Source organism: Coffea eugenioides, chromosome 2 (genome assembly GCF_003713205.1).
Source record: "Coffea eugenioides isolate CCC68of chromosome 2, Ceug_1.0, whole genome shotgun sequence".
NCBI classification, from domain to species: Eukaryota; Viridiplantae; Streptophyta; class Magnoliopsida; order Gentianales; family Rubiaceae; genus Coffea; species Coffea eugenioides.
The window spans coordinates 34,598,636-34,670,724 of record NC_040036.1 but is presented as its reverse complement, the minus strand read 5'-3'; the positions used below and the strand labels follow the sequence as shown (position 1 = coordinate 34,670,724).

Sequence of the window (72,089 nt, the reverse complement as noted above, 5' to 3'; positions counted from 1 at the left end):
AGAGAGATTTAAAGAAAGTGGTGAGAAAAACCTTGTATGTCATCTCAAGAAGAAATTGTATGGGTTGAAACAGTCACCGAAATAATGATACAAGAAGTTTGACTCCTTTATAACCGACCACGAGTACCACAGGACTACATCTGATTACTGTGTTTATGCGAAAAATTTTTCAGCTGGTGATTTTATTATTCTCTTGCTATATGTTGATGACATGTTGATTGCTAGTCGTTATATTATAAAAATTGATAGGTTGAAAAAAGAGCTAAACAAATCTTTTGCAATGAAGGATTTGGATCCAACTAAACAGATATTGAGGATGAAAATCTCACGAGACAGACAAAATGGGAAGCTTTGGTTGTTTCATGAAAAGTATATTGAGAAGGTGTTTGACAGATTTAACATGAGCAAAGTTAACGAAGTCTCTACTCCATTTGTAGGTTATTTCAAGTTAAACGTTAAGCAATGTCCTACAAGCGAGAAAGATAAAGAAGACATGAGAAAGGCTCGTTATGCGTCGGTTGTTGGTAGTTTTATGTATGTTCAAGTAGTTAGGGTAGTCAGTCGGTATCTTTCCAATCCTGATAAAGAGTATTGGAATGCTATTAAATAGATTCTCAGGTATCTCAAGGGAACTTCCAAATTGTGTTTGTGCTTCGACAATAGTAAAACTATACTAGATAGGTACATTGATACAGATATGGCAGGTGATCTTGATAATAGAAAATTCACATCTGGGTACTTGATGATTTTTGCAGAGGAAAACAGTGTCATGGCAAAGTAAATTGTAGAAATGTATCGCTCTTTCAAGTATAGAGGTAGAGCATATCATAGCCACTGAAACATGCAAGGAGACTCTTTGGTTATAGAAATTGTTTCAGGAGTTGGATATAAAGCAAGAGAAGTATAGTTTTTACTGTGACAGTCAGAGTGCCATTCATTTATGTAAAAATTCTATATTTCACTCTCGGTCCAAACACATTGATGTGAAGTATCATTGGATTCGAGAAGTACTGGATTCCAAATTATTGATACTTGAGAAAGTTCACACTAATAATAATGGTGTTGACATGCTAACTAAGGCGTTGCCGAATGAGAAACTCTTGTAGAAAGCAGGTTTGACTATACCTCAAAATGAGTTAGAGGGGGAAATTGTTGGATTTGTGGGCCAAACCACAAAACAAAGTCATAGGTTTTCATTCTTGAGAAGAAGAAAAAAGAGGTCAGCCGTCACTTTTGCTGGTTGGGAGAAAAACGAAGAGAGAAAAAGAGTAAAGAAGCTAGAGAGAGAGAGAAATTTCAAGATCTTGATTGGAGGATGATTTGAAACCCGATTGAGATGAAATTTTACACACACGATTCTCTCATCAACTTCTACTCATCTATTAGTTCAGATTTTGGATTTTCTCTTAACATCTTTCCAAATCCACTTCTTTGACAGTTATAGTTTTTGGGGGTGATTTTGTAGCAATTTTGCTTGATTGATATTAGTGATATTATTGTCATCCAAATATTTCGGATAGACTTGTGTATTTTCATTATTGTGATAGTGGAGATTTTTTACTGGACTGATCCCATGATTTTTTCCAATTTGAATTTTTTACATAAAAAATCTTGGTGTCTCGTGCCATTTATTTTTCGTATATTTTATTATCACTGCTGGTATTGTGATTTGGTAATTTGGTTTGTTTTTATTTTAATTAGTATTTGAAGAAAGAGTAATTTATCCTGAACTAATTATGATATTGTGTGTCTGCACCAGTACTCTTTTCCCAACAATAATTTAGATTTAGATCATGACTGAATTGTTTGATAGAGGCTACGTAATCTAATGTCATATGGTGCGTCGGTTCATTTGGTCATATTCTTGCCCTGGATGGTACACCTCAGTATTTGGACATCTGTTCCTTGTCGCTTTCCCTGTTGGAACTTGCCTTGAGTTTGCATTTCATTTTTTCTTCATGCATTTAAAATTGATTTTGACCATGAGAGTTTGTCAAATAATATCATAAGTGTGTTGACTTACATCTTTTGCTAAACTTTTGTTGTCTTTGTTTTTTTGGTAAAGAAACTAGACACGTTGATTTTAGCTTTATTTCTCTAAAGCATATTTATGTAACCTGTAATGTAATCATTATTTGAATGTTTTGCTTCAGGTGATTAAAGTGTGACTTTCAGTCAAGTTGTGCTCGAAGTGATGCGGCATTTGGAAGAAGCTTATGCTCTTATATGCAAAAGTCGACATTATCCAAATGCTTGTAAACGTGGTAGTCCATTGCTTCTTGGTGTAAGAGTAAGTATATATATATTGGATTTTGACAAGTAAATTTTGATCCAGCACTGTGTGCTTAGTGAACACTTTGTTGATAAATCTTTGTTCTGTTAATATCGTCTTAGAGTTCACAATTTTAGGCAACCAAGACTTATGTATACAACTTTTAGTACAATGAATATTAGTTACCTGATATGATGTTATTAATTTATTTGAAATGTATTGCTTTATATCTCTAGAGATGAAGTTATCCTATTAATCTTTTCTTACTGTCATCAAGCACCAAAGTAGTATCATTATTTTCTTTTTCTTCCTCTTTCTTTCCGATGTCTTGGACACAAATGAAAAGGAACTCGTCAAATAACTTCAATGGACTGCTAGTTTTGGGTCATCATTTGAATTGCCATATTAGATTGGAAGTTCAAGTAATCATTACGTGTTAGACAGCGAATAATATGTCAATAGTTATAGGAAAACACATATTGCCTATTTTTCTAGAAAAGATGATGTAAGAGAATTGGAAACACTTTAGAGTTCATTTTTATGTTGGTGATAAAAGATGAAAAATTGTTATTGATTACAGTGCTGTGTTATATTTCTCCTTGATTTTCCTTGGCCCCCAATATACAGTCCCTGTCTATTCCTTAACCATTTACTGCTCATTGAACTCTTGCTTTATTAATCTTCATTTTCTTCTCTAGCAAATAACAAGGTTATGATAAGCTCATATTATGCTTTTTACTCCTAAATTTTCAGTCTTTAAATTCCTTGGCCTCTTAATATTTCTTTCCCAAATTTGTCTGATTGTTCCAACCAATATAATAGCACTAGAGGACTTACACTAGAGATAATTATTATTGTTTTTCCTTCTATTCTTTTTTCTTTTGGTTTTACTATTATGTGACTTGTTATGTTGTTGCCTTGATCAACAGGCATACACCAGTCAAATTGTAGTTATGGCAATGTTGGCTCTTGCTGTTGGAGGAGTTATGATTTCAAATGAAGCAAGGAGAGATGCAACAATAGATGGTCTATTAGACTTGCCGAGTATGCGTCTTGCTTGTTTCTTGCATTGCAGCTACAGCATTCTTTAGTTTTTCTGGTTACAAATGTGTGCTTTCTAGTATTTATTTTTTGAGGTATCTAATTCTATTAAATTATGCTTTTGAAAACGGTAGGCAAAGTGCAAGAGGTTCTCAAGCTGGATGAGGAAATGTAAGATCTTGTTGAACTGATCATTAATGAAAAATCACTTCTGGTATTTGGAAGAGGAAATAATTATGCAACAGCTCTAGAAGGTGCCTTGAAGGTAAAGAAGGTTGCTCTTATGCATAGTGAGGGAATTCTTGCAGGTGAAATGAAACACAGACCTTTAGCTTTAGTGGATCACAACCTTCCAATTGTTGTGATTGCTACTCGTGATGCTTGTTTCAGGGTAATTGAATGTTTGATAAACTAGTGGTTTCGTGTTTATTATATCTCTTTTGCTGTAGAAAACAACAATCAGTCATTCAACAGCTTCATCTAGGAATGGTCGACTAATAGTTATGTGCACGAAAGGAGATTCTGCTTCTGTATCAGTTGGTGGATCTTGTCGAGTAATTGAAGTTCCCTATGTTGAGGACTGACTCCAGCCTGTACTTAATGTAATTCCATTGCAGGTAAACTGCCCACTATTGTTGGGGACCTTTTCTTGTGTTAACTATTCATCGAGTTGGATGAAGGATGATTTTGGCAATATGGATCTTCTTTACTCTGGGAACCTAAATGCTGCTATTTTTAGGAACTTTTAGGTACCAAATTGTTAAACTACTTAATAATGATTTCAACTCTCAGAGCAGCTTGAATATTAAGCCCTAGGGAAAAAATTATCAAATTCCAACTATGAAAAGTTTGCAAATTCTGCAAGTCTTTGATTTTTATTTGTCTAGGTAAAGTAGACCATATGATCAAAAGGAACTATGTTAATTTTATCCGTGCCCTAAGGTGTTGATGTAGCGTGTCCCACATCGGTAAGGGAATTTTCTCCCTTATCCCATATCGGAAGAAGCCAACGGAAAGCCTTCCCTTTGATAGTTATAAATAAAGGGGGCTTGTGTTGAAATTAGATGCACTACTCAAGAGAGTATTATATGGGCTATTAGTTTCTTGGGTCATCTAACTCATTTATAGTCAAATATTTTAGGCTCTCTTGTTTTGAATTTAGAAATATTTCCTAAACCTTTTATAAGTGCCTTATTGGCCTAGGAACTACTTTACTACGGCTTTTGTATTATCTTTTTCATAGTAAAATATTACTCCTTCGCCGCCTATAGACGTATGTCAATTTGACCGAATCACGTAAATTTTGGTATCTTTTATTTTACTTTGTTATTTGTCTTTATTGGATTGCTGCAACCCTTTTATATGGTCGATTTTACCGCCTAAATATTATATGGCTGGTGTCTACCATCTAAACATTATATGGTTGGTTATACTGCCTATTTTGTTCTAACTTTAGTTTGTTTATTCTTGGACCAGTTCTAACAAACTGGTATCAGAGTTGGTTGATATATTTTGTAAGAAAGGTTCATCTCGTGTGGCCCATTCACCCTGTTGGGGCCCGCTCAGCCTGTGGGGTCCGTTTATCCGTGGGGCCCGCTCACCTTGTGGGACTCGCTTATCCCGTGGGGTCCGCTCATCCTGTGGGGCCCGTTCACATGACTTATATTTGTTTGACCAGTTTTTTGAGACAAACTTCAGGTTACAGATTTTATGGCAACAATAACGATAACACAGACGGTTGTCGAAAAATTCGACAGGAATGTCAACTTTGGGATGTGGCAGTTCAAGATGGAGACCATTCTTATTCAAGACGGAATTGATTTAGCAATACAGGGAATAGAGAAAAAGCTAGAAAATGTAAAGGATGCGGATTTTGCCGATATGAATAAGAAGGCTAGATCTAGCATAATTTTGAATCTCTCTGATGAAGTTTTATGGGAGGTAGCAACGGAGATTTCGGTCAAGGTTATGTGGAATAAATTGAAAGTCTTGTATATGAAAAAGGCAGTTGAGAATCGGCTATATCTGAAGTAGAATTTGTGTATGTTTCGGATGTCTGAAGGTACATCTATACTCTCCCATCTTGATAAATTTGATTCCATTATTATGGATTTGGAAAATATAGATTCGAAAATTGATGATGAAGATTAGGCCTTATTACTTTTGTGTTCCCTTCTCCAGTCCTTTAAACATTTTCGTGATACTATGATTTATGGAAAGCAAACAATTTCGTATCGAAAAATTAAATTTTCATTAAAATCTAAAGAGCGGATAGATATGGATATTACTGGAAAAACTAGTGGGAGTCAAGCCGATGGCTTATTTGTTCGGGATAGATCTGAAAAGAGAAATACAAAAAGCAGAAGTAAATCCAAACCCAGACATAAAAATGTGGTGTACAACTATTGTAAAAAGAAGGGTCATGTTGTCTCTAATTGTTTTAAATTGAAAAATAAAGAAAAGTAAAAGGAGAAAAAGAGTGAGACCACCGAGGCTAGTATTGCAGTTGATGAGAATGATGGAACCATTTTCTGTGCAACGAAAAATAATTTTATGTCTAACACTGAGTGGATTATAGATTCGAGTTGTTCATATCATATGTGTCCCAAAAGAGACTGGTTTTCAACATATGAATCAACTGAACGTGGAGTTGTCTTAATGGGTAACAACGCCGTTTGTAAAGTTGCTGGCAAAGGCACAATCCAGATTAAAATGTGCGATGGTATTGTGAGGACACTCACAAATATTAGACATATTTCAGGTTTGAAGAAAAATCTCATCTCTTTGGGCACTCTTGAGTCTATTATGTGCAGGTATTCAGGTGGAGGTGGAGTTCTTAAAATCACTCGAGGTGCTCTTGTTGTTATGAAGGCACACAGATCTAGTACTTTGTATATTTTGCAGGGATTTACCGTTACAGGTGCTGCTGCTATTTCAACATCAACTTTGTCCGATTCTGATTTCACCAAATTATGGCACATGAGATTGGGGCACATGAGCGAGAAAGGTTTATCTATTTTATGCAAACGAGTTCTTCTTGATAGTCAAAGTATTGAAAAGATGGGATTCTATGAACATTGCATTTTTGGAAAGTAGAAGAGAGTTAGCTTCCAGTTGCCAGCAATTCACAGGACAAAAGGAACTTTGGACTACATTCATTCAGACCTCTGGGAGCCTTCTCATGCTCCTTCTAAAAGAGGTGTCAGGTACATGTTGACTTTCATTAATGATTATTCAAGGAAAGTTTGGGTATATTTTCTTAAGTTTAAAAATGATGTTTTCCTAACTTTCAAGCAATGGAAAGTTTTGATTGAGAAACAAACAGGAAAACATATTAGGCGGTTGAGAGCAGATAATGGCATGGAATTTTGTGAAGGTGAATTTGATAGATTCTGCAAAAATGAAGGAATTGTTCGACATCGCACTGTCAGAATGACGTCTCAACAAATTGGTGTGGCCGAACGTACGAATAAAACGCTTTTGAAGAGAGCGAGATGTATGATCCCCAATGCAGGGTTGACAAATGACTTTTGGGTTGAGGCGATCAATATGGCCTGTTATATTGTTAACTGTTCTCCTTCTGTATCTCTTAATTTTAAAACTCCTAAGAAAGTTTGGTCAGGTACTCCTACTAATTATTTCAATTTAAAAATTTTTGGGCGTCCAGCGTACATGCATGTGAATGACGAAAAATTGAAATCTAGGGTTAAAAAGTGTATTTTTTTGGGTATGCTTTTGGGGTAAAAGGATATAGATTATAGTGTTCCGATCCCAAATCTCCAAAATTTGTGATCAGTAGAGATGTTATTTTTGATAAATTGTCTATGTTATCTTCCAAGAAGGGGTCTTTTAGTCCTTGTACTACTGATAGTACACAGAAGCAGGTGGAGCTTGATATTGGCAGTTCTGATTTTTCTCAGACCAAATCTTCTATTCAACAAGTGCCAGTAGATGCACCTGAATCTACTGTTGAAAATAGTTCAGAAGAAGAGGAGTATTCCATAGCTAGAGATAGACCAAGGAGAGACATTCGACCACCATAAAAATATGTAAATTTAATTGTATATGTTTTGTCTGTTACAGAAGAAATTGATGCAGTTGGTGAGTCTTCCACCTATTCAGAAGCAGTTTCTTGTGATGATTCTGTAAAGTGATTGATTGCGATGAATGAAGAAATTGAATCTCTTCATCAGAATGAAACTTGGGTTCTTGTAAAGCCGCCGTCAGATAAGAAAATAGTTGGTTGCAAGTGGGTCTTCAAGAAGAAAGAAGGTATCCCAGAGGTTGAAAATGTAAGGTATAAAGCACGATTGATTGCAAAAGGTTATAGTCAAGTACAAGGTGTTGATTTTAATTATATATTTTCACCTGTTGTTAAACATAACTCTATTCGTGTTTTGTTTGTTTTAGTTGCCATGTATAATTTGGAGTTAGAACAACTCGACGTTAAGATAGCTTTCTTACATGGCGAACTTGAAAAACAAATTTATATGAAACAACTCGAGGGCTTTGAGATTGAAGGTAAGGAAGACCATGCATGTTTGTTGAAGAAATCATTATATGGATTGAAACAATTTCCAAGACAATGGTATAAAAGGTTTGATTCTTTTATATTGGGTCATGGTTATTCAAGGAATATGTATAATAGTTGTGTTTACTTTCAAAAGTTAAATGGTGGTTCTTTCATTTACTTATTGTTATATGTTGATGAGATACTCATTGCTGCCAAGAATTTGTCAGAAATTCACATTTTGAAACTACAGTTAATTAGTGAATTTGAAATGAAAGATTTGGAAGCAATTAAGAAAATTCTTGATATGGATATCAAACGAGATCGAGGAGTGGGGAAGTTATTCTTGATTGAGAAAAATTACCTTGAGAAAGTTTTGGAGCGTTTTGACATGAAAGATGCTAAACCAGTATCAACTCCTCTTGCCAACCATTTTCGACTATCTACTACTCAGTCACCACAGTCAGATGAAGAGAAAGAATATATGGCACGAATTCCTTACTCCAGTGCAGTCGACAGTATTATGTATGTAATCATTTGTAATATTCCGGATATTTTACAAGGAGTCAGTGTTGTTATAGATATATGTCTTGTCCAGGTAAAAAATATTAGCAGGCTGTGAAGTGGATTTTCAGATACTTGCAAGGGACTTCAAACGCTTGTTTGGAATTTGGAAGAAATAAAACCACTCTGGTTGATTTTGTAGATTCAGATTACGTCGGGGATCTTGATAGAAGAAGATCATTTTCAGGTTATGTATTTTGCATTGGGGGGTTGTGCAGTCAGTTGAAAAGCTACTTTACAACCCATTGTGACTCTATCTACTACGGAGACAAAATACATGGCAATGACCGAGACAATCAAAGAAGTCTTATGGTTGAAGGGATTATTTGGCGAATTTAATCTACATCAGGGTGTTACGGATATTCACCGTGATAGTCAAAGTGCTATACACTTGACTAAAGACCAGATGTATCGTAAGAGAACCAAACATATTGATATAAAATATCACTTTATCCGGGATATCATTGTTGAAGGGAAAGTCCTTGTTCGAAAGATCAATACCAAAGAAAATTTTGCTGATATGTTTACAAAGTCTCTTCCAGTTTACAAGTTCAAGCAGTGTTTGGATTTGGTTGGTATTCATTGTTGGTGATTTAGGCCCATTGAAATTTATGTGGAGAAGGTGAAACAGTTTTGTTATTGTCGATGTTGGGGACACGTCAACGTAGAGATTTGTTGATGTGGCGTGTCCCACATCAGTAAGGGAGTTTTCTCCCTTATCCCACATAGGAAGAAGTCAACAGAAAGCCTTCCCTTTGATAGTTATAAATAAAGGGGGCTTGTGTTGAAATTAGGTGCACCACTCAAGAGAACATTATATGGGCTATTAATTTCTTGGGTCATTTGGCCCATTTATAATCAAATATTTTAGACTTTCTTGTTTTGAGTTTAGGAATATTTCCTAAATCTTTTGTAAGTGCCTTATTGGCCTAAGAACCACTTTCCTACGGCTTTTGTATTATCTTTTTATAGTAAAATATTGCTCCTCTTTCGCCCGTGGACATAGGTCAATTTGACCGAACTACGTAAATTTTGGTGTCTTTTATTTTGCTTTGTTATTTGTCTTTATTGAGTTGTCGCAACCCTTTTATATGGTCGGTTTTACCGCCTAAATATTATATGGCTGGTGTCTACCGTCTAAGCATTATATGGTCGGTTATACCGTTTATTTTGTTCTAATTTTAGTTTGTTTATTCCTGAACCAATCCTAACATAAGGTAACTGTTTTACGAAGGGAATTCAATCTCAAATATCCTAAGGGAGTGAATAGTTGCATTCTTCTATATTTTACTGCAAAACTTTAGGTTGAGTATTGTTTTTGATTGAGCGAGTGTATATACAATTGGTTATGTTGTGCAGTTGAACCTTTGATTTCCTCTTTTTTTTTGTCATCTTTGGAAAGAGCTATGATACATCTTGATAACTATTTGGCTTATGGTACAGGCTGTAAAATTTCTTTTATTTTGTTGGTAGACCTTCTAAAGAATTGTGTTTTTGTTTTTCATTGCAATGAAAGCTGATACTTCCGCCGATAATAATCTTTCCCTGCAGTTGTTGGCCTACCATCTAACTGTTCTACGAGATCATAATGTTGACCAGCCCCAAAATCTTGCAAAGAGTGTGACAACCCAATAGGAAAGCAGCTTAGGAAATTCCACAGGCATCTGAATTCTTCAGCTTCATGATCAGACTGACTGATCCAGACTTTATTCTCATCTTGGCTGACCCCGTCTCTTGCATATATCTTTTTTCCTTTCTTTATTGCTGGACAGTGTAGTCTATGGCGTCTCATTTCTTTTGCACAGATGATTTATCTTGCTGTTAGGAAAGCCCCATTTACCCTCCTTGTTTGAGGCAGCAAAGATAGTTTGTCTGCTAGAAGTTCCTTTTCCATTCCCTTGATCCCAAGGAAGAAGAGCTTTAATTTAACTTCTTTTGGAGTCCTTGGTTTTAGTTTGTGTGGATGGTAGGTGCAAACCGGGTTGTAAAATCTCAACTTTCTATGTAAAATATCTTGAGAAGCTTAGCAAGTTTTACATGTTTTTTGATCATTCGTGAAAGACTCGATGATCAAGGTGGAGATAATGCTCGTGTGATTGTATAGTTTCAAGTCCACAAGTAACGATGCTTGTTCGTTACCTATCTGTGCTACTATCATCTTTGAAGGGTCCTCCTGTGCAGCTTATTACTTTGCCTCTTTCGCTGTGCACTAAAGATGGAGGCGTTTACTGGTGGCATCTGCGTGTGGTTTGAATGCTACATGAAAACAACTTTTCCTTTCAGGTCATCTAAAAGTAGTGTTCACCTACAATAGCACGAGCCACTGTGTGATGTAGTCTCTCTTCCTTTTTTCAGGATGGTGTGGAGTGGAACTTTATACTTACTATGATTTTTAGATGCTTGGCTATTTACTACTTGGTTAGAAACTCTTAAAGAGTTTAGAATTTTGAGTCCACTCAGGATTGGTCTTTACCTAAGTAATTATTTAACAAAAAAAAAAAACTTTAGCCCACAATTTTTTTGATCCCGATCATATTGGTTGACTTATTTAGAGAAGATAAATTTACAACAAAATTTCTAAAACTCGTTAGCAATATTAGCACAATAAAAAATGATTTATCAGGCCAGACATTTACATTACATGGGATTCATAAAGGTTAACACATATACAAGGACACATCGAAATAACTTGCCAAATATATTTTTCAATTATCTTTTTACTTTATATATATCAAATCGCTAGTAAATTTTTTTACAAAAACTCCAGAAAATTACAATCTAAGCACAAGTTATTTCAATATCCCTTAAGCTGGTTTTCTAAAAGTGTAGTAAAAACAGCAATGATATGAACTCAATGGAAAGGACAACTCTAATTTTTTTTTGTCCTATGTATTTTTTATGTTAATAAAACCAGCAAATACATCACAACCATATAATTTTCGTCTTGACAGTTGTTGCATTCATGTATAGATGTCCTACCAGTTATTGTTAAGCACTATCGGGAAACTATTAATGAATAGTTTTCAAAACATTCACATGTTGTAGCCTTCTAGAAATTATTGGAGGCAAGCATCATGAATAGTGTCTCAGTCAGTAAATACATTTTCTTGTAACCAAATATCTCCTATCAATAAACCACCACTGCTTCAATAGTTTCACCCTTTATCAATTTTGGTCACTTTATTAAAGTTGTATAGAGTAGTAGCAACAGTTAGATAATTAGCCAATTGTATGTCAATAAATAGATCAAATTGCATCCCCGTTAATAATTCACCAAGGATAATAGTTAATCTTTCTGAAATGGTTACCTAATTATTGTAGGTCACCACGAAAAAGAAGGATGGATAAATCAGTTGAAAAAGAGCAATAAATGGGCCGGTAACTTTTTCTGCTTTTCATCCTCATAAAACGCGAATGATAACCTCTGCATTTGTTAGTGAAACATATAAGGAATCTGGATAAAATGGGTAGATCTTAGGAAAAGAATAGTAGGTAAAAATTTAACTCATGAAACTAATTATAACTTATGCGTCCAAATCGGTAACTTATTTTGAAATCAAACGTAACGGACAAAATCATGAGTTCAAGCATACCCAAATTTTCTGCAATAACTAGATGCACTAGCTGACTCCACTATAGTAAGTTTACATCATACATATGGATGTTATCGTTTGGCTTTGCTGCCAAGGCTGTAGAAAGTGAGATGACAGGCAAATACGGTGACCAACTGGATCACCAAGAAAATCAAAATATGCAAGACTGTGTTTGGATAGTTAAGTTTTGTCAAATAATATTTTATTTGCATCATAAATATATTTTTTAATTTATTTTTTTATCTCACATATATCACATCATAAAAAGTATTACATTAATTATTTCAAATAATATCTCAAATAATCTCTTATCCAAACATATTCTAAACTTCACATAACTGAAGTACGTGGTACTTTTTCATTTCTTACATCAAACACATGAATTATGAAGGAAGAAATGGTGGTACAAATTAACAAAATGCTGCGTTGTATCCTCCTTGTGTAAATATTGGCACACTAACTGTAATATCTTAGCCGCCTTAAAAGGTTGTTGCGCTCTTTTCTATTGCTTCTCTTGTAATATTTTAGTTAGAGGTGTTAAAATAGGTGATTTGATAAAATTGGGTCAATTCATTTATACTAATTTAATAAATGGGTATAGGTATAACCAATTACCCATTTATGAGTCACTTATAATTTTACTTATTTTTAAAAAAAAATTTGCGTGTTGTTTGAAAAGAAATAATGGCTTTTTTATTGTTATTAAATTGATAGGAGATTCAAATTTATTTGCTTAATACGCATTAAAAATTGAGTTTAAATGTATAATTATTTTTAAATACTTATAAATGGATGAGTCGAGTCAACTCACTATTTACCAATTAAATGAGTTTAATTGAGTACTCATTTAAAATCATTCAAAATTAGCAGATGGGTTTGGACGGATTTCGAGTTAATATAATTGGATTGTAATTAACATCTTTAATATTAGCTGCTTTTATAAAAGGTTGTTACTATTTTCTATTACTTCTCTTGTTACACTTTGGTAAGTTTGTCGACTTGGGAAGTTGTGATTTTTATCAATAGTATTATTGAATTTCGCAAAATTTTGCTTAACTTTTCACCTTCGCCCTCTAATGCGTAGGGGTGGGTAAAAAAACCAGTTGACCCGAAAACCCCAGAGATCCGACTCGATCCGCACCGAAATTTAAGATATTCGATCCTATTTCTCTCAGCGAATCAGAGAGGGTCGGGTACCCATAAAATTCGGATACGGATACGGATCATAAAATTAAAAACCCGCAAGTACCCGATCGGGGGTATATTTTATAAATATTAAAAAATATAGGGATAAATGTACAATATTTTAAAGTTATTAACCCTAGCATATCAGTCATTCAATTGGAACTCCGAAGTGTAGAACTCCACTCCAGTCTCAATCTTCACTTCAGCGCCGCCGACACTCCTTCACCTTCAGATTTCACTCGCCGGTAAATTTCTTTTCCATATTAGCCATCCTCAGTGAAGAGGTAATTTTTGGTGGGTAGGTGAACCGACCTAAAATCAGTCCCTTCTCAAGTGAGGTGAGGTGTATTTGTTTATCCGAAGTGAATGGCGGGGTTTCTCCCCTGGGATCACTCCGACGGTCAAGTTAGTATGAGAACGAGAGAAAAAATAGTATGTGTGAATGAACAGTATGCTCACTTGTGGGAGTACATGAGAGGTATTTATAAAGCAGGAGTGGATGACAGGACGGAGGGCTCATGCTAGTGGGACCCATGCCCTGGTCATTACGGCTCTGTTCTCTGCCAGGAGGTCTGACTCTGACACTGTAGCTTCCTGGGCATGGTGACGGGGAATCTTGCATAGTAGCCATTAAGAGCATCAGATGCTTTTCAGATAAAGCACTAGTCCCGAATGATGTCAGGCATGTTGACATCATCAGCGTTCAACCGAGGTGGAGGTCTGAGGTATACAGGTCCTCTAAGCAGTAGACCAGGGACTTGGCCGAGCTCAGGGGTCATGTTCAGGACACGACCGCGCTCGTGTGAAGGACGAAAGGAGGCCACCTCGGCAGTACGGGAACCGCCGAGGTGAGCATCCTCAATAAGCCCCCCAAGCCTAGGGAGCTCCGAGGCTCGTGAGGTACCGAGGCTTCCTTGTATCGATGTCATTTAGAGCCCAGGATCTGAGTCCGTTCCGGAAGATAAGGGGGTATGACACGTAGGCAGGTCAGTTGATAGGACGTGGTGAGCAGAGCGGTTACGGGTAACTGTCACGTCGTGAGGTAGTGGGACGTTTCGTGCAGAGAGGGTGTCAGTTGAAAGGACGGGACATTAATGAAGAGAGAGAGATACGACCTTTTGAATTTGAACGTGGCTGCCTTTTCGCATTCTTGCCGCCTCTTCGGGTTCTCCCGAACCCCTATAAATAGGGGGTCCTTTTCACCGCATTGCCCGTCACTTTCTCTGTTCGCCTCAGACTTGCAAATTCGTGAGCGTCGCCGAGATCAGTTCTGTCAGCCGAGGTCACAGCCGAAATCATCACCTTCGTCCGATTCTATAGTCAATAGTAAGTATCTTTCTTTTCATCTCATCTTTCACACATGGCCAAAATGGCTAAAACCCATAAGGAGACTGTGAAGCCGAGCTACCAGGCCGAGGAGAGGCCGGACCCCTTGGAAGAAACGACTTCGTCCAACTCTGCGGGGTCAACGCCTACTGATACGGAGGAATCAGCTGAGGAGGGAACCGCCGAGACAGCCCCGGGGTCGGAGTCATCCGAAATGAGTGAGGGTGGTTCCGAGGTCGTATATAATGGCGATCTCGGAACTGAAATACTCCGCGACGAGGGCGTACTGGAGCCAGTCCCTCCAAAGGATGTCGCCAAAATTGACTTCGACAAAATGCCGAAGTTTAGAAGTCGCATGGGAAGAGACAGGGCCGAAAAGGTGATAAGGAAGTACTCCTTCAGGCCGGGGTATCTCATCACGTTGCCTAGGCTGAATGACTCAGCCGAGAAGCCTCCCATGGACACTGTGGCTATCTACCTCCAGCAGTTGGAGACTGGGCTAAGGATGTCACCGTCAAGATTCTTCAGGGACGTACTCCATCACTTCAGCGTGAGGATTACTCAACTTACCCCGAAGGCGGTCCGCATCCTGGTAGGATTTGAGATGCTGTGCCGACATCAAGAGGTGACTCCATCCGTAGACCTCTTTCGCCAGTGCTACATTGTCAAGGCACACGGGACGGATAAGGGATGGTTCTACATCTGCAACCGAAACAACACCATCCCGAAACTCGTGATTGGTGCTCCCACTTCGATAAAGAACTGGAAGCGCGACTTTTTCTTCGTTCCAACCGAGGATTTCACCTGGGATTTTTGGTGGAGGCCAATTAAATCGAAAGCCGACCCTTCCGCGGGGGACCTCGAAGATGAGGCCTTCCAGAAGTTGATGGGGTCAGGATTTCGGATCTACAGTTGGCACTACCCTGAAGCCGTGCTGGTCGACGGGGGAATTAGCCGAGTCTTGATCAACCCTGACAAGCCTCCCTTCCTTTCCACTAAACTTAAGAAACCTTGTAATTTTTCTTTCATAACTTTCCTTTCACTTCGGCTGTTGCAAATAATAATGTTCGTTTCTTGTGCAGTGGTTAAATTATTCTACATCATCACATCCGACTCGGCCGAGATGGCCAAGAGGTCAAAGAGGAAAAGCTCCGACGAGATATCGGCGCCTCCTCCGAAAAAGAAGACACAAGAGCAGGTGGCCAAGACTTCGACGGCCAAGAGCACTCCAACCACGGCAGTCCAAAGCAGCTCGGCCGCCGCAGCCACAGAATCCACCTCATCTGTGCCAGAAGGGGTGCCCATCGAAGGAGTTACCACGGCACTCCCGCCTCCTCATGGCCGAGACAAACAGCTGAAACCTCCGGTCAATGTGGTTACGGGGTCCTCACTATGTAATCGTTTCCATAGCCCCCCGGTGTTTTCTGGGGAAGACAAGACGCACTCGGCGAGCATTGGTGTCCGAACTGGACGCTTTCGGTCAATGATAGGTGCAGCCATTCTCGGGTTGCACAAGAGTTAGTGATGCAGTCGAGCTTGCCGAGAGACGTGGAGTTCACGAGAAAACTGACTCCGGCCGAGGTGATCCAAAACATCATGGTGACCACGGCCTCCAATACAGCATTTGTGGCCGAAATGGCACAGCGGTATTGTGCTCTACTCGAGGAGCAGGACACCAGCAATTTGCAAAATAAGATCTCCAAGTTGGAGAAAAAACTCGTGGTGTCCAAGTCCGAGAAGACGGAGCTCCAAAGACGACTTCAATAGGCCGAGACGAAGGAGGAGGAGAACGTGGCTACCATAAACAGCCTCAGGTCGGATCTCGAGGAGGAGCAGAAAAGGGGAGACGAGATGAAGAAGTCCTACGAGCAGGCACTCGAGAGTGCCGGGGCCTCGGCGGTGGAGGCTTTCCGGAACTCCGAGACGTTCACCAAAGAGCTCGGTCACCTGACCATGCCGAGCTTTATGTTCGGCTACACATCTGCTGTTGACGAAGCCGCTCCCCACATCTCTCCCGAGGCCTTGGAGTCTTTGAGGAACAAGACCAACTATAACGAGAACTCCAAGGAGTTGTGCGATCGGATGGCCGAGGGCATCCAAGCTGGACGAAACCTGGCCGAGATCCGGGACGAGTTCAACAAGTGGCTATCCAAGCTCGACGAGGTGTTCGAGGAGGATGAAGGAGAAGATGGGGCTACTCTCAGCGGGGAAGACGCCGGCGAGAAGACTGGCGAGGTGCATGGAGGAGGAGGAGAGCCTCATCCCGACGGGGAAGAGACCGACGCGAAAACTGGCCAGAAGGGAGCCGAGACGGGGGTCTAGACTCGTAGGTGTTTAAGTGAAATGCCGAGGTGGGAGGTGCTTAGTAGCACTCCTGATCTCGGTTCTTGTATTATTTTTGTAATGCCTCTTTTCTTTAAATGAAATATCTATTTCTTCTCATCTCGGCACTTTTAATTTCTCGCTTCGTTCCCTGCTTGTCCCCCTTATTTTTTAATAACCGATATGTGGCATCGAAGTATTGAAAAATAACAAAATATTTGAAGTCATAACTTGATGAAATTTTCAAGCATAATACAATTTAAGATTCTTGGCGTGCCAAGTTCTCGGCACTAGAGAGCCATCTCGGTAGCTTAGCCTACAACACCCACTGAGATTGGATTCCACAACCTGGTAAGGGCCTTCCTATTTTGGGCATAATTTTCCTTGCGGTTCAGTGCGGCTGACCGAGTTTTTCCTTAGGACTAGATCTCCTGGTTGGAATCGATGATGTTTTACGCGGGTGTTGTAGTAGCGGGTCAAAGTATTTTTGTAGGAAGTTACCCGAGTTGAGACAATGTCCCTTCTTTCGTCGACGAAGTCGAGGTCCAACTGTCAATCTTCTTCGTTCACCTCGGCTGCATAAACTGCCAGCCGAGAACTGGGTGTAAGGATCTTAGCAGGGATGACAGCCTCAGTTCTGTAGGTCAAAGAAAAGGGTGTTTCTTGCGTGGCTGACCTCGGCGTGGTCCGATAAGACCACAGGACATTAGGGAGTTCTTCTACCCAAGACGATCCAGTTCGGTGTAGTCGGGTCTTGAAGCCATGCAAGAGAGTTCGGTTGAAATTTTTTGCTTGACCGTTGGCTTGGGGGTGGCCCACCGAAGTGAAGTGTTGCTTGATGTCGAGGTTCTCGCACCAAATCTTAAACAGGTTCTCGGCAAACTGCCTCCCATTATCAGAAATGATGACCTGAGGTATGCCGAAACAGCAAACAATGCATTTTCAAAAGAATTTTTGAACCGCCAGCCCTGTAATGGTCCTTAGAGGTTCGGCCTCGACCCACTTAGTGAAATAATCCACAGCGGTTACAAGGAAGGTATAACTTCCGACGGCTTTTGGGAAAGGACCGATGATGTCTATCCCCCATTGCTCGAACGGTCAGGGTGAGATGATTGGGACCATGAGGTTTGAGGGCTGGTGGTGCTCGGGGGCATAGCCCTGGCAGGAAGGGCAGCCGAGAACAAAGTTTTGGGCATCTTGTCGAACAGAGGGCCAGAAATACCCGAGAAGCAGGGTCTTCTTGGCCAACATCCTGTGGCCGATGTGAGCCCCATATAGGCCTTCGTGTATCTCGTGGAGGACCTGGCGTCCCTCCTTGGGTGTAATACACCTCAGCCACGGGCCAAGGTAGGAGCGCTTGTACAGTTCCCCATCACGGAGAGCGTACCGAACGGCTTTGCGTTGTATCCTTCTTGCTTCGGCTCTGTCCTTTGGGATGATTTTCTGGCCTAAGAAAAGGATGAATGGCCTCATTCATGTGTCTCCCGGGTGTACGAAACAGGCCACCTCTTCCACGTATCCCGACTCGTTCAGTACTTCCACTAAGACGGTCTTGTTAAGGTCAGAAAATGATGTAAAAGTCAACCGGGATAAGTCCTCGATTCGCCTATTTTGGGACCGGGGGATTCTTTGGATTTCGAAAGACTTGAAGTACGCGGTGAGTTGGTGAACTTTGGAGAGATACCGTTGCATGGTCTCATCCTTGCCTTCATGTTCACCAAGAACTTGATATACTACAAGTTGGGAGTCGCTGCAGACGTGGATCCGTTGGGCCCCGAGCCTGCGGGCTAGCTGGAGTCCCGCGATCAAGGCCTTATATTCGGCTTCATTATTGGTGGGCTGGAAGTCAAAGCGGAGGGCATATGAGCACACTTCTCCTTAGGGGCCCTCCAGGAGCAGTCCTGCTCCGCTGCCATCCCCGTTAGAGGATCCGTCCATATACAACGTCCACAACTGTGGGTTGGACACTTCGGCGATGGCGGAGGTGGATTCTCGACCTTCCATGAAGGTGAGTTCGGCAAGAAAGTCGGCTAAGACTTGAGCTTTTATGGCGGTGCGCGGTTCATATGACAGATCGTATTCTCCTAATTCGACAGTCCACTTGGTGAGGCGCCCGGAAGTCTCGGGTCGCACCAGTATCTGTCGAATAGGCTGGTCTGTCCTAACGGAAATGGGATGAGTTAGGAAATAGGGTTTCAGCCGCCGAGTTGCGTGGACCAATCCTAACATGAGTTTTTCCACTCGGGTGTACCGAATCTCCGGCCACGGAGAGCTCAGCTGACATAGTAGACTGGCACTTGGGTGCACTCATCTCGGATGAGCATAGCACTGACAGCTTCGTCGGCGACGGAGAGATAGAGGTACAGTTTTTCTTCGAACCGAGGTGAGGCGAGGGTAGACAGGTGGTGCAGATATTGTTTCAATTTGTCGAAGACAGCCTGGCACTCTTCAGTCCAGGCAAAATGATCAGCCTTCGTCAGCACCATAAAGAAGGGCAAGGCTTTCTCAGCAGATTGGGACAGGAAGCGATTCAGTGCGGCCAGGCGTCCGTTTAACCTCTGAACTTCTAGGAGGTTCCGAGGTGGGGACATGTCCTGAATGACCTTGACCTTGTCGGGGTTGGTCTCGATTCCCCGGCGGCAAACCAGATACCCCAAAAATTTTCCTGATGTGACGCCGAAAACGCATTTCTTAGGATTTAATTTCATCATCGAGTCCCGCAGGACGCCGAAGACCTCCCTCACATCTGACAAGAAGGCCGAAGTGGTTAAACTTTTGACGAGAATGTCGTCCACATAAACCTCCACATTGCGGCCGATCTGATCTTTGAAGAGGCGGTTGATCAGCCTTTGATAGGTCGTCCCGGCGTTTTTTAACCCGAACGGCATTGTAGTATAACAGTAGACACCCCGGTCGGTGTAGAACGCTGTTTTCTCTTGGTTCTCCTCACTCATTCCTATTTGATGGTACCCTTTGAAGGCATCTAGGAAGCAGAGGATCTCATGTCCCATTGCCGAGTCGACGAAGGCGTCTATCCTCGGCAGCGGATAGCAATCTTAGGGGCAGACCTTGTTAAGGTCGGTGAAATCCACACACATTCTCTATCCACCAGTGTCCTTTTTGACCATGACAGGGTTGGACAGCCAGGTGGGGTATTGGACCTCATGAATCATCTTGGCGGGCAAGAGCTTGTCGACCTCATTGGATATGACCTTGCTGCATTCGGGGCCGAAGTGCCTACGTTTCTGTCTCACAGGACGGGCCTGTGGATTAACGTTAAGCTGGTGAATCATAAGCTCGGGTGGCACTCCGACTACTTCATCAGCGGACCACGCGAAGACGTCTCGGTGGTCCTTTATCAAGTGGATCATTTCTTCTTTTAGGGGCGAGGGGAGTCCGATCCCCACTTGGACCAGTTGGTCAGGTCTCGCCTCATCCAATACCACCTGCTCTACCTCGTCCCCGGGCTCAAGCCTTCCGGGCTTTTCGGTCTTCTGAGGATCGATACTGTCTATGGAGAGAACAGTGGCCTATTTTCTTCGGCCTTCGATGCAGTCTGGGGAGTGACCGCGGCATGGATGGTGGCGAGGTAGCATTCTCGGGCGGCGTTCACGTCGCTGCTCATCTCGGCCACCCCCGCAGGCGTCGGAAATTTGAAACTCAGGTGGTAGGTAGAGTACACAGCCCTCAAGGCGTTGAGTGTGGCCGACCTATTAACATATTGTAAGGAGAATCTGTTTTGACCACCGCAAAGCTGACAGGTACAGTTCGGCAGCGGGGATGACGCCCGATAATCACCATCAGGGACACCATACCTTCCGGGTGGACTACGTGTCCCCCGAAACAGACGAGTGGAGTTCTGACAGTAGTGAGTTGCTCTCTGGTCAGTTTCAAACTTTCGAAAGTTCGGTAGTACAAGACGTCTATCAAGCTTCCGGGGTCAACATAGACCTTTTTGACTATATAATTATTGGTGAGAACTTCAATCACGAGAGTTTCGTGATTGCTGGAGGCGGCAGGGACAGGGTCGTTGGGACCATAGGTAATCACCTCGAATAACCGGGAGCTCGGCTCGGCCACCTCCATACAGGCTTGGCGGTAGGTCCGTTTTCGGGGGTTCTGACTGTCTCCTCCCGTCGGGCCACCCGCGATTGTGTTGATCACCCCGGCGATGTTAGGGCCGTAGTCCGGTGATCCGTCGCGCGGAAGCCGCTGGTCCTCCCTATGGTCCTCGAGACCTCGGCAATAAGTTTTTGGGTCCCGCCTGTCTTCTCGGCGAGGGTCTCGATTATCCCGGTGGGAGGCGCTTTGGTGGAAGCCTCCGTCCTTGCGGACGAATTGTTTCAAGTACCCCTATCGGATCAGGTTCTCGATCTCTAGTTTCAGATCGTTGCAGTCCTCCGTCTCGTGCCCAACATCCCGGTTGTAGGCACAATAGAAGCTGGAGTTCCTCTTATCCCTCCTCTCCAGAATTTCAGGGGGGCTCAGCCGAGGTGATTCTGCCTCATCACAACCAAGACGTGAGACCGACTGGAATTGAGTGGTGTCAGTTCGGCATCCGAGGTGGACGACCTTTCTTTCACGATCCGATCAAAGACACTCCGGCGGTCTCAAAATTGATTCGACGAGCCACTAGGGCCTTGTTCGACTCGGCCGGTGTCTTTTTTCCTCCGAGATTCTTGTCCAGTACGAGCTGCTTGGGCTTCTCGCTTCATGCGGTTTAGGTCCTCATTTCGTGCGGTTTAGGTCCTCACTTCGGATTCCTTGGTCTACTCGTTCCCAAAGTTTTCGAAGTGTACGGGAGTAATTCCGATGTATCTCGATATGAAAAATCCCCGCAATCAACCCGTTGGTGAAGGCAGTTATGGTTACCTGCTCATTTTGATCAGGTATCTGCACATTTTTCTCATTGAACCTCTGCACATACGAGCACAGTGACTCGCCGGGAGCCTGCTGTAGGTTCAAGAGGTAAGCTGAAGTCTTTGTAATTGGACGAGACGATACAAAACAGTAGATGAACCGGTCTATCAACTCGTCCAGTGAGGAAATGCTCCTCGGTTCTAAGCCTCAGAACCATTTTCGGGCTGTCATTTGTAGAAAAAATGGAGAAAGCTCGACAAATCACGGCGTCGGGGACGCAGTAGAGTCGGAATGCAGAGATGAAGGCGCGGAGGTGATCCTCGGGGTCACCTCGGCCATCGTAGGAATGCAAGGTTGGGAATTTAAAATTTGGGGGCACCATTTCGCCATTGATGTCGTCAGTAAAGGGCGGAACACTCATGTAGTCGGCTGCCAAGCCTCCGGGGCGCCGAGGTGGGTCCTCAACTCGTTTTCCCAGTAGACCCCGGGAAAACGCCTGAAAAATAGAGACAATTTTAGAGGTCGTTTTGGAAGAGGCGCGCCTGGAAGTACTCCGAGAGAGGTGCCCCTCATCAGAATCCTCACCCGAGGTACTTCAGGTGACTTCATCGATCTCCTCTTGGAGGATTCAGCTTTTTCTTTCCCCTGCCTCTTAAAGTACCTCCCTGGTTATTCGAAAATGTTGGGATTGTCAGCTACGAACTCGACCATCTTGGCAATGGCGTCCTCGTTGGGGGGCTGGGTTCTTGGGGGCCCTTGTTCTTCAGAAATGTGACCTTGTTGGGCTCCCGAGGTTTGCCCAACCCCGGTTGAGGGAACTCTCCCGTTTCTGGAGCGCGTAGATCTCATTTTAGCAGTAATCTCGTTACCACAGACGGTGCCAATTGAAGAGGTGATTTTTGGTGGGTAGTTGAACCGACCTAAAATCAGTCCCTTCTCAAGTGAGGTGAGGTGTATTTGTTTATCCGAAGTGATGGCGGGGCTTCTCCCCTGGGATCACTCCGACGGTCAAGTTAGTATGAGAACGAGAGAAAAAATAGTATGTGTGAATAAACAGTATGCTCACTTGTGGGGAGTACATGAGGGGTATTTATAGAGTAGGAGTGGATGACGGGACGGAAGGCTCATGCTAGTGGGATCCATGTCCTGGTCATTACGGCTCTGTTCTCTGCTAGGAGGTCTGACTCTGACACTGTAGCCGCCTGGGCATGGTGACGGGGAACCTTGCGTAGTAGCCATTAAGAGCATCAGATGCTTTTCAGATAAAGCACTGGTCCCGGATGATGTCAGATGTGTTGACATCATCAGCGTGCAGCCGAGGTGGAGGTCTGAGGTACAGAGGTCCCCTAAGCAGTAGACCAGGGACCTGGCCGAGCTCAGGAGTCATGTTCAGGACACGACTGCGCTCGTGTGAAGGACGAAAGGAGGTCACCTCGGCAGTACTGGGACCGCCGAGGTGAGCATCCTCACTCAGCATCCTCTGTTCTGTTTACTATAATCAATAAGTGCTCGAACAATGCCAGAATGCCCCTTTCTTGCGGCCAAATGAAGTGCAGTCTCACCAAGAGCATTCTTTTCCGTTAGCAAACTGCAATTTCGCGCAAGGATAAGTTGGACTACATCTGCAGAGTCACAGGGCTCTGATAATACGTTAAGGACAGAGTAGTCACAGGATTGGACTAATACGTGAAGGACACTGTTCTTTTCTGGAGTCCTCTGAGAAAGAAGACTTTGTTCTGTTTTCTTTTTGTACTCGCTGTCGCCGGTAAATTCCTCTATTCAACTGTTTTTTTTCACTTAATTTTTTCCACTCCAGTCTTGTCATTGAAAAAAACGATAAACTTGCTTAATTGTTAAGCTTGGATGCCCACTGATTTTGGAGATTGTTAAACTTGCTCTGTGTTTTCTTATTTGTGCTTAATATCATTGCATTTCCAGTTTTAAAATCACAGATTTGTTGAACTACAAATCTAGTTTCGGTAATTATGGCAGTAAACTTGTCTCAGTTATTCTAGTGCTGTTCAATTTTCTTAATTTCACTTCATTCCATTTGTTATGGAATTTGTGTATATCTTTGTCTTTGTGGGAAGTTAAAACACGAGATGAATTTGTTGATCTAGAAAAATTGGATGACATTTTTCAGTTGAACTCGTGTTTACAAATCTTACCTACTCAAGATCTATCATATCGAGATTAAAGCCGCTGATTATGAACCACATCAAATTCTGCCTGAACCGTTTTCTCTTTAAAAGTTTTTTAGAAGCCTTTTGCAGTTTTGCTTGGTTCGACTTGGACAATCATTTGGTATGATACGTCCGAAGATTGATGATTGATGATTTGGACAATCATTTGACAGAAGAGCACTCTATTATTAATATTGAAGATTGATGATTCTTGAAGATTGTGTTCCTTAATGTGTTGTAGAAGGTTGAGATGATTGTAGCTTTTATTGAAATTTTATTGTATTTTGTTGACATTCAAAGTGTTGACAGAAGCCCTTTATTCCATCATGTAGATTGTTTGAAGATCAGGGTCCGTTTGGATTCCTTGTTTTTGCCTCTGTTTTTGAAAAACTGTTTTTCACATTCCAAATGTTACAGTAAATGTGTATTTCAAAAACAATTCCAAAAACACCCATATCCAAACATTATATCAAAAACAACTCCAAATATACATGTATATTTCAATTTGTATATTTCAATTATGTATATTATATATATATATATTATATTAATATAAATTGAAATATACAAATTGAAAATTATATATTTATATATTTATATATGATATAAATATTTATATACATTAATATTATACATAATATAATATACATAATATGTAATAGTGTATACATAAATTTATAAATATTTATACATAATATTGTATACATAAATGTATAAATATTTATACATAATATATTATGTATATTATATTATAACTATACATTATTAATGTACTTTCATTATTATGTACATTATTCTGTATAATAATGTATAATATATAATATACATAATATGTAATAAGGTATAAATGTATATTATGTATAATATATTATATTATGTATATTGTATTATATATATACAATATTATGTATATTATACAAATTAAAAATTTTATATTATATATTTATATATTATATATTATATAAATATTTATATAATGAAATATACAATAAATATTACAAATTGAAATATTATATAAACACCATATTTATAATATTATAATATTTATAATTAATATTAGTGTATATTATATTTATAAATATTTATATATTAAATATTTATTTATTTATTTATTCATATTACAAATATTTTATTTTATTTAAAATATATTTTTATATATTTATAATATATTTATATAAATATTATAAATATTATAAATTATATATAATATAATATATAATATATATTATATATTATACATTTATATAAATATACATTTATACATAATATGTATATTTTTATGTATATTTATAATATACATTTATATTATGTATTATATATAATATAATACATTTATACATTTATATTAGTATACATAATATTAATTTTACATTTATACATAATATTAATATATATTTATAATATATTAATTTATACATTTATATAATATTCATTTATAATTTATACATTTATAATAATATGCATTTCTAGATTTCTAAATATATTTATATTATGTATTATATATAATATAATATATTTATAATACATTTATATATTTTTATATAAATATATAAATATATTTATTTATAAATATTTATAAATGTATTATGAATGCATAAATAAATATTTGTATATTTATATAAAAATATAAAAATTATTTATTGTAATTTATAATTTATACATTCATATAATATTCATTTATAATTTATACATTTATAATAATATACATTTATACATTTATAAATATATTTATATTATGTATTATATATAATATATTTTTATATAAATATTTTATATATTTATATAAAAATATATTATAAATGTATTATAAATGCATAAATGTATATAAATATAAAATTATAAAAATTATAAATTATAAAAATACTCAAAATTATATTTCAAAAATACCTTTAAAAATAATCCAAAAAACATTTACAGTAAATGTTTTTTTATATAGTTTTTGAAAAACAACCCCAAAAACAACTAATCTAAACGGACTTGTATTTCAAAAACGAAATGCTACAGTGTTATTTTTTAAAAACAACCCCAAAAACAGCTAATCCAAACGGATTAATGTTCTTGGAAATGCTGATGTTCTTGCAAATTTGTTTGTCTTTGCTATTGTCTTTGCATTCATACAGGAATTTGCATTCCTATGACCCGTCCCTATTTTTTCGGGTATCCGAGGATCGGGTACTTGAGGACAATCGGAGTGGATTAGGGTCAAAAAAATAGTGACCCGACATCTTAGGGTCGGGTCAGCCGTTTGCCGTTCGGGGCGGGTACCCGACCCGTGCTCACCCCTACTAATGCGTAATGTATACAAAAAAAGCTACGTTGAAAATCTATTGTTGTGGGCCTATCTATTTTATTTAGACAAAAAATGCATCTAACCTAGGCGCACGTATAAACAATGCATGACACATGTTTGGAAGTGCTTTTCACAGGCCATATTGTGGTGCTTTCTTTTTGCTTTGATTCATGAGTGAGAGTTGTAGGACCCATATTTTAGAAGCGTAAATGTTGAAATTACCTGAAATCAAGTTTTCTATTTTAGGTATATTGCAATTAATTTGGAACAGATAATAAAAAAAAAAGAAAAGTATGGAATCTTTAATGAAATGGAAGAAGTATATTTTTGTGTGTAAATTAAATGGTGAAAATTCTAGCTACATCAGCTCGGCCCAATCTAGACCATTAATAACATGGCAAAGGTGCATAAATTGAGAACCCTTTGCTCCGACCCATTCAAAGAGCAAAGGAATAAATAAATAAATAACATCAAAATGAAAACCTTTTTTTTAGAAGAGACGTAGTTAGAATCATTTGAAATTTGGAGTTCAAAGTTCTATATGTTGTAAACTATTCTAATTTAGAAGAATCTTTAAAAATTTTATAGAATCTTTAATTTAATTTCTATCTTCACCTTGTCATGACTCAATATTTGAGAAAATATATGAGGAGGGCTTTTACTTAAACGATTGAAGGTTTAGTCAAGCACCTTATCGACTTGTTGCATTAAGATATAAGGTTTAGAACAAGTGAATCTTGTCTTCTTCCTTAGTATGGCTAATTCTCTGTTTCGATCATTTGGTTATCAAAACTTGCTAAAACACTTACCTCAAATACTTACACAATTATGGAAAACCTACAAGATCGAATGTCACCTTTCACAAGGAAAACTCTGCCGTTTTCTGTCCGTATCTGTGTACGTAATACAATATTTAATAGACGTGTAACTTCAGGATGCAGAAAATTAAAAATCATGACTTGAAGGAGGAAAGAAAAAATAGCTGATAACTCTACGGAGGTAAATTTAAAATAGTTGATCAATCATTTATGACTAATCTGGGAGGAGGTAAGAGGATTTGAACTAATGACCTCTAATTTTTTGGGTCTCGATCTTAATCATTAGATCAAAATCTCCTCAACTAGCATAGCCAAACTTCTAAATACACTACGTACAACTGCGATTTTTCCTTATTTGCAACTTTAACATTTACTTGGAGCTTGGTCTCAACTACGTATGAGTAGTTTTGGAATTCAAATATGAAATAATTTCAAAACTTTGTTTGAAACAATAAAAAATCATCCTTGTTTTCAATGTTTGAGAAGTTAAAAGCTGTTTTAAGAAACAATCAAAACTAATAGTTTTACTTTCACAAAGATGTTTATAATGCGTTTTAAGTAGTTCAAAAGACTCTTACTAGCATCTTCTGCAAGGGAAGCTTCCCAAAAAGCCAAAATTTAATATTTTTAAAGTTAAAAAAGCCAAAATTATGTATCCCTAAAGTTAAATCTACATCCTTTCATTTTAATTCCATTCTTTATATATGGCATATTTTATTAATGTTCAAAAGTCCATCTCTTCCCCGCAACTTCATTTTTCTCAGTGTAAATTACTAACAAGCCTATTGTGGTTCAATATATTGTTACACGACTCTCCTAAGGTTTTAACATATTCATAATATTCCTCTGTAGTTTTATATAAAGTAAAAAATGATTGAAAATGCGGTCGATTAAGGTGATTGAATTGGACATGCTCCGAAAATACATGTAATAAAATCATAATATCTGTTTAACTCGCATATGATTTAATGAAATATATATTTTACTCTTTGGTACTTTTTACATTTATCTACATAATTTTACAGGGGATTATATGCAAAATCTTCAGAAGAAGCCCCACTCGGATGTACCAATACAAATTAACGCGTTAATGTATGACCCTTGCTTGACTTATAGGATTTGGCTGTCAGCAAAGTCAAGTCAACTTCCAATATAATTTGATATTGGAAGTGCGTTTTGGCTGGGCAAGGATTGGCCGATTGGGACTGCAAAGATTATCCAATGGGTTCTTTGAGGGGCTGCTGTGTTAGCAGACTCATTTGTATGCATAAGGCTCCGAAAAACCCAAAATTATGTATTCCTAAAGTTAAATCTACATTCTTTCATTTTAAATCCATATTTTGTACATGGCATATATTGTCAATGTTCGGAAGTGTGGTTCGATTAGTTCATCCTCCCCCCTCCCCCCTCCCCCCCACCCCACCCCACCCCACAAAAACCCACCCTATCTCTGCAGGTAATTTCAAATTTATTAGCATAAATTACTTATAACCCCTCATTGTGATTTTGCATATTATGACATTTTATTTTACTAAGATTTCAAAATATTCACATAACTCTCTTCATGTAAAGTAAAAAATAGACGAAAAACACCATTAATTAACGCAATTGAATTAGATGTACTCTAAAAATGCATGTGAATGTGATGAAATCATAATATACACTTAACACTCTTATAAGTTGTACAAATATCTTCTTTATCTCCTTGTAATATTTTATAGTTATCCACATAATCATTCAAGAGTTATATATTATCACAGAAGTTACTGGTAATTTACCCATTTCTTAAGGCTGTTTCTGCATTTGTTCAACAAGTCTCAGAAGACCCCCTCGCCCCCCCCCCCCCCCCCACAACCATAAAAAAAGATGTACTCAAACAAATTAACATGCTAATTTCCATTGATAATTCTATGACCCTTGCTTACCTTTTAGGATTAAGATTTAAGCTCTTAGTCAAGTCAAGTCAACTTCCTATACACTTTGGTTTTTTTTTTTAGAAGAATATTTATCTAATTTGATATTTCTCTGAGAGTCCAAGAAGAAGGGTTTTGGTTAGAAGCTTTATCTTTTTATTTCATCTATCTTATTTTATAATTCATCGGTAAAAGGAATAGACAAATGCATTCAATTAAAGAAAATGCAAGTCTGATCAAGGACCCGTTGATGTACTTAATCACCTTTCCTGTTTAATAATCAATAGCTACTTCACATCCTTACTTCAAAAAATTTTAAGACGTTAAGAAATATTTTTGTCCAAATTGATGAAAAAAATATTTTGGAAGTAGCAAAAGGAGAAACTATAACTAATAAAATGAGATGGAGAGAATATTAATTTTGCTAATTCAGATGGGACTTTCACAATGTTTCTAAATTTCTTTCTTTATAAATATATCACAAACTTTATAAATATATCCCTTTTGTATAGGTGGGAGATTTGAAACCCTCGCCTGCTCTTGAAGTCTAGGATTTCTAGGAAACTTCTTCTAACGGGCAATTGCATCTGTCTAGCGATAGTCTCCTATGAATTTTCAACAGCTCAAATGGTCCCATTGGACCCATACCCTTCCATATAATATTAGAGTAATTGTAGGATATTGTCGTTTAACATATAAAATAACAAGGAGAAAATCGTTCAAAATATTTTTCACATCTCACCAAATGAATTTTTTCATTTCTCACATAACCCACATATGGTTGGAGAGATTGAAGAAAGAAGGAAGAGGGATGGGTTGGGTGATTTGAGAAGAGATGACAGGTGCCGAACCTGTGCAATAATAAATACCTGCTTAAATAAAATATAATTTCTGTAGATAGTGATAAGCAGGGTCGAATTCACAGGGACTGGGGATAATTTATTTCTTTTAGAGTTCGAAGTATGGGGGGGTTTTTGGAGAATATAAAATAACTAATTAACTAACTAATAAAACAACTAATAGAAATAAATAGAAATCAATCAACAACCAATATGACTCTAGCCAAAGGTACAACTTTTCAGACACGGTCCATGCAACTGATCATCGACGCAAAGATAATTCAATTACTCATTAATAGATTGGTTATAGTTGCCATACACGCGATGAACAACCAGTCTTTCCTTAATTTCTCGATAGTTAAGGTACGACCGTTAACTATTTCTCTAACCAAGAAATAACCCTAGGTACGACCATAGGATTTAATTACTTGACTGCATTAATAATTAGAAAAGCCCAACCCTAACCAACAAACACGCTACGAGAGTTTGTTTAAGTTAGATCATACGTTTCCCTAACATGAAACCAATCACGCTAGTCGCCACTGGTATTAATCGATAGAACAATTACGGATTCAATCAATTAATATGACAGTAGATTATTAGGTTAATTCGAATATCGGGCCCTTGACATTCAAATAACAAAACAATCAATAGTAATTAAATCAGGAAACGTACAAATACCAATAAATAAAAGAAATAAATAAAATAATTAGATCTCACAGATGTTCGGAACCGAGTCCTCAAATTGACCTTCGACTAGAAAAAATGAATTAGTTCATCTTCGTGGAGGAAATCCCATGCAAAATTGCAGAAGTAATTATTCTAAAACAAAGCTATGTTTCCGTCCTCCCCCTAGAAGAAAACGGCAAAGCTATATATAAAGTAATGAATACGAAGGAACTAGCTAGAAGCAAAAACAAAACGAAGCTCTCCTATTCTAAAACAAAAACTACTTCTTGTCTTGTGGTCCCCACGAATAAGGAACAAGCCACAAAGACTAATGCCTTTCTTCTCCTCTGTACGTTTGTTTCCTTAAAGCCAAAAGAAATGACTCAATGCTATCTATCTAGTGGTCCCCACCGAATTGAGAGTCCAAAGGCCAAAGAATTGGAGCTCTGCCGAAGTCCTTGATTCTAGTTTCCTCTTCATAGAAAAACTTCTAATCAGCAAAAGAGATGCAATCCGTCTGTGGCATCTTGTGGGCCCGGGTTTGTGAAGCTCTTTGGAGTCTCCCACGTGTGGAGCAATTTTCCTCAATAGGTCCTCCTTTTTAGTATATTTCAGTTCAACTTCCCTGTAGATAGGTCCAAATACCAAATATAAGTATATATTAACAATTTAAACAATATTTGGCAAGGACAAAGGGGAAATTAATAATAAAATAACCAACAATTAACACCCTATCAATTCCCCCCACACCTAAATCATGCTTGCCCTCAAGCATGGGGACGACAAATAACACCAAAATGTGAAAATGGGTATTGCTCCATCTACCATATTGCCAAGATACCAAGGAAAACATCTATCAAGCATCAGTGATCAGGGTTCAAGAAACATCACCCCGGTTAGCTTCTAAACCACAAACTCCTCCAATTTAAAGCAAACTAATCTAAGAAAAAGGAATGGTTGCTCACATTTATCAGCAAACGGTCCAACTATTAACCAAAATCTCGACATTAAGATCACAAACCGGCAAGCTGATTTATTCGCATACTAACACAATCTTTACTTTACTTTTTTTTTTCTTTTTGTTGTTCTTGTTTTTTTTTTTTTGTTCGAGTAACAAAAGACTTAGTCTATAGCCCTTAGAGCCTTTTGACGCGAACTCCAACATTTGCCAGATGGAGGAGCCCGGTTACTCAGCTCTAATTGCTACGGGACCACGCACTCATAGCAACTACTACCTTTTGACGCGAAAATCAACACTTTAGGTGAAGATCCCCGGTTACTCAGTAGTAACTACTAGCGGAGTACAGTCAACTCTTATTTACAACCATATAGCACGATATCTAAAAGCAACACAAGAATAACAGCAGCCAGCCTCAAATTTCCAGACATGGAGAACTAAAATTAATAACTGGACCAATTCACATGAAAAATGCCAACAATCATTCCCTATGCTAGAAAAATTAACCAAAAATTGGAAAAGTTAAGCAATTATTGATATTCATCAAAGAGATGTTCCTGAACTCAACCACATCAACTTGATACCTTTTTATTAATAAACTTGGCAATAGCAGAATTAGAGACAACAATCCAGCATCAAACTTGGTATTCATATGAAGACTGACCACTAGAAAAAAAAAGAAAAGAAAATAAACGAAAAAGAAGATAAATATCAAACTAAAACAAAGGAAAAACCTCTAGAACCTAAAAACAAAAATACTAGCACCCCAACTGATCCCCCCCTACACCTAAATAACACATTGCCCTCAATGTGATAACGTAAAAGCAGAAGGAAGGAGAGGGGCGACGGTACTTCCCTGAAGTTATCAAAATAGGGGCGGTTCAGGTGGAAATTGTGGATCAACTCGCATCTGGAGCTGGTGCCATTCGTGGCTTCATCATGGACTCTAGATATCACTCTAAGCAACAAGAGACTACAATTGCCAACAAATAATGGAAGCCGGAAATTCAAAGCAATAACAATTTTAAATCCAACCCAACGAATAAAATGCACAATTCAACCACCCAGAGGACATACAAATACCCCAACACTTATGGTAATGGCAATCAATACGCACTTGCGGTCCCAATGTAGTCAATTTCAGAATCAATGCAGTCCAAAAGTGCAACAAATGCTCCAATGAATTTAGCAATGAAATGAAAAGGACAAAATACTGGCAATAAAAACAACCTAAACAAGCAAATGCAAACTGTCCCAAGCAAGTCAATTAGGCACACTCGATCAGCAATAAGCAAAGGAAGGGACACAGTAGCCTTCCAATTCAACGAACGGACGCAGAAAGTACCCTACGATACCAGAGCACAGCTCCCAACAATGCACCAAAACAACAAGTCGAACAAACTAAGAGCGGTGCTAGTGCTAATCAAAATAACAAATTTCAGCAATTGGACACAATTCCACCCACAACCTCAACAACTGTCTCCAATTGGACAGTCAAATACTCAACTCAATCTACTAAAATCAGCAAATGACCCAAGAAAAGGGAAATTCCAGCAACAGTAGTTCGGAGACTAACAGGAGCAACACTTTCAGCGCAAAAGCCTAATAGTCAATGGTGCATAACAAAAAATTAAAGCAGAGCAAAATTAAAGCAGCCACAAGAACCTCTTACAAATCGCAACCAATGGTACACAGAAGCGGCACCTAAATGCCCAACCCAAAATCGCAACGAACGCCCCACAGAAGCAGAAAACCCCCAAAATCAACTCCCAATAACTTCCAAAGAAAATAGCTATCAGAAGGTCTAGAAAATATCAATCTCAAGGGCGAAAAGAAGTCCCAAACAAATGAATTGGGATAGTAACTATGGCCATGAAATCAGCAATCAATGCACTAAGTATTATAGTTGCTGGATTGAACAAATAAATGCACAACTCTGCCAACTACAATTCAGCAGAGGCCCGAATACTTTAGCTACTTAAATCAACAGTCATAGGGCATCAAGAATTCAGCAAAATAATTTAGCAGGGGCCCGAAAACCAAAATTCAACATAGAACCCAAAGTCTGTGCCCAATTCAATCTAGAAATCTATTCCAGAAATAGTACTCCAAATATAAGTAATTTACCTTAGAAAGTTGGGCCAATAAATTGGGAAAAACAAATACCTCCGCTTCATACCAGAGACACCAAGCAGATGGCCATGGGTGGTGGAGCAGTGGAGCAGCGGAGGAGCTGTTGGCCGTGAGATGGTGACGAAGTGGAGAGAGAGCAGAGGGAGATGGCGGCGGTTGGCGGAGCTTAGGCGAACTGGTGGTGGCACGAGCTCAGGAGGCAGCGGCGCGCTTGGAGTTGCGCGCGGAGATGTGGCGAGCTAGCGAAGAGGCGGTGGGCGAAGCTTCGTGCGCGCGAGCAGCGCGCGACGGTGGCTCTGGTCGCGGACGAAGCTGGAGGAGAGCTGGCGGTGGTCGCGCGTGATGGAGCTCGTGGCGCGCGACGGCGGCCAGGAGGCACGCAGTAGGGAGGCAGGCACGGCCGTGAGCTGTGGGTGAAGTGGAGAGAGGCTGGTGAGGCGGACGAGCGGCAAGAGGGTTAGCGGTGGAGCTGGGCGTGCGGCAATGGCGAAGCTGCGGCGCTCGGTTGTTGGAGGTGGAGGTCCATGGGCTCCAAGCGACAGGCGGCGGCGAGGGATTTCGGCCAAAGAGAGAAAAAGAAAAGAAAAAGAAGGAAGCGGGGAAGAAGAGGAAGAAAAGAGAAAGAAAGAAAGAAAGAAAGAAAAGAAAGAAAGAAAGAAGAAAAAAGAAAAAGAAAAAAATAAAAGAAAATAAATTGGTTTTGGGGGTTTTTTTTTCAATGTTTCTTTCCAATTTTTTTCGGATTTAAATTTTCAAAATTTGAATTTTTGAAGAAAAAGAAAAAAATGTTTTTTTTTTTTGAATTTTCTCAATGTGAAATTTTTTAATTTTTTAATTTTTTTTTTGGGTTTTGGGTCGTTAAACACAGCGTGGGCATGCCAAGATTATAAAACGTCCACTGATCTCAGGAGTCACAAACACCGCGTGGGCACGCCAAGATTGCTGTCCTGACCACAGTGGAGGAAAACATTAAGACCGACCACAACCTAAATAAGAAACGACATAATTAAAGAATTTAACAACGAAAAACAATAAAATCAATATTTGGGTTGCCTCCCAAAAAGCGCCTTTTTTTAATGTCTTTAGCTAGACATTGTCATCTTTGCTCAGGGAGGATAAAATCTTGTGACTCGTTTCAATGCTTCATCCTTTATATAGTCCTGATAACCCTCGTAAATAGAGTAATCCTTGAGCACACGAACTACGGTTTTCCTTGGACTAGTAGATGGCGCCAAATAATCAAGCAGTGATCTCAATTCTTCATCCACTCCTCCATCAAGAGCACTCAACGGTTCAAGATATTTGACCATAGCTACTCTTAACTTATTTCTGCCATGAGACTCAAAAACTTCCGGTATAACAAAATCAATCTCATTAACAGAAATCATAGAGTAAGAGTTAAGAAAATGCGGGTTAGGGAATGGAGGTGGTGTCACCATATTTGATGATTCTTCACTGGATTCTTTCACTTGAATGGGTTGCGGTTGGGGTTCCATTTCTTCCTTTTCGGCTTCTTTTTCAACTGCATCTGTAGATCTCTCATTTTGACACTCTTGCATCTCCTCATCACTAGTCAAGCAAATTGCACTCTCATTTTCTTCAAAATCAACAGTGGTTTTCGAGGGCAATTCTTCAATTTGAGAAGCCAATCAATTTATTCTGGATGTCAATAGACATATTTGATCTGCTAGATTACACATTGCATCCTTCATCATCCCATTTCTCATTTGTGTCTCCTGTTGGAATTGATATGTATTAGTAGCTATTGATTCAACTATTTCTTCAAGAGACATACATGACATAGATGATGATTCTTGAGACTCATACTGCTGAAAATTCATTGGCCCTGTTGTATAATTATAACTGGAGTTATCCTACCATCCTTGATCATACTCGTTTGGATTAGGGTTATACCACGTTTGAGACCAGAGTGAAAAATCTCCATAATTATTGAGTGGGACACTCAGATTATCTTGATATTCGGGGCAAATACTGGTTGAATGATCCCTGGCATAACAAATTTTACAGGTTGCAACAGCCATTCTTTCTCTAATAGAGTTTAGTGCCTCTGAATATGCAAATTTAGCAAAAAAACAAGCCTCATTGCCTTCCCTGGAAACAAAATCCAGTCTATCACCAAAATACGGAGTGTTAGAAGCCATAAACTATATAAAAAAAATAAGAGAAAAATAAATAAAATAAATAAAAACAAGATGAACTCAAAAAGAAACAAATTAATCTGGCACCAGTCCCCGACAACGGCGCCAAAAATTGACAGGTGCCGAACCTGTGCAATAATAAATACCTGCTTAAATAATTTCTGTAGATAGTGATAAGTAGGGTCGAATCCACAGGGACTGGGGATAATTTATTTCTTTTAGAGTCCGAAGTATGGGGGGGTTTTTGGAGAATATAAAATAACTAATTAACTAACTAATAAAACAACTAATAGAAATAAATAGAAATCAATCAACAACCAATATGACTCTAGCCAAAGGTACAACTTTTCAGACACGGTCTATGCAACTGATCATCGATGCAAAGATAATTCAATTACTCATTAATAGATTGGTTATATTTGCCATACACGCGATGAACAACCAGCCTTTCCTTAATTTCTCGATAGTTAAGGTACGACCGTTAATTATTTCTCTAACCAAGAAATAACCCTAGGTACGACCATAGGATTTAATTACTTGACTGCATTAATAATTAGAAAAACCCAACCCTAACTAACAAACACGCTACGAGGGTTTGTTTAAGTTAGATCATACGTTTTCCTAACATGAAACCAATCATGCTAGTCGCCACTGGTATTAATCGATAGAACAATTACGGATTCAATCAATTAATATGACAGTAGATTATTAGGTTAATTCGAATATCGGGCCCTTAACATTCAAATAACAAAACAATCAATAGCAATTAAATCAGGAAACGTACAAATACCAATAAATAAAAGAAATAAATAAAATAATTAGATCTCACAGATGTTCGGAACCGAGTCCTCAAATTGACCTTCGACTAGAAAAAATGAATTAGTTCATCTTCATGGAGGAAATCCCATGCAAAATTGCAGAAGTAATTATTCTAAAACAAAGCTATGTTTCCGTCCTCCCCCTAGAAGAAAACGGCAAAGCTATATATAAAGTAATGAATACGAAGGAACTAGCTAGAAGCGAAAACAAAACGAAGCTCTCCTATTCTAAAACAAAAACTACTTCTTGTCTCGTGGTCCCCACGAATAAGGAACAAGCCACAAAGACTAATGCCTTTCTTCTCCTCTGTACGTTTGTTTCCTTAAAGCCAAAAGAAATGACTCAATGCTATCTATCTAGTGGTCCCCACCGAATTGAGAGTCCAAAGGCCAAAGAATTGGAGCTCTGCCGAAGTCCTTGATTCTAGTTTCCTCTTCATAGGAAAACTTCTAATCAGCAAAAGAGATGCAATCCGTCTGTGGCACCTTGTGGGCCCGGGTTTGTGAAGCTCTTTGGAGTCTCCCACGTATGGAGCAATTTTCCTCAACAGGTCCTCCTTTTTAGTATATTTCAGTTCAACTTCCCTGTAGATAGGTCCAAATACCAAATATAAGTATATATTAACAATTTAAACAATATTTGGTAAGGACAAAGGGGAAATTAATAATAAAATAACCAACAATTAACACCCTATCAAGAGAGAATGTAATTAAGAGATTTGGGTTCATTTTTTATGGGTAAAAATGTTAAATCCCATTTATAGTTAAACAAATAACCAGATTTATATTCATTTTTCTTTAAAAAGTAGGATTTGATCTAAAATGTATTCATTTTTTCAAAAAAAAAGTGAGATTTGACATAATATATATATTATCAATAGAAAGTGAAGTCTAATATTTTTTTTTTACATAAAAAATGATTCTATATGGGTTACGTAGTGATTTCAGACTAAAAATAGTCAAAAACTTTGGTTGAGACTAAATTTTGCTAACTTGAATTTATGAGGTACATAAAGTTAATGTTTTGAAAGTGAAGGACGAAAAAATGTATTATACGAAATATGAACGACATTTTGAACAATTTTTTTTAAAAAATTAGAATTATGGAAACAACATATACCAGCTACTTATGTGGTTTGATGTTATAGTTATTTAATTGATTTTGTGTCACGAAATACAACCAAATTACACTAATTAACGTTAAACAACTAAGGAAAATGGTCAAAATTAGACCAGGTACAAATGAATTTTGTTGCAATTGTCTAGTTATTATACTTTTTACATAATATAGTGTACTCTTATACAATTTTGTGGTACTTAAAATTTTATTCGTGTTCATCAACTCATGCATAAATACATGAGCATTTGTAAATGTACACTATGTTGTAAATGCAGTACAACAATTACCCTAAGAGCACCAACCATTCTATCTCAGAAGTACCTCCCTCAATTCGGTCAAATTCCACACAAAAGCAACTTCTTTATGTGGGTTACTTTAATGATTGATGATGTAATATAGTGCTACAGAAAAGAAAAATATCTACTGGTACTACATAAGAAATGAAGACGCCTGCTTTGGAAACTTTTTTCTTGCCAGTTGAAATGTTTTGTGCTGATCACTTTTCCCGTGAAGACTCTGTAGTTTCCCTGATCTTTCAATCTTATTTCCCCTTTCAAGTTTTCAGATTTTTTGCTCGTTGCTTACCTACACGATATAATCCGGAGGAAAAAAAGGAGAGTGAAAAATGGCACTGATAGAAGTCTTTCTTGGTGCAATCATCAAGGTGATATTTGACAAGCTTGCTTCTGTTGATTTGAAGAAACTTGCACGCTCAGAAGGCTTAGATACTCAGCTGAAACTATGGAGCCAAGTGCTATCCCTGATTCAGGCAGTGCTTGATGATGCAGAGGACAAGCAGAATATGAGGATCGCTGTGAAGCAGTGGCTAGATGACCTTCAGGATTTGGCGTATGATATGGATGATGTGATTGACGAATTCTCCACAGAAGCTTGTCGAAGAAAGTTGATGGAAGCTCAAGGCTCTACTAGCAAGGTAAGAAAGGTTAAAATCCCTTCCTGTTGTACAAATTTTTCTGTTAAAGATTATAAGTTCTACAGAAAAATGGCTCCCAAGGTGGATGAAATAACTAGGAGATTGGAGAGCCTGAAAGAACAAATCAAAATCCTCCATTTGGTAGAGACTGTAGCAAAGAGGCCGAACAAAACTAGGGATAGATTGCCATCAACTTCCCTAGTGGAGTCTTATGTTTATGGTCGAGAGAATGACAAAGAAGAGCTGCTGAAATTGCTCCTTTCAAATGAATCGAGCGATGATCAAGTGGCTGTGATACCAATTGTTGGCATGGGAGGGGTTGGTAAAACAACTCTTGCTCAAATGGTATACAATGATGACAGAGTCAACGAAGTTTTCGATTCCAAGGCTTGGGCTTGTGTTTCAGATGATTTGGACATTTTTGGGGTAACAAAGACAATCCTTAAAGCAATCACAGCAGGTGGCTGTGATTATGAGGATCTGAATATGGTTCAAGTGAAACTGAGTGAGGCCTTGACCAGAAAGAGGTTTCTAATTGTTTTAGATGATGTTTGGAATGAAAAATACGAGGACTGGGACATCCTGCGCCGCCCATTTCTAGTTGGTTCATCTGGGAGCAAGATAATTGTCACCACTCGGAATCATAGGGTGGCATCAGTAGTGTCTTCCACTGCTGGATATATTCTGAAGGAGTTGACAGATGATGAAAGCTTATGCTTACTGGCAAGACATGCACTAGGAAGGATAAATTTTGACAGGTACCCCAATCTAGAAGGCATTGGTAGGAGTATTGTAAGGAAATGTAAGAACTTGCCCTTGGCCGTGAAGACTCTTGGAGGGCTGTTGCGTGATAGATCGACCCCAGATGAATGGACGGATATACTGAAAAGTGAGATATGGGAAATAAAAGAGGATCAAAGTGATATTCTTCCAGCACTAAGATTAAGCTATTATCATCTTCCTGCCAATCTAAAACCGTGCTTTGCTTACTGCTCCATATTTCCCAAGGACTATGAGTTTGACAAATATGAGCTTGTATTGCTCTGGATGGCAGAGGGTTTTCTCGAGGAATCAAAAGCAAGTGATCTTATGGAGGACATAGGGGACAATTATTTTAAGGAGCTACTAATGAGGTCCTTCTTCCAGCAGTCAAGTTCTATTAGTTCACGTTTTGTGATGCATGACCTTATTAACGATCTAGCTAGATATGTTGCTGGAGATTTTTGTTCAAGATTGACAGATGACTTGGAAGAGAACATCAAATGCACGATTCTTGACAAGGTTAGGTACGCATCATTCATAAGTTCATGGTATGGAGCTACACAAAAGTTTAAAACTCTTCAGAGAGCAAAACATTTGCGGAGTTTCCTACCATTGCCCATTTTTGTCAAGGATGAAAATTACATCGCAAAAAAGGTCATAGCAGAACATTTGCTGGAATTGCGATACTCAAGGGTGCTATCATTCAGTGGCTATGCTATCTCTGATCTACCAGATTCCATCAGTGAATTAATTCATCTAAGGTACCTGAATTTGTCTGGTACTTCGTTGAAATTGTTGCCTGAATCATTGAGTAATCTTTGCAATTTACAAACACTACGATTGCGCAACTGCAGGAAGCTGATTAACTTACCGGTGGGTATTAGAAAATTAATTAACCTGCGCCATCTTGAAAATTCCAATACTAGTCAATTGAATGAGATGCCTTCAGGGATTGATCAGTTGACGAGCTTGCAGACACTATCCAAAGTGGTTGTGAGCAAAAATGGTGGGTTCAGGCTGAATGACTTGGGAAACTTGTCCTTACTGGCAGGGTCACTCGCCATTTTGGAGTTGCAAAATGTTACGAATGTTCAAGAAGCACGGGATGCCAATTTGAAGAACAAGAGGGACCTTGATAAAATAGTATTGGCATGGAATAGTGAATATGATGATTCACTGAATAAAGCTCTTCAACAAGATTTGCTTGAGGCACTACAGCCACACACAAACCTAACGAGTCTTGAAATTGAGTTCTACAAGGGAGACAAATTCTCTTCCTGGGTGGGGGATTATTCATTTACTAAATTAGTAAAAGTAAGCCTTAGAGGTTGTACACACTGCAAGTGTTTACCATCACTCGGGCAATTGCCTGCGCTCAAGGATTTGAGCATTCAAAGCATGCTTGAGGTGAAGGCAATAGGTACCGAGTTATGTGGCAAAGATTGCTCTTGGGAATCTTCCTTTCCATCGCTTGAAAGTCTAACATTTGATGACATGCCAGAATGGGAGGAATGGACTTGCCACTTAAGTTCAGCAGGAGAGAACGAATGCCACTTCCCTCTGCTCCAGAAGCTCTGTATAAGTGGATGCCCAGAGTTGAAAAGCATTCCTGTTTTGCATCTTCCTTCACTCTCTGAACTAAAGTTGCAAAAGTGCTCGGTGGGAATTGCAAAATGTTTTTACAATTTGACCTCATTAAACAAATTGGAGTTTAGGCAGATTATAGGGCTTGCATCCCTCAAGGATGTGTTCATGCAGTTTCCATCTGGCCTTGAGGATGTCACATTACATGAGTGCCATCAACTGAAGAATCTGTGGGGCTCAAGTATTACTATAAACATTGTGCAGCTAAAATCTTTAGTTGTTTCAGAATGTTCACAGCTTTCATCCTTGGAGGAGCTTGCTGTCTTACCCATGCTTAAATATCTTAAGATAGAAAGTTGCAGTGCTCTCGAGTCTTTGCCTACATTATCTGGTCTTAACATATTGCGAATAAGCAGATGCTCAGCCCTCAGTTGCTTGCCAATGGACAAGTTGCTCCTCCCTCAGCTTAGGAATCTTGAGATCAGGCATTGCCAGAAACTGAACCTTACTCTGGAAATTGTCATAGAGGACACTTGCACATCGATTGAGAGACTGGTTTTCATTGGCTGTCCATGTCTGAATTTGAGAACAATGCTTGGTTCAGTCTATAGTTTTGCAAGTCTCCGGTCTTTAGATATTAGCGATTGTGATTATCTGGATCAATTGCCCACTCCCGGTTTGGAACGTCTTACCTTGTACAGTTGCAAAAATGTTAGTTACTTGCCCAGTGGGTTGGGAAGACTAAGATCTCTGTTGCTGTTTTCTTGTTCAAGTCTCTTGTTATTTCCACAAGGAGACTTTCCTCCTGGTCTGAACTTTCTTCACATAGAGGCAGGAGAAAACTTACAGCTGAAGCCCCTGTCAGAATGGGGACTCAACAGACTCACGTATCTTGAAAGTTTCAGCATCCGTGGTGGATATCCAGAGCTGGAATCATTTTCTGGTAGTGGTGATGATGGATTGGCTTTGCTTCCTCCAACTCTTAGGTCCGTCGCCATTGGTGACTTACCAAATCTGAAATCACTCTCCAGGTTCTTGCGAGGTCTTTCAGCTCTTCAACATCTGCGTATCTTTGAGTGCCCCAAGCTTGGATCCCTACCAAAGGAATCACTGCGTAATCCGCTTCAAACTCTAGTAATTTATAAATGCCCACATCTTGAGAAAAGGTGTTTGATGGATAGAGGAGACTACTGGCCCATGATTGAAGACATTCCCCTTGTGATAATTGGCTGTGATAGCATCTGGTATTCAGAGATTTAGAGTTCCTGATTTTCACTTTAATTTATTGCTCAATTTTCTCACTGATTTTCACTAAAAATTATTGTTCAATTTTTTTTCTTGACTCCAACAAATGAAGTCATTAAAATTATTGTTCAATTTATAGCAAAGACCATTAAGATGAAGTGAAAAAGACAAAAATACAAGTCAAGAAAAATTAGAAGACATAGTTACGTACACCATATATGTTATCTGCAACAAAGAGGTCTGGGTTGCGGGGGCAGAAGTTCAGTACTGTCCAATTTGTTGATATACACTAATTAACTAATGATTCACATACATTGATTCAGGTACATATAACGCCAAATTTATGTACAAAAAAAACACACACTCCAATCAAACGTAAGTCCAACTGGGCTTACCCAGTTTTGTGTTTTTCAAGTTCAAAATCTTACTCTATCTGCTTATTTTATTTTTCTTTTTCAGATAAAATATTTGTTGGCACGCAGGCTCAACTCGCTTGGCAGATTGTAGAGGAAACTAATCATGGGATCCTTCTGCCCCATCTTGTTCTTGTGTTTTATTAAGTCCCTACAGTTCCTGCCCTGATGATATTAAGTCTCTTTGTTGGGCCTTATTCAGAATTGTAGATATTGTAGAATATAATACGTAGATAACTACTTGTTCCATTTTAAAGTTCCCGCAGCCTTTGCGGTCACAATCATTTTCTAAAAACTTGTATTAACTTGGGTAAATCTTTTATATATTAACAGTGTATACACAAGCAGATCTAGATACATGCAATATATATATATATAATTTAATTTTCAAATTCAAATTCAAATTTAGATAATGTAGCATTTATCCAACTCTGTCAGAGTATATACTGACAGTGTAGAAAAAGATTAATCCTATTAACTTTCTCACTTTACTTGATCAAAATTTTGTTCTTCTAAAAGCCATAAAAAGTCAAGAAATGATATACGTCTTGGATATTTCGCCGAACAATCAATTCTCTACAAAATCAATGTGAGAAAGTCTCCAACATATCAAACACAATTGCCCTAAACTCCACAAGAATTATAAATTGAAATACCTTGACATTAACAATAATACTTAAGTAAATTCATTATACAAGTCATGTTGAAATGTTGGTTGTTTACAGTAATGTATAATGATTTGAGAAAATACTACTGAACAATACAGGATAATACAATATAGCTAACATGAATATTAAGTTATTATACGTGTCTATAAATAGACACATACAGCAGATTTATACGTGTCTATATATTATCACATGTTTCTCTTTTTAGTTTTTATAACAGGTTTACATATGTTGTGTATATATACATACATACATACATACATGTATGTATGTATATATATATGTATGTATATGTATATATATGCGTGTGTATATATATATATATATATAATCACATATTTCTTTCTTTCTTTTCCTCCTTATTTATTTATTCCTTTTCTGAAGTCAATTGGAATGTTTATGGAGAAACCAATGCTCACTTACTAGTCTGTGAAGATGCTTCACTCCAAATTTGGGTCCATGGACTAGATTTGCAACGTCACATGGCGTACCCATGAGACTGTAATCTCATGAATACTAGACATCTTGATTATAACTTACAAAAATTCACTAAAATTTACAACATACAATTACTCTTAATTGATAATTTCACTAAAATTAAAATCTACAAATATTTCAAATTGTCATTACTAATTTATACAACCCTAACTTAAGAATTTTAAACCCTTTATTTAATACATTTATTAAACATCTTACTCTATAATTCCTCCAATGTGATCGTCAGTCTCTTTACCTCTTTGTTTATCTTGTAAAGATATGAAATCTTGCTTCCAACTTATAGCCAATAATATATATGACTTAATTAGTCCACATATGTTATTTCATTTACTTATTTCTATCTTAAATAATCCTATAACATATGAACCTTTTATGAAAAGTAACCGAAAAGGTTTCTAAAAAAAGGAAGATTTCCCTATTCCAAAAGTTTTCCATTTTGGAAAGTTTGCCCTTTCGAAAAGACTTCTCTTTTTAGAAAGTACTTTAGTTCAATTCCCTATAAGAAAAAAGTTTCTATTTTGATATAAATAGGCACACATTGGCTCCAGTTGGATTTGAATTTGGCTTTGACCCTAGAGTTAAGCCTACTCTTGAGAAAGGCTTCTTTTTATTTAATTTGGAATTATAAACAAACTTGGGCTTTTAATATTATTGAGTTTATTTGTTAAAATTTGGGTTATTATAATAAAATAGAGCCTTTAAATAAGTTCTTGGCTGTATGTAGCTCAAATTGGGCGTTTGCTATATATTTGGGATTCTAAATTTATTTGACGAGTTGGGAATTTTTAAATTGGGCTTTATGATCCATAAGTTCAATTACAGAATAAACAAAATGTCCACCATAAGAACATAAGCCCTACATACATAGGCCCAGAAAACCAGTTTCCTTTTCTTTTTATTTAACCGTTAACCACCCCATTCGGCCCACTAGCTATATTAGTCCCAAAATAGTATTCGCAAAAAAATTTAAGATGGCCCCTTTCAATTTTGGCATGCATGAAATTGGATCCTAAAACCAAAACAATTGTAAAAGGCCATTAGAACTTGGTCCAATCCAATAAAAAAAAGCCCAAGAGTTTGCCATAGTCCCCGAACCCAATTAACTATTAAATCATCCAATTGATTGAAACCCAAAAGGGCCACAATAGCATCATCAGCTGAGTTTGATCTTTACCAGGTCATCATCATCATTACCCCGATCTTTAAAAATTTAATGGTCAAAATTGTGTCACACTATCTCATCGAGTGGTATAGCACAATTTAGATCATTGAATTTTTGAAAATCGGATCTACCCAAATTTTGAGCCTATCCCTATAGCCTCTAAGGCTTGGTAGGGTGGGAGGTCAAGGGTTCTAACCTTGCCTCTCACCACTTGCCACTATATGTGGTTGTCATTTAAGTGGCTTAAATCCATATGACCCATCTGATCCGATGATAGTTCAATTCTCGTCGGTTCCCCCATGATCCAATTGGGTCCTCCTCTTAATATAGGCTAGACTAGGAGTAGAAGTAGGCGTAGGATAGACAAGTATCGAATGATAAAAAAAGAGTTTTGATTCACCCCAAAATGGCAACAGTAGTGGTACGGCTTTGACTCGTTTCCCAACTCACAAGCCGGAGGACTAAACACAACTATTAATTATTTGTCTTTTAATTTTGTACAAACGGTTTGTCTTCAAGTGAAATTGTGTGCCATGAAATTCCATTTCTCCACACAAATAATTCTAGAAATTATAAAGTCCTAAAGGATATTATCAAATAAGTGGAAACCAATCTTTAGAGATACAAAGTCTACACCCATCCCATGTCTAGACATAGGGCTTCTAAGGAAAATTTTAAACCCTGAAAAGCTAATATCGTAGAAATATTCTTAACAAAAGTTCATAGTCTTATGTGGTTATAGCCGAAAAGATGTTGAATTCTTGTCCCTTTTATGCCTCGTCTGTTGATCTCTTCTCCATCCCAAGACTCTTGCATGCAAACTCTCTGTATTTGGTTTTGGTGTTTTATAGAAAGAAATGAAAAATACAACAAATTGAATGAGTTATAGCCAATCAAAAGTTTTATTTTGAATATGCACATATTAAGAAAAATTAAAAAGCATTGTGACATTAAAGGATGAAGAAGAAAAGGGACAAAACATAAAGAAAGAAGAAAAAAAAAAGAAAAATGAGAATTAAACTTAAAAGATAAAACTTATATGATTGTAGGGGCATATTTGTGACCATTGATATGTATATAATGTATGTACTCTATAAAAGTCTCTTGGATGATTTACCTTTTAGTCCTTACTCAATATATCTATATCTATAAAAGTCTATATAAATTATATTCAATAAACATGGGTGAATTAAAGGACTCCTACAATTTTGCTCTCCGTCTCCTATCAAACCAAAAATTCTTAATTATAAATGTTAACGTATCAAATAATGGCCGAATTTTTCCACTCACTAATTGCATCATGATAAGAAATTGAACTAAATTTGGACTCTATTAAATCGGAAGACAAGCTATCATTTTATGACATAGATGATTGAAACTAGAAGTCAAATTACATAGTCAGTTTGAAGTCCATTAAGATCCCAGTAAAAGTCATTGAAAAAGAGAACTTTAAAAATGTCAGTGTATCAAATAGAGAACTAAATTTGGACTCTATTAAATCAGACAAGGTATCATTTTATAACATATATGATTTAAACTAGAAGTCAAATTACATAGAGAGTTTGGAGTCTATTAAGATCCGATCAAAAGTCATTGAAAAAGAGAACTTAAAAAAAAATTCTGGCTGCAATGCTGGATGAAGACTCATCAGTGATTGATTGGTCAGAATACCACAATTATATCTAAAGTGAAAACTTGTATGATTTAAAACCCCTCTATTGTTGTTCCTTGAGTACTTTAATGTTGTATTTTAATCTATTGATTATATTCATGACTGAATAGTTTGATTGGCACCTTGGTTAAATGCGTATTACTTGTTTATGAATTTTGAACCTTTTGATTTGAGAATTGGACTCTGTCTTTCTTCCTTCTTCATGTGCTTGCTTTGACACAATAATGAGATTATACAAAGCTTGACACTTAAAAGGTATACCGTGGAAAATAATTTGTTTTGATTCGAAAATTTATGATTTCTACGGAGATTGTTTAAGGTAGATGATTTTTATCTCCACAATGCTAAGTTAACCATATGATAATCATAAACCAGCCCATATTAGGATTAGTTCAATCCAGAGAATTTTTAGGCAAAAATCCAAATCTATATCTATATGTATTAGAGGACAGGTTTTTAATGAGGACCCTCCACAATTTTAGATTTATTTTAATTCATTATTCCTTCTCCGCATCCCTTTTCACTTTTCCAATTTACGTGACTCACTAATCTACAAAATCATAACTCCATAATTTTAACTAACATATATTAACCACCCATGCAAAATCGCATCTGCAAATTGTAAACCACGTCTAACACTTACCACACGACTCATAGTAATAACCAACTCATAATTTAAGGAACTCACTACTATGGAAAATACATATCCAAAATTTAGGAGCCCGTTTGCATTATAATTTCCACAACTCCCACAATTCTACATATCTTACTCTTAAAACATATCTTACTCTCATAATCATTCACAAAAACTGAAGATCACGATTACATTCATTTCTACCCATATATCATTCATTTTCTAATATAAATTTCTATTATTATTTCAGGATTCATCTTCCACAAAAAATTAGTTTTTGAATAATGTCACTACAACAAAAATAGCCTTTCCTGACATACATACGAGGACACTTGATGGTTTGTGTCATTATAGCACTTCTATCATTACACTTGTTATCAAATCAATAATTTATACTCTTTTTTATTTTATTTTATCTGATATAAGAATAATAATGTGTCTTTAGACTACCTATCATGACATTTGAAAAAATGTGAGATGCACCAAAAAAAAATTAGAACACAAAATGGCGTCGTTTGATTTTGGCGGAAGATTGCTTTGCCAAAACACTTAGTGAAATTTCAAAACCTCATTTTGCCTGCTGAAATTTTGCTTCTCTTATCTCTCTCACAAACTCTCTCTCTCTCTCTCTCTCTCTCTCTCTCTCTCGGCAAATTATCTGTCAAAACTCTTGGCCAAAATTTTGCTTTCCCCGAAGAGTTTTTTCTATTGAATCTCTCCACAATCAAACTACCCATGTTTTCCCATTGAAGATATGTAATTACATGATAAATTTTTGCCCTAAATTGATTTTTCTTGGTTGTCTGCCTAAATCTGAAATACCAATTTTTGCCCTCCTCTCTCGGCCAATTTCCTCTCCTCTGCTCCCTATCTCTGCCGTCCCGTCGCACCATCAAAGAGGACGAGTTCAGATTCTCCAGAAATTATTTCTTAGCAAAAGAATTAGGCAATTCCGGTAAGGAATCCGGCCACAAGCTCGAAGATATCGTAGGAGGACAAGGGACTCGTCCCACCTTCTTCGAAATGGCCGCTGCCCAACAGCTCCCTTCTAGTCTTCGTGCTGCTCTCACTTACTCTCTCGGCGTAAGCTACTCAAAGTTCAAACTCCATCTGGGTTCTTCAATTTTCATCAAAATTCTTGTTTTTTTGTCTTCTTTTTTGTTTTAATTCAGTAACTGGGCTTGTTTTGTTTTGTAGGTATTGGCTTTAAGAAGACCCTTTATTCACAAAATCCTGGACTATGAGGATGAATTCTTCGCTTTGCTAATGCTTGTCTTGGAAACCCACAGCTTGAGAACAACCGATGCTTCTTTTGCCGAGTCTCTTTATGGGTTGAGAAGAAGAGCGGTTAATATTAAAGTAAAAACAAAGGATAATATTCACAGCAAGAAGAAGATTTTGCCATTGGATTCCCCTGCTGACGCAATTCATCATAATGGTTTAGAGAAACGCCAGAAAATCCTCTCTGTTGTATTTTTGGTAATTGTTTCGTTTTCTTTTGGTACTCCTTAAATTCAGTTACTTCATGTTTTGCATAATGGAGAAGAATTTTGTCTATGTGACGATTCATAATTTTTGAAATAAGTCCTTTTTTTTATCGGTTGTTCTCATTACTCTCGATTGGTCGTTTTTTAATGCTGGATATGTTTCTGTTGTCAAAGATCCTTCCTTTTTGACACTCAAGCAAGCTTCTGGCTTTTTTTATTTTTAGTAGAGTTTGTTTACTGTGTTCTGAGTTGGATAAACGTTGTGTAGGTTGTGTTGCCGTATTTTAGGTCCAAATTGCAGTATGTATACAATAGAGAAAGGGAAGCTACACTTCAAGCGAGCTTATGGGGTGAGGGTGAGGAAAGATTTGGCAACATAGACTACTTTGGTGGAAGTGGAAATTCCTCAGCTTCTGGGAGCAGTTCTGGTGAAGAAGCATCTACCACGAGAAGACGCGTCATGAAGAGAATACAGAAGATTATAGCTGCTTGCTACCCGTGGATACACGATGGAAGTGAAGGTTAATGCTAGTCTCATTTATGTGTAGTTTGGGTGTTGAAACTTCACTGGCTTTTCCTCCTTATTCTAGATTTGCTTAAGCTTCACTTGGATTTAATGCTGTCGCCTTCTTCATGTTCTATCTGTGTGCTTATGCCAATCTATGTCTTGCTCTTTCCAAACCTTGCTACGCTAGGACTTAGGAATCTGAACTCTTAGACCTTTGTCCTCTAGAGGAGGCCTTTTGCGTACCTCAAGCTTAGCTTCAGCCTCAGCTAGTTGACGATTCAGTTTTTCGAGTGCAGGGGTAAGATGATCAGGCTCCAGGAAAATAACCCGCAGAATCTGTTCAACTGCAACTTGATCCCTTTGCTCATCAAACAGCTCTGGTACATAATCCATGTCACCTTTTACTTTCAAGCTCATGATCTTGAACTTGACCCTGCTCTTTAGACCATCCAGCTTGTCATTGGACTCTGGAGGCTCCAAAAACTTGAAAATATTTCTTAGAGATGACTTCTATTTTGAACTTAAAATAGAAGTCATGTTTTTTGGAGTATATATGCTTGCTTTTAGTGGTCAACTTTAGTGTTTTCTGATCTGTATTTTCTGATCTGTATTTAGCCTCAGCCTCAGCTTAGGGGAAAAAATTGTTCAAAATTTTTGCCTTGTCATCATGAATCCCCTAGATTAATTGCATCATCTGCCTCTTGGCCCGCTTGGGAAGGACTTGCTACTTCCCAACCATTTTTTGCACAAAACCCAACTACGGCTGGACTTGGTAGGGGGAGAGTTGAACAAAAATTGACCAGCGGTTGGAAAATTTTGGTTGTTGTCATTGGTAGTGTAAAATGTTGACCATACTTTCTGCTTCTTTCCCTCATTAGACAAACCTACTCAACAAACTTAGAAAACATTAAATTAGATGTGTTTTGCCACTAGTTTTTGGGGTTGATTTAGTTTATCCAGCAAGCTAATTGGAGCTTTTGTATGGGTACGCCAAATTGGAACAAATGGGATGTTATGTGCTTGATCTGACCCTATTTTCTTTTTTTGGGGGGGGTGGGGAAGAGGAGGGTCAGGGGGCAGGAGATTGGGTTTATTGGACTTTGTGGTTGGTATAAGAGGATGAGTGGTGTGATTATGGTTGTTGGCAAGTATGAGGTGGTAACTAAAAGATGAAATTAAAGCTTCTAGGTGGGAAACGTTATGATCTTTTCTGTAGCTAATATTTAAGAAGTAAATGCAACTAAAGCTTCATGATCCGCTACTGCTGCACATTTATGTATTGGCTTTATGGGCATTGAGTTGCTAATACTTATTCTGAAAGCTTTTAACTTTACGCATTGATCTGTCCTGTAATTGCCGATATGAAATGCATGTAACTAGTTTTGTTAGCAGTTGACTTTATGTTACTGAGTGGATACAAGGTTTAGTTTTTCATTGATAGCAGATTGATCTTAAGTGTGAGTGGGTTGCAAAATTTCCCCCTGGAAGTGATTATTTCGTGGAATACAGAAAATTTGAACAAATTTAAATCCTTAGAATGGTTCCTAACTTTGAATCAAACAAAATGACATGGCTCGTGGCCTAATCCAGAGTAGTGGAAAAGGGGTTCATGTCTTTACATCGTGGCTCTTAGGTCTCATCATGAATGGCTTCGCCTCTGGAATCATGGCAATTTAATTTGATCTTTAGCAAATACATTGTGGCTTTTCTGGAAAGCTCTTGTTAGTATGATGATCTAATGATCCCCCACAAACTGTGCATAGGTGGAACCAGCTGAAGATTGATGGGGACTTCGTGGTTATGACTGAAAGCTCTCATTTCATTGTAAAGTTTGGAAGCTACTGTTAGTTCTTTCAACTTGTTAGGGATGAGAATCTTTTAGTTTGTGCACAAGAAAGTATTTCAAGTTTGTGTACATGAGAATGTTTTAGTACTTGTTTGGGATTTTAATACTTGCTACGTTTGTACTTGTTACCGACTTTTAATTTAATGAATTATATTTGAGTATCGACTTCTTCTTTTAAATTGCTATATGCATTCTGCTCTTTGGGATAATTTTACAAGTCCCTTGGGATTCTGGTTGATGGAATGTACAGCAGGGAGGACTAATTGCAGGTTGCTTCCATATAAAAAAAAAACAGGGAAAAAACTCCTGGCAATTAAAAGTGTCAGCATAGCTTAGCTTCGAAAAACACTAATGACAAATGGGCGTGTCGTCCAAAGCAGTGTAAATTCACATGGCTACGTGTCCTTAAAGCCATATATTAAGACAACTCAAGATGCCTTCATAAATTGGATATCCTACTGATCTGCTACTGATGTTCTAATGCTATACTGACACTTTCGATTATCACAAAAAAAGTTTTTGTTGGCAGAGGGAATGCTATAGCAGCATGGTATTCCTGACACATTTGAATGCTGCTAAAGATTTGAGGCTATCCCCACATTGGAAGGGACAACACTCGCCCTAGGTGTGAGGATAGATAAAGTGTCAGGTTAGATTATCTATACTGACACCTTTAAATGCCGTTAAAGGCCATTTTTGTTGTAGTGTGTACACATTTTATCACACTTTGAGCTATTGCTAGACAAATCTTAGATTTTAAATATATTGGTACAATTTTTTTATTTTTTGTTTAATTCACACTCTCTTTTAATTTCTTTCAATAATATTAGCGCCATGTTTAGAAAAGAAAAAAAATTGAAGAATTGTGTTTGTTTTACAATTTAGCCTTAACCCTATATCTGAACAAGTTTACTTAACCGGTCCAAACCATAACCAATCAATTGAAGGTCATTAAAATTTAAATACCATTTTATGAATTTGGAATATTTTGGATTGATATTAAAGGTGGTGACTTTGATTTGTTTACATAATTAACTGTGAGATATTTTTTTTAAAAATTTTTTATTAGGGGTGAGTTGAGATTTAAGAAAGAGAAAGGAGGAAGAGGAATTCAAATTCAGAACCTCTATTGGAGTATCAACTAAACTTATAATAAGATAGTTGTCGATTCACATAAATAATTATATTAACTTAAAATCATCATGTTCCAAAGAGTCAAAATACTCCTCTTGATTTTTTGTTTCTTATGCAAGTTACAGGAATTGTCATGTGAATATGAGTTGACAAACAAATAATAATCCCAAACTTATTCCTCTCTAATCAAAGCTCTTTCAGTTTGCCTATAAAGAATAAGGTAATCTGAAGACATTGGTTAGTTGATTATTTGGCAAAATCCGGCATAAATGAAGCATGTTTTGGTGAAGAACTTTGAACCTTTGCGTTTGAGAGTGAATAGATACTCATTCTAAAGCCAGAAGGAGAATAAAGTAAAATTGGATGTTTTCAAAATGGCTTCAAAGGACTTCTGGATAACTTATTGCTAACAGAAGTGTGGTTTCATGACAAAAGATGGTTGGAGTTAGAGGTTTGGTCCAAATTGGACTGGTTTATTTTTGTTAGGAATTTAATATTAGCATTTTAAATTTGAGGACAAAAAAATTCTTTGGCAAAATGTGTAGGATGTTTGTGCTATTTTATCTAAAAGAAAGAAATAGAAGACATATCAAAAGCTACCCAACTCAAATAACTTCTGTCATATAACATTTTCTTGTCCCTACAAGAACACTTCCTTAATTACTACAAAAAATTTTAATTGAATTTTTTAAATTATTTGATAAATTATACGGGTGCAATGCATGTGTTTTTTTTTTTGTTTTGTTTTTCTAATGAATATAAACATCAGCAGTATGGAAGGATGGCACTACCATTACAAAGAAAGTGCAGAAAAAATCTTACGGTCATAGGCCTCTTAAGTAAAACATCATTAAATCTTCGGCGCAAATCTTCACAATCCCCCTACAACCAACATCGTATCGATGAAATACAAAGAAAGTCAAGAATGTCTTTGATAGTTTTGGAGTCAGTTCTACCAAATGAAAGAATTACTATTGGACACAGTTCAGTACTTTAAGCCGTGCTTCTTATTTCACGGTAGAGACATAAAGGTGTAAAATCACGCAAGAAAATGGTTAGTAAGCCAGCCATGCTTATCTAAGGCCAAAATATATTTCTTCCAATTGAGATTCATTAGGTAATAAGAAGGTTATTTGTTATTCGAATGCATCTTAATTAACCCAATGAAAAAATGGAAAGGAATATTGGAATTCACCCCTCCTGGGCTCTCAAGATTCTACAATAGCAATAACAATAAAGGCTGAAACTCTAAGATTAAAGGAGAAGCATTTAGCTCCTGTCTAAGGTATATCAAGTAACTTCTCCTTGTTCTACTGAATTACAGCCACTTAGACAGCATGATTAAAGGTTTTGCATTGCTTGTTGGTTAATGAGCCTTGCTTGCTGCTCCAAACTACCATGTTTGGCATGCAATGGATCAGAGGCTTTTCTAGCAAAATCTGAGTTGAGTCTTTCACAATATAGATAAAGTAAGACAAGTTTTGGTATGATCAAACACGTGCAATAATGCAAGTGCACTTTTCTAGTTGTTAAAATGTTTGGCATTAGTCATTAGTAAGCATTTTGTGTATTTCATGTATATAGAGAGTAAATTGCTACTGACTGCTAACTACAAGTGGGCAATATGTAATAATTGCAACTAATAATCACAAATAGTAAGCTAAACACTAACATCTAGTTGCACATATGAATAATATCTAATCCAACTATCGATCACTAAATTATATCTTTACCTACATGTTTGAACACTTGTCTTTCAATAATTAAGTTCCTATATAGCAAGCTCCAATAACCCCCTAAAAAACAAAGCTCCAATAACAAATTAATTTCTAAAGTCACTACAATTCTAAGTAAGGCCAAACTTTGGTTTTGGCTTTTCAAAACACTTGTGAAGAACTTGGGATGTATCATTCCAATAACTGACCTAGTAGAGAAAGTTTGAGACCTAATCTTTTTTTTTTTTTTCGACACAGGGATGTCCGGATCAATCCTTACGGGGCCCGACTAATCCCCTGCGGCCCGGGCCTTGGCCCCCCAACCCGACCCAAGCACGGTAAGTGCGCGTAGGGACTCGAACCCGGGACCTAGAGATTTATCAGGAGGAGGTGCTGCCGCTGGACCATTCACGCGGGGCGTTTGAGACCTAATCAGTCAACCCATTTATAGCTTGCAAAGCTCAATAATTTTTGAATGTATATGAGTTAGACCTACTGCTAGAAGTACTACTCATGCTCTTTTGTCAACTGACAAATTGGCAAACTAACTTGTTGAAAATGTGTAATTGTGTGCACTTAAGATGAATAATACTTGTATCAGTCAAACTGACTAGCCTCAAATTGGTTCGTTAACACTTTAACAATTAAGTTTAAATCCGCTATTGAAAACTTTCAGAAGTTGCAAAAGACATTGGGACATGCATAGCAATTGTTTTTTTTTCTTTTAATTTTTTTTACGCGAGCTACTGGATGTTCCATAATCAATTTTTCTGGACAGAAAAACATGAAATCGAAATTTGATAGAGAGATTTCACGAATTGCTATGGCGCTAGAAGTATCAATAAATTGCTTAGAAAAAAAAAATATGAATATAATCATAGCCAGTTTGGTCCTGTGTCAAAACTCTTTTCTTGCTCTTTGCTGAAGACTTGCAGGTCATTGCATATATATGGCTTGGAAATTAGAAGGCAGCGGTCAAGATGGGCTGAGCTTTTCAATCTTCGCAGACCAATAATTGCTCATTTGATCTCGCCAATGACAATCATATTGACTTTAAAAAAAAAAGAAATAAATTGTATTTTTGACTTGTCGGATACAGGTAAAACATTTCATCAATTAGATTGCGATTCATTATCATATAAAAATATAATATATATATATATATATAAACTCTTATAATAACAACTAAAATTGTAAAAAATTAGGGGGAGGGACCAACTTTATTTTACACATATATTTACACACTATAAATTAAAATTTTCAAAAGTTAGGGGAGGCCATGGCCTCCATCAGCCCCCCTTAGCTCCGTCATTCGACAAGTGGAATGTAAGCAATTTGAAGTGTCAATATTTTGTTTGTCTTAGTTTTGCTGCGATCAAAGTACCCTTTTGTCTAATAATTAGAGTCATTTTATTTCGGTTATGACAGTAATGATATGAACAAAATGCTACCAATTGATTCAATAATATGAGTAATTAGAATAAAAACTAAAGCGTTACCAAATGATTTGAGTAATTAGAATAATATTCTCATGTTCTTTTTTAATGCTTCCTATAGCCATTGATATTTTTTTATCTAGTTGAGTGTGCAGTCGGTGCAAAAATATAAATGGCCATTCATTGTTTGATAATTAAGAACATGGTAGTCATTTTTTTTTTTTATTACACGGAACTTCTTATAAAATAATTTCAAAAGCAAAAGGCAATGGGTACACGAAGGCTCTTTACATACCGCATCTATATAAATATCAGAATTTTACCAACTTCCTGACCATACTTCCAATGGTCTTAGGTACAGAAAAAGTAACAAAGGGAATAGAAGAAGAGCAAAAGAAGTGTTATTGATACCAATATTACACATACCTTTTTTTAAAATTGATATTTTGGTGAAGCCTCTTTATATTACCTCAAATACAATCAAGCACAAATACATAGACCGGGACTAACAAAGCGTGTAGTTTGATTTTACAGAGAGAGAGAGAGAAAGAGAGAGAGAGGCAATATTAGGAAGGGAAAGTTGGAATCAGGCCGGTGATAGAGGAGATGGAGTGGACAGTGGAAACGGCTGGAGTCTTGGTGTTAGAGAAAGTGACAGTGGTTTGATCAGTTCACTAAGACTGAATGAAAAACTATCTTCTTTATTGGAGGACATTCTGGGGTTCTGGGAACATACCAGAGAATGAAGAACTATCTTTATTGGCCAGGGATGAAGAAAGATGTAGAAGCTTATGTGTATGATTGTGACATTTGCAAGAGAAGCAAGGATGAGCTCTGCCATTATCCAGGGTTTTTACAACCTTTAGAAGTCCCTGAGCAGGCGTGGCAACACATTTTTATGGACTTTATTGAAGGGTTACCAAAATCCTTTGGGAGTAATGTCATATATGTGGTGGCGGACAGGTTCACGAAATATGCTCATTTTATCCCCTTGACATCCCATTACACTGCCAAGATAGTTGCTGATACCTTCTTTGACCGGATATTCAAATTGCATGGCTTACCTCTCAGCATTATATCTGACAGAGACAAGGTGTTTACCAGTGCATTTTCGCAAGAGCTATTCAGGTTACTAGGGACAAAATTGCACCTATCATCCACAACCGATAGATAGACTGAAAGAGTAAACAGGTGTGTGGAAGCATACCTCAGGGGTATGCGCATGCACCGACCAAAACGGTGGAGGAAATGGCTAGCCACTGCTGAGTGCTGAGCGGTGGTATAATACTAATTACCACACCAGCCTTCAAATGTCTCCATTTCAAGCTCTGTATGGGTATAAGCCTACACAACTCAGGTTATTTCCATACCATACTCAGGTAGCAGCAGTGGAGGATTGGGCCAATAACAGAGTTAACTGGAACTTTTTGCTTAGAGAAAATTTATTGCAAGCACAAAATAGGATCAAGCAGCTGACTAACAGGAATAGGACAGAGAGAAACTTTGAGGTGGGAGATTGGGTGTACCTTAAGCTCCAGCCCTACAGACAGACATCAATAGCTCTGAGGAAGAATTTGAAATTGGCTGCAAAATACTACAGACCATATCAGATAGAGCAGAAGTTGGGACCAGTGGCCTATAAATTGAAGCTACCTGAAGGTTTATCGTTGCTTAAAGAATCACCTAAAGGAGCAGCTGTTAGCACTGGTCTACCGGAGTTGAATGAGGATGATGAGATACGCGTAGCCCCACTGGCAGTATTGGATATGAGAGTTATCAATAGAAATGGGGTAGCAGTAGAATCAGTGACGGAGTCAGGATTTTTTTTTAGGGGGGCCAAAATTTTCTTAATATGCTATGTTCAAAATAATTTCCATCTATTTACTTTAATTATAAATATATATATAAACTCTCATCATAAAAAATAAAATTGTAAAAAATTTGGCGGGGGATCAACTTTATTTCACATATATTTACACACTATAAATTAAAATTTTCAGAACTTAGAGGGGGGCCATGCCCCCTTAGCTCCATCATTGAGAACATATGTTAATCCAGTGGGAAAATATGGCGCTTGAGGACGCTACATGGAACCCCACTAATTAATGTCAAATTGACAACCGGGTAAAAATTCCATCAAGTTCAAGTAAGCATCCCTCAATGTATCAAATGTCACTTTCTTTGTGGAAAAAGTATTGGTCATTGCTTCTTGTATCGCTATTGGAAGAGGAATTGATGGCGAAGAAAATCATAAATTGGTGGGTTATGAGTTATGACTTGATCAACTACAGGGAAAATATAAAAAGAAGGTCTCTTCTGAGTTCTCAGTTCTCACAAAGTAGAAGTTCAAATTTCAGCACAGATGTCACAGGACAAGGTATCCATAGCATCGCTACTTGTTCTGGTATTAGTCTTGGCAGGGTTGGCAACCAGCTGCGAAGCCACCAACAATCACCACTGCGACCCGTCCTCTTGTGGTGATATCCGAAATATTAGCTACCCTTTTCGACTGAAAGAAGATCCCATCCATTGCGGTGACCCCAGCTACGAGCTTGCCTGTGAGAACAATCGCACCATTGTCAACTTGTTTTTACAAAAGTACTACGTGCAGGAAATTATCTATGAAAAGTACTTGATGCGGGTAGTTGATCCAGGCCTAGATAAGGCCAATTGTTCTTCTTTTCCAATTAACACTCTGGAATATGATGAGCTGATAACCCACAGGATGAATATCCTTTATATGATATCTTCGATACAAATATTCCTGTATTATTTATTTCTTGCCCTGTTCCCGTGAGATCTCCTTTCTTTTCAGATATCATGGCATTCTGCAGAAATCATATGTCTTCCAACTTTTCATCACCAACGAATAACTATTCTTACCTTTTAGTTGGAGACCATAAAGTATCTGTACTGAATGATTCCTGTGCTGTCAACATGGCTGCTTGGGTCACAGAGGACTTTGGTGGAAGAAAAGCTTATACTTCTCTTGCGGGTCTTTATGATGCTCTTGCCTATGGATTTTTGCTTGATTGGGAGGGCATCTATTGCCAACAGTGCAGCAGTGGTTTTTGTGATCGTGACGTGAATGATTCTATCCGTTGCTCACCTAAATATTTGCAGTGCGAGCTCCTTCACCCAAGTACATTCAGGCCCACGTTCGAATGTACGCTTACCAAGCCTTAACTTTATTTCAGTTGGAAGTTTGGAATTACTTTGTTTTACTTTGTAAATCACTTATAGACAACATGCTTGGGTTGAAAGCGTTTCTGAAATTTTTCGTTCGTAGAATTATTAGTTTGTTTTATTTTGTAAATCGCATTTTGCTGACAAATTAAAAAGCCCTCCTGCACAGGCAAGAAGTGCAAAATCACAAAAATATGTAGCCTCAAGATCCACTTTCTACTTCGGTTGCATAACGTTTTTGGCTGGAGAACTTTGCAGGTCTTAAGGAGATATGGTACCAGAAAGTTGAGTTTTTAAATCAAAACACCGGTCAGTGTTCTATCCTGTTTTCCTCCATGTCTAAAATAGGTTTTTCCTTGAAGTTTTGCCATTTTACATCTAATCACTTTTCCCTCTTGTCATAACTGCTGGCAGCAATTAGCAGAGAATTAGGAATTCTCATTGGTAAGACACCAAACTTTTCCTTTTTGAGGCTGCTTATATGAGTATAAAAGTAAATATCCTTGTGATGATTGAGCACTTTTTTAGTTGTTACTGTATATTTATCCTTATATGCAAGTCTCTCCTTGTACAGGACACTTTTGAAGCACAAGGATCTTAATGAACCTTCTAATTTTGACAGGTTTATTTCTAATGCAGGAATGTGTCTGGCAGGGAGATTTTTATTGGGTGTCCCATTCCTGTTTGCATTAATAATCTACAAAATAAGAAGGTCGCACTTGTCTATGTATGAAAACATTGAAGACTTCTTACAGAGTCCAAACAATCTCATGCCAGTTAGGTACGCATATTCAGACATAAGAAAGATGACCAATAATTTCAATGACAAATTGGGTGAAGGAGGCTATGGGACTGTTTTCAAAGGAAAGCTTCGAAGTGGTCCACTGGTAGCGGTAAAAATGCTGGGCAAATCCAAGGCCAACGGGCAGGAGTTTATCAGTGAGGTCGCTCACCATGCTAATGTGGTAAGGCTGATTGGCTTCTGCTTTGAAGGCTCCAAAAGGGCTCTTGTCTATGAATTCATGCCTAACGGGTCTCTTGAGAAATATATCTTCCGAAAAGAAACAGAGACAACATCCTTGAGTTGTGAAAAGCTGTTCGACATTGCTCTTGGGATTGCCAAAGGAATTGATTATTTACATCGCGGCTGTGAGATGCAAATTTTGCATTTTGATATCAAGCCTCACAACATTCTTCTAGATGAGCATTTTGCTCCTAAACTTTCTGACTTTGGACTTGCAAAATTGTATCCAACAGAGAATAGTATTGTGTCCCTGACAGCTGCAAGAGGTACGTTGGGATACATGGCCCCAGAGTTGTACTACAAAAATATTGGAGGAGTCTCGTACAAAGCAGACGTATACAGCTTTGGAATGCTGCTGCTGGAAATGGCTGGGAAAAGGAAAAATCTGAACCCTTTAGTGGACCAGAGGAGCCAGATATACTTCCCTTCATGGGTTTATGATCAGCTGAGCAAAGGAAACAGTATTGAGATGGGAGATGCCTCAGAAGATGAAAGAAAGATGTTGAAGAAGATGATCCTGGTAGCATTGTGGTGCATACAGATGAAGCCAATCAATCGTCCTTCTATGAACAAAGTCATAGAAATGCTTGAAGGAGATGGTGAACTCTTAGAAATGCCTCCTAAGCCCTTCCAAAATCCAGACGAAATGCCTGCACCTGAGGCTGAGGATGGTGGAAATGATGCAGAAGAGACGACTGATTTCCCACAGCTACAACTAGATCGTGTAGATTCAAGTGATATGAGTATGGATCAAGATTAAAGTAAATCCAAGTGTCATAGAAGTCTTTCTCTTGGACAAGACAATTATCATTTCTTCCTGAATTAGTTGTAATAGTATTCATACATACTCGTGTCGAAATTTTAATCAAAGAGCTGGTCTTGCTATTTATTCCAAAAAAAAAAAAAAAGAAGCTGCCTGTGCAATATTAATGTAATAATTATATTGGAGTAATTGTTACTGTTATTCCTGTCTGCAATTACCGGATTAAGGATCTCTTTATGAGGATTTCTTGAAAAGGAAGTATTGAATCAATTGTTAGTACATTTAAATTACACTTAACTTACCATATAAATGTACATACTCACATTTATTACATCTTTGCGTTTACGCTGTTTTTCAAATAAGTTTCACCTTCGCCGACAAACTAACACCTAAAGCTTTTCTTAACGAATGGCCTTGAGGAAAACATCAGCCAAACCCATGTTTTAAATGCTTATAGAAGAAATGGGGTAATTTTTTGAGTGAATTTATAAGGAACCTCATAGTTTGGTTTCCTTTTGTTTGAATTTATAAGGAACCTCATAGATATATATTTTGTTGGCATAATTTCATTGATATTGGCTGTCCTGGAATAAGAGCAGTCAGAAATGCTAGTGGCAATTTTCTTTTTTCTTTTTTTTTTTTTTCCTTAAGGTATGATGATGGCTATATTATAGCTTGCATCATCGGATATTTGTCCTTTCTTTTACACGTGGACTATTGAATACTTCACGGTCTATAGCCTATTCATCCGGGAAGACAAATATGAAATCAATATCATATCGTTGAGAGTTTTACGAATTCTTATGGCCTAGAAATATCAACAAGACAAAGTCAAATTGGCAATTTATTGTTTCTCATTTTGGCTCATTGCATAAAGACCTGTCGCTTGGAAATTAGAAAGCGCCTGTCAATATGGGCAGAGCTCTTCACAGAAGCATGTATTCTTTTTTCTTTTTTTGGTATTATTAATATCCATAGTAGCTTTCATGTATTACGGTACACCGATAGCTAATATTTTCTGACATCAGCACACATTATTATAAACATTCGACTTTTCAATACTTACAAAAGGACTTGCATAATGAGTCTACTTAAATAGTAATCTTGACGTTTAGGGCACTTCAGTTTGATTTGTTAAAGACTTTCTCTTATTGACTTCGTAGACAAATTGATTGTTGTACAAAATGTCCAAGATGAACGTCATTTCTTAGAGTGTTATGATTTTTAGAGATACACAATTTTGACCAGAAAAAGTGTTGTGAGTTTTAGCTGTTGATAGAAGGTTTTGAGGAAATTAGGTAGGATTGTGTTCGCAAAGTCTACAGATGCAAAAAGTATTTATCTATAACTTTTTCCTATAATCACTGCGTTTTGCAATAAGGCATTATTAGTGGTTATTTTGAAACCTTAGAAGGGCCATTTGACATTATGTAAAATTATTAGTGGTTAAAAGTAATTTATCCTGATTATTATGGAAATGCAATGCAATTTTTTTATTTATTGGTGAGGGGGTAATTTGGATATTATAAGTAATTTATCCTAATTATTAAGGAAATGCAATGCAATTTTTTTATTTATTGGTGAGGGTGGGTAATTTGGATATTACAAAATTAAGATAAACTTCTGCTTACACCCTTAATTACCAAAACTCATTTTACAGGATAATAGATAGATAGATATAGATTAATGTGAAAATTAAGATAAACTTCTGTTTACACCCTTAATTGCCAAAACTCATTTTATAGGATAATAGATAGATAGATATAGATTAATGTGTCTTAACGAATATCTTAAGGACACCAAAAGAAAAGAGCTCTTTAATTAGATTTAGAATTATTACATTTATGTTAGACGCAAGTCAGTTGGACCAATAATACTTGAAGTATCCTTTAATATGGTTAGTTAATAGATGAATTAAGTTTAAAACTTTAATTATTTATTAGTAATAGTGGTTTATTCTAACCAACAATGATATACTTTAATGATTAGTCCATTCTAAGTTACTTGTAATCATCTAAAAAAAAAAAAGAAAGTTTCAGGAAGGTGCAATCAGACGTAGCAAATCCGGACCGTTTACTCAAGTCAATGGCCAAATGGGCACTACATTACTTTTTTTTTTTTCGTGTATATAGTCTATTCCACAGGAAAAACAATTAAAAACTAAACGTTGTATTCACTAATTATTATGGTACAAAAAAATGAATATCAATGAGTCATCGTCTGCTTAATTATATACTGTCTCTCATTTTCGGTAATTGGCTAAAGACTTGCAAGTCGTGCCGGTTCAGATAGGATGAGCTTTCCACAGACTAAATTGCCGGGCACTTGGCTTCTACGTTGACATGTCTATTTCCGTAAAAAAATATAGTAGGTGTAAATCTAGTTTCCCCCGCCCCGATTCCCCCGCTGTCTCCGCGGGGAGGAAATCAACTTATCATAAATATTCATTTACAATAATACAATTGTAAACAATGTTAAATAAGATTAAAAAACTGTCAAAATGAAAATAAAACACAACAAGTCACGTTACATACAGTGCGGAGGAAGAGAACCGATCGAAATAAAAAAGGGTTAAGAACAAAACAGGTTGAAATTGGATAGTTTAGTCTAGGGGGGGCGTTGGAAACAAATCAACAATAGTCCATGAAATTTTTTCAGTTGTTGGGTCGGTCGTTGACACTGACTAGCATTGTACTTGTAAGTAAATGTGCAACTTTGGGAAATTTAAAGTTTTATTTTATATATATATATATTATTGTATGGGGGGATGGGGTGGATGTATGTTTGCCGCACCCCATCCCCCGCCCTTGCCCCCATTGTCATCCTTAACCTTAAGAGAACTTAGTGTAATTTTCAAAATCTGGAGGGAGGTCAGTGAAATAATTAAAAATCTCGGAGGAGGTTTATGAAATTATCCCTTACTAAATTTGAGGATAAACTAGTTATTTTATTTTTTTAACACCATAATTTGATTTATGTACATCCAATCTAAAATATATTTATACCTTATTTTCACATATTTATTGTCAACAAAAGTTAAACCAAGCATACTTAGAAGTTTAGCAATTTTAGAATTATATTTTTTATTTGGTAACCATATTAGATTTGGTGTGACAATTGGCTTAGGAAATAGAGCTAAGTCATATTTTGGTATTATAATTATAATAGAATTTGTGGTTATCTTTCTCTATTTAAGAACTTTGTGTCCTAAGTTTGTAGTTGAGCGAAATTATGAATTGAAACAGAATATTTTGTTTCCTTCCATGCTTTTCTTATTATTTATTATTTGTACACTTTTTGTGCTAACATTCATACACAAGGCATACTTGTGCGAAACCAAACTTGTGAGAACCATCGCCGTGTCTACAATGTAGATTTCAGAGAAAATTAAGTCACTGTTTGATAATCCAGTTAAGCATTGAAACTTAATGAATTCAGATTTTAACAAATTCAAACGCGTTTGTTAACCAAAACTAAAGCATCTGAATTTATTAAGTGGTACTGAATTTTATATGCAAAATTTGCTCCAAAAAATAAGTGATAAACTATTCACTTATCACTTAACGTGATATATACTCAAATATATCAAATTTAGTACTTAACAATTCACTAACTTAATGGATTCAGATTTCAACTTCACATTTCAGTTTTCAAATTTCAATTTTATCAAACGCACCCTAGAATCTTTCTGTCCGTCTTGTTCTGGTTTTTTTCAGTTATTAAATAGGTCCCAACAATTCCTGCATGGATGATATTGTAAATATGATTTCTCACATCGAAGTCCTACTGCATGTCGCTGGTATTTAGAAAGCACCAATTTTTTTAATTTTATTTGTAGGAATTGTACATTTCAGTAGTTTTTATACACTAATAATATAGCAATTTTTTTACATTAGCAGTTATGAACGTATGCCACATGTACATGATTTAAATTTCAAATTTAAATTTATGTTAGGTGGCATCATCTAACCTTGCTAGTATTAAAATAATTACATATTGACAGTGTATAAAAAACTTATCTTTTCTAAATATGTATATTTTTTTTCTTTTTAATCTGGTTGTATGCCTTTCATATCATTTATAAGAATTTTCAAGCAAATTTTGAATAGAAACTTTAAAGGTTATGTCCCAATAGCAACGTGGTCATCATCAGCCATTTGCCATCACACCAATGCATAAAATGAGCCTAAGCATCCTTTGGCAATCTGTTTTAGTGCGCCCATTCGTTTTGGTCGCATTTCGACTACATTGGGTATTAGTATCTTCGAATCAAAGTCCAAACGGTAAATGGGGTTGAAAAAATTCACTTGTTCTTTTCTTATTCTGGCCCAAATTATCTTTTCTATAGAAATTCTGAGGGGATCGTTCAGGGCACCGAAAGAGGAGCAGCATAACATTTCAGAGTTTTCAATTGATAGGAGAATTGATATTTGCGCTCTCATTTTAGTTTATTTTACTTCAATTCACTCACTAAACAATATGCTTCCAGGGAGTGTAAGAGGCTAATTTGAGAGTACAAATATCACTTCATCATAATAGATGGTTTATCTAAAAATTCGTGCAATTGGCTTATTTGAAAGTTCTTGCAGCATCCTGATAAAACGCTTGCAGCATTCAGGAGGGTGCAATGAGACCATTTACTCGAGTCAATTGCCAAATCTGCCCTCCTCCATATGTATTTTTTTCTTCTTGACCGACTTTTCAAAGGCAAATTAGCGACCGAGAAGAATTTAGGAGCCCTACTTGAGCTGTAGGTTGGTTGGAGGCTTAAACCGTGGATGGGGCCTCACAAGTTCCGTTTTCCACAAGGCTAAAAGAAGACTTGTAGAATCCGTTTACTTAAGTACTCCTACTATTGTTGACGTTAAGGTACTTCAGTTTATAATTCTGACGGATCTGTTAGAAATTTCCTCGCATTAACCCTGTAGACAAATTGATTGCTTCGCGAAATGTGCAAGAAGATCATCGTTCCTTGGAGTTTTATGATTTTTTTTTTTTTGAAGTTTGATCAGGAAATGTGAATGAGTTTTTACCAAATTTGCTTTCGCAAAGTCTGCTGCAACTTTGAGACGGAAAAAGTGGTAATCCACAAAATATTTTCTTTAAAATTTAAATAGTGCAATCCCCGATAAGGCCCCATTTTGGCTTTGGCTATCAACATTAGTTGCAAAAGAAGTTTGGGATGTATAATTCCAATAACTAACCGATTAATATGTGAAATCACTTATCCAAACCATTAATAATAGCTTACAGAGCTCAATCACTTATCCAATGTACAAGATAAATCTGTTGGATGACAGACTAGCAAACTAGTTTGTTAAAATGTCTCAAGTATGTGCACTTAGATGTGCCTAAAGGAGTGTCTTGAGTACACAAATTAAAAGAACCAATGATTTATTAGTTAGGGCCTGCGTAAGGAGTACCCAATAGGCATTCGTTAACATATATTTCAAATGTCATATTTTTTAAAATGTAAAATTAATTAGTAAAAGTAAAGAAATTCAAGAAAGAGTAGGTAATATTAAAGAAAGAAAGTATATAAATATAACGGAGAATAATAATTATTATTATGTGTGTATATATATATATGATATATTAAGTGAATTTTAAAGTACTCAATGGATACCCGTTAAAAAAATCCCATTAATTATAACGGATGGCTCATTTAGTTGATGATGAGTAAGGTGCCGTGACCACGGTACATGCAAAGCAATTGTGGACCGTTTACTTGAGTCAATGGTCTCCCATGAAAACATATTTTAGAAATTGATTGATTTCTTCTGTTTATAAAGCGAGTCGACTTTGATTTTTGACTAATCCTCACTACTTTTTCTTCTACTATAACACAAGATTCTCCGTTTTGGTGGAAAAAGTCTATCAGTATTCATGTGTACACATATACTATTGTATATCACATGACTTATTAAGCTTTGGTTCAAATTGCTGCAAAATAATTCTGAAATAAACGTTATTGGAAACATTCACTAATTATTATGGCACAAAGAAAATAAAAATGACATTAAATCATCATTAGTTTGCTAATATAAGAGTCGATTTAGATTGTGAGTTTTCACAAAAAGTTTTTAGCACATTTCTCTTTTTTTTTTCCCCCTATGAAAACATTTGGTCCTGATCTTGGACTTTGTGGCTTGGAGACTGGTAAGCGCCGGTCAAGATGGGGCACAGACTAATAACCGGGCATTTGTTTCGACATTGACTTTGCTGTTTGTGGGTCTATTTGGATATAGTTAATATCGATATTAGCATTGTTGCATTATTGGACCTCACTCAGCACGAACCAGAAAAATTACCTTGAGGGATGAATTTGACATATCCAAACCTCAGTATAAAACATAAAACAATTTGAAGTTTTTCAAGGATAAAATTGTAAAATTTTATATAAAAAAAGCATTTACTAAAATTTTCAATATTGTATAAAAGCAAAATCAAATCTTCTAAAACTTGGGGGAGCAGGCCTTCTCCCCTCTCTCAACACTTACAAATCTTCATGACAAGATTACTTTGCAAATTCTAAGAAAAGTGTGTTATTGTCAAAAATTAGACTTATGGACAGAAAATACAAATTTCAATCTCTAGACATATAAAGGAATGAAATTACAAGAAGTGTTAAAAAGCATCGATGGCCTAGCCTTGAAATAAAGTGTCCTTCAACTCCTCTTACAATTTTTTTTTCCTTGCCAAAACAAAAAGGGGGATTGAAATGGGGTAAAATGCAGCAACCGCTCTAATGGTTTTCACGAAAATCTCCCAAAAATAACAACAATATCCCAAAATTTGCCTTGCACTTTGGACAAAAATGGGAAATCCAAAATAACAAATGTTTGAGCCAAGGTTTAATGACTAATAATGAGAAAATGATATTTACACATAAAAAGAAAAAAAATCAAACTTTTCCCATTTTAGGCAATTCTAAAACTTATTACCAGATCAAGAAGAGGGCATATGACTTTCATGGTAATCACAAGACGTATTTTCTCAATTTACCCACAAATTAATTGTGAAATGCATTGGTCAGTCTTTTGGCACTCTTAAGCAACCTTCGTGTTATCACAACTCTTCTGATTCAGATTCAGATATGCTTTTCAGTTCACTGACACAGCCGCCTCCACGCATTGTGGCTCTCTTGTTTACTTCGTTTGCCGAGCCAAAAGGATTTCTTGGCATGGAAGGAGGCTCTTCTGATTCAAGCATTTGAATCACAGCTTTCATGGAGGGCCGATCAACAGGATACCACTGAATGCACCACAGCCCTACAATCATTAGTTTCTTTGCTGTAATCTTATCATCCTCGTTGTCAATTTGGATTGTTATTTCTTCACCTTGATCCAATTTGTTGTAAATCCACTCCGGAAAATAAGCTTCAGCACTATTATCTTGACCTCCAATCTTAATGTTTTTCCTACCTCCAACCATTTCGATCAACAACATCCCGAAGCTATAAACATCAGACTTATGTGACACCTTTCCAAAGTTCCTGGAGAAGACTTCTGGTGCAATGTATCCCATTGTTCCCCTTGCAGCAGTCATACTCACAGCACTTTGCTCCTTGGAGCACAACTTTGCTTGACCAAAATCAGAGATTTTTGGATTGAAATACTGGTCTAGCAAGATGTTATGAGGTTTAATGTCAAAGTGGAGGATCCGCTGCTCGCACCCCTGGTGAAGGTACTCGATCCCTTTCGCTGTGCCCAAAGCAATGTTGTGCAACTTCTCCAATCCGAGCAAATTTCTCTCGTTCTCTGAAGATGTGAACTTCTCGAGGGAGTGGTTGGGCAAGAATTCATAGACAAGAACTCCTCTGTATCCATCAGCACAATATCCAACCAATCGAACAATGTTAACGTGGTGAATTTGACCAATGGTGCCCACTTCATTGATGAAATCTTCCCCACCTCCCTTGCTGTTGTTGAGGACCTTAACAGCTACAAAAACTTCGTTAGAAAGCTGGCCCTTGTAAACTGTTCCATAGCCTCCTTCGCCTAGTTTTTCACTGAAATTTCCAGTTATTTTCTTGATATCAGAATAGGAGTATCTCGATGGCTTGAGAGCCTCGTAATCCTCCAGAAATTGTCCGATCTTAAGTTGATCTTCTTTTTTGAGTTTTTTGGAGCGAAATATTCGATAGGAGGCAATTCCAATTAATACAATGAGAGCAGGACCTACTACCATGCCTGCATGCCAAAGTGAATTCATTACATAGACAGAGGGGATGTTTCATTCTTGTTTTCCATTTTTCTGTTTGTTTTATTTTGTAGGAAAAAAAAACCAAACAAAAAAAAAAATCGACTTCAGGTAGAGTGACGACTAACCTGTAACCTTTATTTTCTTCAGCGGACCTGTGAAAAAGGAAAGATAACACTCATGCATGAATTTATTACTGGAAATTGCCTCAATTACTAATCTGCTGCAATGGATTGAACATTTCATAGGAAAACCAAGAAACCAAATTTAATTGAGGGCAGCAGACGCACATACAATGTGTACACTCCATCTGTTCTGGAGAGGATGGATATTATTGTTTGATGGAAATAAATGTAGATAGGACAAGCTAGGAGGCAAATTTGAAGGCTCTCTTTATAGTAAAACTACAAGAGATGGAAGGAGGATAGATGATCTACCTGTACCATTTTCCAAGCATTGAATACCTGCTGAACTGCTGCTCTTCCTCAATCTGCAGAACTTGCCTTCTGCCTCACAGTATCCACAATTTGGTGCGGACCAGCTTAAAACTAGAGGGATTTGAGGCTCAATGAGGGCATAGGAAACTGAAGGAATCTCAAACATCTTCGTGCAAGAAACTAGGGACGCAAATCGGACGGAATCAGTAGACTGAGTTGCATAAACTTGGTAACTCGAATTGCTGAGGCAGGGGATAGGTATCATGTACCATTTTTTGGAAGAACATTTAAAAAAAGAAAAGTCATAGTCGTTGAAATCTGGTATTTGAAAGAGAGATGCAGATAAATCTAGTTTGGGAAGCAGCCCAGGAAGGCAGCCATCCAATTTGGATACATACAGCAATCGAGACTCGTAATCAATTTTATTGATGACAAACTTCACTGAGAAAGGAGGCTTGGTCTGGTTGAGGGATGCTTTAACTCGAAATGGGTTCTCCAGCACAGTCTCCTGACTCTGGGTGCAAGAAAGCTCGAATCCAGGGAAGCCACAGTGCTGTGGTTGATAGTCTTTCAATCGGAAGGGGAATCTGATAGCCGGACCCTGATCGCTGCACCTTCTCACTGTGCAATTATCATGTATTTTGCAGGACCCTAGAGCAGTTAAGGTAGCTAAGAAGATTAGCCTGGTCACATTGAGGATTACCATTTTCCGAGGAAGAAAGATAAGCTCCGGCACCTCCCTCTTCAAGGCAGATTGTGGGAAGTATCCTTTTGAATTAGGTCGCGCACAACGTCTTGTTTCTCCTTTTATTAACTTGGATTTCTTCAAAATAAATCGATTGTCGCAAAATAAAAGAAAATAAAAAAATTAAGAAGTCAGAACAGGGATTTAATTGTAAAAATTGCAGACTTCTTAGCTACTAGCCTAGTTCACTAAATTTCAAGGGAGTTTGGTGCAAGAAACGGTTCAAGATAATCCGTCTATAAAGTACCATGAGTTTTGGTATTTTGAAGTGTAAGTGTAAGCAATGTTGTGATATTAGTTTTTTGTATTTCAATTATGCCCTTCTTAATTTGTGGTTAAAGCTTGATATAATCTTAATTGTGGGTGGCTTAGAAGAAAATAATGGTTGATTGCTAAGGTTACTACTAAGTGTAAGGAGGAAATCTACAAATAAGCGTAAGAAAAAAAATGAGTACCATTTCTTGTTTTCAACCAAGAAAGGGACGTTTGGCAGGTAGAGTGATTGATTATTTGAGCTTGGTATGATCTTTGACCGGAGAAAATCCTCTCCTTTATTTGTATATTCATGAACAAATAAACAGTCCGTACAATCTCATGCCAGTTAGATATGCATACTCAGACATAAGAAAGATGACCGTTTCTAAAGGAAAGCTTCGGAGTTGCCCACTAGTAGTGGCAAAAATGCTGGGCAAATCCAAGGCCAATGGGCAGGAAATTATCAGCGAAGTTGATATATGAAATCGTGCCTAATGGATCTCTTGAGAAATATATATTCCGAAAAGAAACAGAAACAACATCCTTGAGTTGTGAAAAGCTGTTCGACATTGCTCATGGGATTGCTGAGGGAATTGATTATTTACACAGCGGCTGTGAGATGCAAATTTTGCATTTTGATATCAAGCCTCACAACATTCTTCTAGATGAGCATTTTGCTCCTAACTTTCTGACTTTGGACTTGCAAAATTGTATCCAACGGAGAATAGTATTGTGTCCCTGAAATGAGCATGGATCGAGATTAAAGTAATTAATCCAAGTGTCATAGAATTCTCTATGTTAGACAAGACAATCTTCATTTCTTCCTTAATTTGCTGTAATAGTATTGATACTTTGTGTCCAAATTTCGACCAAAGAGCTGCTCTTGCCATTTATCCAGAAAAAAAAAAAAAAAAAAAAAACTGTCTGCTCATGCAACATTAAAGTAGTAATTACATTGGAATTGTTAATGTTATTCCTGTCTGCAATTAATGTTTGACAGATTTCTTTACAAGGATTTTTCTTAAAGGTGGCACGGAGACACTTGTTAATACCTCTAAATTGCACCTAAATCACCATATAAATGAACACACTGATATTTATTATATTCTTGCATTTAGACTCCTTCTCAAATTAGTTTTAATTTTGCTTAAAAATTAATACCTAAGATAACGAATGCTCCCGAGGCAAGCATTAGCCATACTCATTTTTTAATTGCTTATAAAAAAATTTTTGGCTAAATTTTAGTGCATTTATAAGGATCCTCCAACCCCCTCCCCCTTTCTGAATTAATTGAAAAAGTATATATCTTGAAGCAACCAAGACCCTATTTGATAACTCAATTTAGCATTCAAATTTAATGGGTTCAGATATTAATATGTTGAGACGTGTTTGACAATCGAAAATTAAAACATCTTAATTAATAAAATGGTTGTGGATTGTTTGGATTAAACTTAATTTAAAAAAATAAATTTTAAACTGTTCACTTATCACTTAATGCAGAATACATTCAAATATGTTAAGATTTCAGTTCTTAAATGTTAAAATTTCAGTAGTTAACAATTCAATAACTTAACAAATCTCATAATTCAGATTGAAAAATTATTTCTTGTTCAAGACTGTCATTGGGCCAAATATACCCGAGCTCGATCCATCAAGCCCGTAATAATTCGGCCTGAGTCTAAGATACGGTCAGGTTAGACTCAGGTAAACTTGCTTATAAGTCAGCAGAACTTGTGCCCTGCCAAAATCAGCATGAACAAGCTCGGCCCAAATAAGCCACACGAATATAAGTTTGTTTAAGATTTAAAATATAATATGTAACTGACATCAAAGTATTTATATGCACAACGGGAATACTTAACAAAAACTAATATGTCAATATCAATTCATGATCCTTTTTTTTTTGTCAAAATACACAATTTTTAATCTACAAGTCATGTATGATTTTTATCAAATTTAATATTGTTAATTCTTAATAAAAAATTTCAACCCTTTTCATTTGAATGATGTATGTTACATGTTATCGTGTGAAGATAGAGTTGAACACAACATTTTATCATTATATCACTTGATATTTCTGAAAATTTGTTTGGTTAACCAATAAATTTATGAAATTGAAAATTTTAAAAGCATGAGCTAGCTTGGGTGGAACTCCACCTGAAGCTTGATTAACTTAGTTAGACGATTGTGAGCCTATAGTTTGTGG

The 72,089-nt window shown here is 37.2% G+C and overlaps 5 protein-coding genes across 5 annotated transcripts; 3 read left to right on the top strand and 2 right to left on the bottom strand.

Annotated features, from left to right (window-relative positions):
* Positions 1–17,365: 17,365 nt before the first annotated feature.
* Positions 17,366–18,286, bottom strand: LOC113759576. Its single transcript, XM_027302153.1, has 2 exons — positions 17,933–18,286; positions 17,366–17,722 (listed from the first exon to the last, which is right to left on the bottom strand). Exons 1-2 carry the CDS (start codon positions 18,284–18,286, stop codon positions 17,366–17,368), a joined length of 711 nt encoding a protein of 236 aa, XP_027157954.1.
* A 19,912-nt stretch (positions 18,287–38,198) lies between these two features.
* LOC113759575 (putative disease resistance RPP13-like protein 1) lies at positions 38,199–42,113 on the top strand. The gene has a single exon (XM_027302151.1). It carries the CDS (start codon positions 38,199–38,201, stop codon positions 42,111–42,113), a length of 3,915 nt encoding a protein of 1,304 aa, XP_027157952.1.
* A 5,839-nt stretch (positions 42,114–47,952) lies between these two features.
* On the top strand, positions 47,953–51,147 carry LOC113759574 (peroxisome biogenesis protein 12-like; the record flags this gene model as incomplete). The annotated part of the gene is made up of 4 exons (XM_027302150.1): positions 47,953–48,228; positions 48,343–48,624; positions 48,901–49,153; positions 50,904–51,147. Coding segments are annotated over 4 exons (825 nt in total), but the record flags the coding sequence as incomplete, so codon positions are not given.
* A 6,835-nt stretch (positions 51,148–57,982) lies between these two features.
* LOC113762583 (rust resistance kinase Lr10-like) lies at positions 57,983–60,321 on the top strand. The gene is made up of 4 exons (XM_027306094.1): positions 57,983–58,437; positions 58,716–58,766; positions 58,872–58,901; positions 59,097–60,321. The coding sequence occupies exons 1-4, from the start codon at positions 58,092–58,094 to the stop codon at positions 60,239–60,241; spliced, it is 1,572 nt and encodes a 523-aa protein (XP_027161895.1). The 5' UTR covers positions 57,983–58,091; the 3' UTR covers positions 60,242–60,321.
* A 6,805-nt stretch (positions 60,322–67,126) lies between these two features.
* LOC113759573 (rust resistance kinase Lr10-like) lies at positions 67,127–69,589 on the bottom strand. Its single transcript, XM_027302149.1, has 2 exons — positions 68,893–69,589; positions 67,127–68,448 (listed from the first exon to the last, which is right to left on the bottom strand). Exons 1-2 carry the CDS (start codon positions 69,587–69,589, stop codon positions 67,313–67,315), a joined length of 1,833 nt encoding a protein of 610 aa, XP_027157950.1. The 3' UTR covers positions 67,127–67,312.
* Between the last annotated feature and the right edge of the window lie 2,500 nt (positions 69,590–72,089).

Bases quoted from the DNA above. Each gene is read 5' to 3' on its own strand.
- LOC113762583 (XM_027306094.1), top strand. From the start codon at position 58,092: ATGGCATTCTGCAGAAATCATATGTCTTCCAACTTTTCATCACCAACG. The intron at 58,767-58,871 runs GTCAGTGTTCTA...AACTGCTGGCAG, and splicing joins GTTTTTAAATCAAAACACCG to CAATTAGCAGAGAATTAGGA. The intron at 58,902-59,096 runs GTAAGACACCAA...TTTCTAATGCAG, and splicing joins AGAATTAGGAATTCTCATTG to GAATGTGTCTGGCAGGGAGA.
- LOC113759575 (XM_027302151.1), top strand. From the start codon at position 38,199: ATGGCACTGATAGAAGTCTTTCTTGGTGCAATCATCAAGGTGATATTT.
- LOC113759573 (XM_027302149.1), bottom strand. From the start codon at position 69,589: ATGGTAATCCTCAATGTGACCAGGCTAATCTTCTTAGCTACCTTAACT. The intron at 68,449-68,892 runs ATGGTACAGGTA...TAATGAATTCAC, and splicing joins AGGTATTCAATGCTTGGAAA to TTTGGCATGCAGGCATGGTA.
- LOC113759576 (XM_027302153.1), bottom strand. From the start codon at position 18,286: ATGAGGCCATTCATCCTTTTCTTAGGCCAGAAAATCATCCCAAAGGAC. The intron at 17,723-17,932 runs GTCCCAATCATC...GGCATACCTCAG, and splicing joins ACCAGCCCTCAAACCTCATG to GTCATCATTTCTGATAATGG.